The 60,948-nt window shown below is 54.0% G+C and overlaps 11 protein-coding genes and 6 gene segments (V, D, J or C); 2 read left to right on the plus strand and 15 right to left on the minus strand.

The window, feature by feature from the left end:
• The window catches only part of LOC128819663 (translation initiation factor IF-2-like), a 1,367-nt gene extending 263 nt beyond the window's left edge, over positions 1–1,104 (minus strand). Inside the window, exons 1-2 of the mRNA XM_053999900.1 lie at positions 973–1,104; positions 1–477 (exon numbers count right to left, since the gene is read on the minus strand). The exon at positions 1–477 is cut by the window's left edge and continues 263 nt beyond it. Coding sequence (XP_053855875.1) covers positions 1–477; positions 973–1,024 — 529 coding nt within the window. The 5' untranslated portion in view covers positions 1,025–1,104. The remainder of the gene's footprint in view (positions 478–972) is intronic.
• A 2,240-nt stretch (positions 1,105–3,344) lies between these two features.
• On the minus strand, positions 3,345–4,872 carry LOC128819572 (alanine and proline-rich secreted protein Apa-like). Its single transcript, XM_053999834.1, is given in 3 exon segments — positions 3,345–3,941; positions 3,943–4,235; positions 4,734–4,872. Coding segments are annotated over 3 exon segments (654 nt in total). The 5' UTR covers positions 4,786–4,872; the 3' UTR covers positions 3,345–3,632.
• A 627-nt stretch (positions 4,873–5,499) lies between these two features.
• Positions 5,500–6,935, minus strand: LOC128819587 (T cell receptor alpha variable 1-2-like). The segment is given in 2 exon segments: positions 5,500–5,905; positions 6,766–6,935. Coding segments are annotated over 2 exon segments (432 nt in total).
• A 1,235-nt stretch (positions 6,936–8,170) lies between these two features.
• Positions 8,171–9,531, minus strand: LOC128819664 (uncharacterized). Its single transcript, XM_053999901.1, has 3 exons — positions 9,400–9,531; positions 8,351–8,931; positions 8,171–8,182 (listed from the first exon to the last, which is right to left on the minus strand). Exons 1-3 carry the CDS (start codon positions 9,449–9,451, stop codon positions 8,171–8,173), a joined length of 645 nt encoding a protein of 214 aa, XP_053855876.1. The 5' UTR covers positions 9,452–9,531.
• A 9,026-nt stretch (positions 9,532–18,557) lies between these two features.
• On the minus strand, positions 18,558–19,870 carry LOC128819665 (uncharacterized). Its single transcript, XM_053999902.1, has 3 exons — positions 19,819–19,870; positions 18,738–19,318; positions 18,558–18,569 (listed from the first exon to the last, which is right to left on the minus strand). Exons 1-3 carry the CDS (start codon positions 19,868–19,870, stop codon positions 18,558–18,560), a joined length of 645 nt encoding a protein of 214 aa, XP_053855877.1.
• Positions 19,871–20,564: 694 nt separating this feature from the next.
• Positions 20,565–22,008, minus strand: LOC128819586 (T cell receptor alpha variable 1-2-like). The segment is given in 2 exon segments: positions 20,565–20,982; positions 21,839–22,008. Coding segments are annotated over 2 exon segments (432 nt in total).
• A 1,111-nt stretch (positions 22,009–23,119) lies between these two features.
• Positions 23,120–24,470, minus strand: LOC128819666 (uncharacterized). Its single transcript, XM_053999904.1, has 3 exons — positions 24,419–24,470; positions 23,421–24,001; positions 23,120–23,155 (listed from the first exon to the last, which is right to left on the minus strand). The coding sequence occupies exons 1-3, from the start codon at positions 24,468–24,470 to the stop codon at positions 23,120–23,122; spliced, it is 669 nt and encodes a 222-aa protein (XP_053855879.1).
• A 1,902-nt stretch (positions 24,471–26,372) lies between these two features.
• On the minus strand, positions 26,373–27,307 carry LOC128819667 (T cell receptor alpha variable 26-2-like). The segment is given in 2 exon segments: positions 26,373–26,755; positions 27,256–27,307. Coding segments are annotated over 2 exon segments (435 nt in total).
• A 1,117-nt stretch (positions 27,308–28,424) lies between these two features.
• On the plus strand, positions 28,425–28,727 carry LOC128819668 (feather beta keratin-like). The gene has a single exon (XM_053999905.1). It carries the CDS (start codon positions 28,425–28,427, stop codon positions 28,725–28,727), a length of 303 nt encoding a protein of 100 aa, XP_053855880.1.
• A 164-nt stretch (positions 28,728–28,891) lies between these two features.
• On the minus strand, positions 28,892–31,046 carry LOC128819570 (uncharacterized). The gene is made up of 2 exons (XM_053999830.1): positions 30,998–31,046; positions 28,892–30,529 (listed from the first exon to the last, which is right to left on the minus strand). Exons 1-2 carry the CDS (start codon positions 31,044–31,046, stop codon positions 29,910–29,912), a joined length of 669 nt encoding a protein of 222 aa, XP_053855805.1. The 3' UTR covers positions 28,892–29,909.
• Positions 31,047–31,081: 35 nt separating this feature from the next.
• Positions 31,082–41,456, minus strand: LOC128819669 (putative uncharacterized protein MGC34800). The gene is given in 4 exon segments (XM_053999906.1): positions 31,082–31,240; positions 40,281–40,610; positions 40,612–40,904; positions 41,405–41,456. Coding segments are annotated over 4 exon segments (834 nt in total).
• Positions 41,457–42,192: 736 nt separating this feature from the next.
• Positions 42,193–44,929, minus strand: LOC128819589 (T cell receptor alpha variable 1-2-like). The segment is given in 2 exon segments: positions 42,193–42,575; positions 44,846–44,929. Coding segments are annotated over 2 exon segments (432 nt in total).
• A 3,012-nt stretch (positions 44,930–47,941) lies between these two features.
• LOC128819670 (T cell receptor alpha variable 1-2-like) lies at positions 47,942–49,931 on the minus strand. The segment is given in 3 exon segments: positions 47,942–48,055; positions 48,710–49,026; positions 49,883–49,931. Coding segments are annotated over 3 exon segments (480 nt in total).
• Positions 49,932–51,260: 1,329 nt separating this feature from the next.
• On the minus strand, positions 51,261–52,586 carry LOC128819671 (translation initiation factor IF-2-like). Its single transcript, XM_053999907.1, has 3 exons — positions 52,465–52,586; positions 51,424–52,047; positions 51,261–51,298 (listed from the first exon to the last, which is right to left on the minus strand). Exons 1-3 carry the CDS (start codon positions 52,514–52,516, stop codon positions 51,261–51,263), a joined length of 714 nt encoding a protein of 237 aa, XP_053855882.1. The 5' UTR covers positions 52,517–52,586.
• Positions 52,587–54,319: 1,733 nt separating this feature from the next.
• Positions 54,320–55,353, minus strand: LOC128819592 (T cell receptor alpha variable 26-2-like). The segment is given in 2 exon segments: positions 54,320–54,801; positions 55,302–55,353. Coding segments are annotated over 2 exon segments (435 nt in total).
• A 1,112-nt stretch (positions 55,354–56,465) lies between these two features.
• On the plus strand, positions 56,466–56,768 carry LOC128819672 (feather beta keratin-like). Its single transcript, XM_053999908.1, has one exon. The coding sequence runs from the start codon at positions 56,466–56,468 to the stop codon at positions 56,766–56,768; it is 303 nt and encodes a 100-aa protein (XP_053855883.1).
• A 339-nt stretch (positions 56,769–57,107) lies between these two features.
• Positions 57,108–59,916, minus strand: LOC128819569 (basic proline-rich protein-like). The gene is given in 3 exon segments (XM_053999828.1): positions 57,108–59,084; positions 59,086–59,378; positions 59,865–59,916. Coding segments are annotated over 3 exon segments (654 nt in total). The 3' UTR covers positions 57,108–58,775.
• Positions 59,917–60,948: the final 1,032 nt, after the last annotated feature.

Consider the following 60,948-nt stretch of genomic DNA (forward strand, 5'->3'; position numbering starts at 1 on the left):
TTGTGAGGCGTGTGCGGGGCCGTGCGGGGCTGTGCGGGGTCGGTGCGTGCGGGCTCGGGGCAGAGGAAGGAGCTGCGGGGCAAAGCGGGGCCCGGCGGGCCGAGCGGCAGCGCCCCCTGCTGGCCCCGGCCGGCCCCGCCCGCGGCGGTTCGTGCCCGGCCGCAGCCCCGGCTCCTCTGCCCGTGGCCCCCAGCGCGCAGTAATACACGGCCGCGTCCCCGCGCCGGGGCCGCCCGAGCCACAGCGCACTCGAACGCCGGTCTGCCGACACCCGCAGCTGGCCCGCAATGGCCGGCACATCCTTGGAGCTTCTAGCAGTGAGGGCGAGGAATTCGGGTGCTCGGCCCGGCAGATGACGGTACCACTGGATCCAATCGTTGGTCTGGATTTTGGGATGTGAGCAGCTGATGTTGATGCCGATGTCCTCAGTGGTCTCTAGGAGTGGCTCCTGCTGTACCTGGGCTCTGCCTGAAGGCACTGCCGGGGAAAGAATGTGGTGAAACTTCAAATTCTACTTTACCACACTGCACACATCAAATCCCGCAGAAATAGTCAGGAACGTACAGAGATGATCAGAAAAACAGTACCGAGGGGATATCACGATAGGCAAGAATGGAAGTGTCCATTATTGCTTTGTGGAGAGATGAATCAGTGAATGCCAGTAAGAACGGTGCAGTCACTAGGGAACGGGTGGATGTGGGAGAAAGCACTAAAAGAAAAGAAGAAAAATTAGAAGGGCTAAGGACTGACTTTAATAAAGAAGGAGAGGAATGGAATGCTTGTGCAGGGTTGGACATTGAATAAAATCAGGACAGTTCTGAGGGACGACGGGATGGAGAAAAGGGAGGGATGAACGGGAGAACAGCTCTCCGGAAGAGGTCTGTGAAAAAGCCAGACAGGACGGCAGCCTGCGAGGACCTGCGGGATCACCCCATCCCCAGACCGTGGCCCCCCTTCGGCACCCCCGCGCACCGAGCAGCAGCACGGCCAGCGCCGCCAGCCCCGCGCCCCGACACCGCCGCATGCCGCCGCTCCGCCGGCCGAGCCTCGCTGTGCCCCTCAGCCCCGGCTCTGCTGCGCCCGTGCCGCCTCCTCTGCAACGCCGCCAGCTCCGCCCCGGGCCACAGCCCTGCGCCGGCGCTGCTCGGGCTCTCGCCGACTCCTGGCCGGGAACGGAGGGGAGGCGAGCGCGCTGGGAGTGGGGCGGCGCTCGGGTCTCTGCACGTCCGAAGCAGCGGGGTCGGAAGAGGGGATCAGTGAATCAGGCTGGTATCTTGGAGCTGAGGATTGACAGGCCCTGGGTTTCCTTCGCTCCCATCATCTGTTCACTCACATCTCCCCTTTGCTGTCATGTTGGGCACTCCCGAATTGTCCTTCAAGGCACTGGAAAGAAATCCACTCACATGGATACAGGAGCTGGGCATAAAGCCTCAGCCTTTCTCCATGTCCACGAAACCAACCTCATGCAGCATAGGGGAGAGCAGCTGTGCCCTGGCCTGGAGAGACCTGTCCGTGTGTCCGTGTATCCATGTGCCTGTGTGCCTGCATGTGTCTGAGCACTCCCAGGGCTGAGGCACTCCCAACATCTCAAACAGAATTAAGCTAAAAATCGAAACTTGGGTGAACCCATCCTTGTTGGGGCTGGCAACTGGCAGTAGCAGAACGTGATTGTTTAGAGCAGCTGGAAAAGGAGGGCTCAGGAAGCAGGGACTCCATTTCAATGCCTCTTCCCTGGACAAATCTCCTGCACGCTGCTACATCATTGCTCATCTGTACCCGGGATCCTTCTGAGTCTGTTAACCCGGTGAGTCTGAAGTCCCTTCTCTTTCTCTTACCAAATGATCCATTAGACAAATATCTCAGCAGAGGTTGTTTTCTTCTGTGCTCAGTCCACTCTCATGGCAAAGATATTTGGGGGACATTGTGTAATTGAGAAAAGCTGAAAGGTGGCTGCAGGGGCTCTTCCTTGAGAAATTAGGAGAGAGACTCCCTGGGCCAGGCTGCTATTTGCAGGACAAAGAAAAAAGCTCCTTGCCAAGGCTCCAGCTCCCAACTCAGGAGTGGCCTTGGTTGCTCCTTTTCACCCTTGTGATCTGTTTCTTGTCTGCTCCCTCTCCCAGGTGCACTTTTGACTTTGAGACATGTCCTGCTACACCCTGTGCTGGCCATGCCGGACCTGCCAGCCCCACCCCGCTGGCCAAGAGCTGCCATGAGCCCTGTGTCAGGCAGTGCCAGGACTCCACCGTCGTCATTGAGCCCTCCCCTGTGGTGGTGACCCTGCCTGGCCCCATCCTCAGCTCCTTCCCACAGAACACCGTGGTGGGATCCTCCACCTCAGCTGCTGTTGGCAGCATCCTCAGCTGTGACCGAGTGCCCATCAGCTCTGGGGGCTGTGACCCCTCTGGCATTTCCAGGTGCTACAATGGCAGAAGGTCCCTCCCCTGAAGAAGATGCTGGGAAAGCCCCGTGGTGACGGCTCAGGTTACTCAGAACATGGTGCTGGGCCAAGGATGGACATTTCTGAGTGTTGGTATCAGGAGAGCTGGAAGGCTTTGCCTTCCCCTTTTCTTTGTTTGCTTTGTCTCCCCTTGGCAGAAAGGTGTCACCAAGTGCAGCCTGGTGGGGACCATCAGTGTGGTCTCCCTGTCTGGGGCAGGTAGACAGGCAGCGTGTGGGAACCTCTCCACTGCCAAGGAGGACGGACTGTCAGATGGGCCCGGGCTGGCAGCACTGCTGTTGTGCACTTGCAGTCAGTTTCTCTCTGTCTTTGTGACTCATTAAATCTCTCTGCTGCATTCAGGCCTGGTCTCTCTGCAATCATTCCCCCCCTGCAGATGCTCTCCAAGCAGTCGAAGTAAAAGGGAGCCTACCAAGGGTGGGGCCCCAGAAGACCTGCTGTTTACAACCAGAGGAGTGCTGGTGGGATATGTGGTGGCTGGAGGCTGTTTTGGGCACAGCAACTATGAAATGTTAAGGTTTTCAATAGGATTTAAAGGAAGGGAAATCAACAAAACCTGTACTGTGGACCTCCAGAGGGTGGACTGTGGCTTGTTCAGGATACTGATTTGGAATGTCCCTTGTGAAGCAGCCCCTTAAAAGAAAGGGGCCCTGCAAGACTGGATATACTTAATGAAAGCAATCTTGAATGCACAGGAGCAGCCTGGCCCTACGTGCCAAAAGATGAGGAGGTGGAGGAGAAGACCTGCCTGGTTGAGAAGGGAGCATTCCCAAGAACTCAGGGAATAAAAAGAATGTGTCTCACTATTGGAAAAAGGGCAGGCAGCTCAGGAAGAGTTGAAGGATGTCATTAGGTCATGCAGAAAGAAAAGTAGAGAGGACAAAGCTCAGTTCGAACTTGATTTGGCCAATTCTGTAAGGGGTAATAAAGAGTGTTTTTACAAATACATAAACGAGGACCGAGGACAATCACCGTTCTTCACTGGACACCTATTCAGCTAAGAGGAGGGAACGGCTGAGGTGCTTAACACCTTCTTTGCCTCAGTCTTCAGGAGTGGGATTGATGATCATCAGGACAACTGGGCTCCTGATCTAGGAGACAGGGAAGGTAAGCAGCACGGAACTCCTGTTATCCAGACGGAAGAACTTAAAGATTTACTAAGCGACGTAGATGCTCACAAGCCTTTGGGATTGGATGGGATTCGTGCTAGGGAGATCAGGCAGCTGGGGCCCATTAAACCAGTGCTGAGAAGAGGGGCTGAGGGAGGCCGGAGACTGCAAGCTGGTCGGTGACTCGGTGCCGGTGCTGGTGTCAGTGCAGGTGTCGGTGGCGGTGCCGGTGCCGGTGGCGGCAGCGCCCCGGGATCCCGGGCCGAGCGGGGCGAGGCGGCCCCGGCGGGCGGAGCGGCAGCGCCCCCTGCTGGCCCCGGCCGGCCCCGCCCGCGGCGGTTCGTGCCCGGCCGCAGCCCCGGCTCCTCTGCCCGTGGCCCCCAGCGCGCAGTAATACACGGCCGCGTCCCCGCGCCGGGGCCGCCCGAGCCACAGCGCGCTCCAGCGCCGGTCTGCCGACACCCGCAGCTGGCCCGCAATGGCCGGCACATCCTTGGAGCCTCTAGCAGTGAGGGCGAGGAATTCGAGAGCTCGGCTCGGCAGCTGCCGGTACCACTGGATCAAATCGTAGCTCTGGATTTTGGGATGTGAGCAGGTGATATTGATGCCGATGCCCTCGGGGGTCTCCAGGAGTGGCTCCTGCTGTACCTGGGCTCTGCCTGAAGGCACTGCCGGGGAAAGAAAGTGGTGAAACTTCAAATTCTACATTACCCCACTGCACCGATCAAATCCCGCAGAAACAGTTAGTAACGTTCAGAGATGATCAGAAAAACTGTACCGAGGGGATATCACGATAAGCAAGAATGGAAGTATCCATTATTGCTTTGTGGAGAGATGAATCGGTGCATGCCGGTAAGAGCGGTGCAGTCACTAGAGAATGGGAGGATGTGGGAGAGAGCACTAAAAGAAAAGAAGAAAAATGAGAAGGGCTAAGAACTGACATTATAATTAATAAAGAAGGAGAGTTATGGAATGCTTGTGCGGGTTGGACATTGAATAAAATCAGGATAGTTCTGAGGGACTACGGGATGGAGAAGAGGGAAGGATGAACGGGAGAACAACTCTCCGGAAGAGGTCTGTGAAAAAGCCAGACAGGACGGCAGCCTGCGAGGACCTGCGGGATCACCCCATCCCATACCGCCAGCCCCTTCGGCACCCCCACGCACCGAGCAGCAGCACGGCCAGCGCCGCCAGCCCCGCGCCCCGACACCGCCGCATGCCGCCGCTCCGCCGGCCGAGCCTCGCTGTGCCCCTCAGCCCCGGCTCTGCTGCGCCCGTGCCGCCTCCTCTGCAACGCCGCCAGCTCCGCCCCGGCCGCCCTCAGCCCCCGCCTCTCTCGGCACCAGCACAATCAGCGACACAAGGACCTTGGGCACGGCCAGGCACAAGAGACAGCTGTGTCCCATCGCACACAGCAGCGACACCGCTTGGGAAGCAGATCCAGCCCGCACCCACCTGCAGCGGGCAGCTGCCGGCCCCACTCGGCTGCACTCAGGCTGTTTGTGAGCCTGGGAAGCTGCTGCTCTCTGCTGTTCAGGGCCAGAGCGGTGCTCGCTGTCCCTGGCAGAGGCAGCAAATTCCCTCCCGCTGAGGGACACACACGGACAGAGCCAGGGCCCTGCTCAGCACGGTGGAGCCATAGACAAATCCGTGCTTCCCGTGGCTCCATGCAAACGGGGCTGCTCCAAGAGCACACAAGGCAGGAACACACAACCAGCCCTGGCCTCTGCTGAGGACATGTGGGGCCAAAAGCAGCAGGGCTGGAGTGTGGCAGGACAAGGTCCCAGGCAAGCACAGGGGGTATTTTTCTTTTCTCAGACACTGCACAATGCAGAAATGAGTCAAAGTATTCTGAAACACTTCTCCAAGGGAAATGCTCAAATGAACGCAGTCCAAAACCATCCGAGCAGTGTACACACATGTGGATGGAACTTCAGGTGAGCATCAGGGTGAGATCAGGGTCCATTCCCCAAGCTCAGCCTTGCCCTGACACATCCCCTCCCTGCCCTGGCTTGTTGCACAGCCGAGGAAGCTCCCTGCAGCAGGGTGTCTTGCAGAGCACAGAGGTACAAGGCACTGTCAGAGAGCTCCACTTCCTCCAGCTGCAGGACACTGTATTTGCCCGTGGTGTTCAGGTGCGTGCTGATACGGCCGCTGTGCCTGGGGCCACTCCCTGTTTGATAGGAGACCAGCTGTGGGGCTTGGCCTCTCTGCAGCTGGTAGCAGAGCAATCCCCTGAAAATACTGCTCTGGTATTTGCAGGTGGTGTGGAAGGGCTGTCCCTGCTTCACAGTGACTGCTCCATCTTCCTGGGTGACCGTGTCCTGCCCCGTGGCACCTGGAAGAACGTCAATTTCAGCACTTCCCCGGGGAATTACTATGGAAAGCTAAATGATGTGGATACAAAACCCTGGTGGAGAAAGCTCCCTGCCTTGTAGCCGAGTTCGAAAAGATTCTGGGCAGGAGTTCAGAGCTCTTTGCTCTGCATCACCCAAAGGAGAGCTGGGCTGTGTCTCTGCTATTATTCATCCTGCACAGAGGGGCCGGGAACAACCTGGCATGCCTGAACTTTGCGAGCTGGAAACAGCTCCCCTCCAGCTGCCTGAGGCACCCACCGAGGTACAGCAGAAAGGTTCATCCTGCTTCCCCATCCCTGTCAACTCTGAAGGCTCCTCGGTCCCTGAGTACACACAACGCTTGGGAGTGGAACGAGGGAGCCCTGGTTGTGCTGACAGCCCAGAGAACACTGGAAGCAGTGGCAGAGCTGGGTCAGCCTGGAAGCAGAAGGAGACACCCTGATAATGTCAGTGACCTGAGAACTTTGAGATACCTGTGGCAGGTTTAACGGGATCCTGGAATGTACATTTCAATGGGAAGAATGTGGGACTGTAGAGAAGCTGAGATCTCCTGAGGTGCCAGCACTTGGATCAGAAGAGAGAGGCAGATGCAGATGCATTGATGGCGAGAGAAAAGACAGAGAAGGGGTTGGAGGTTTCTCTTCCTTCCCTTTTCCTTTACAAACCGAAGAGCTTCTTGAGCAAATACTTAGAAAACCACAAAGAGGAACGGATTTTTCTCATCCATTTCCATCTATTCCCTGGTATTTCCCTATAAGGTCTTGATTAGCGTGTTGAGGGTTTCCTGTGGGAAGAGAGAAGAAGAAGAAGAGGAGAGCCTTGGAGAAAAGGCAGGACTTACCCAGGAGCTGGGCCAGGAAGACGGTGAGGATGAGATATGCGAGGTGCATGCCGAGAGCAAGCTGCGTGTTTGCTGAGTGCGGAAGAGTCCGAAAGCCACGTGGCAGCCCCGAGAGAACAGAGCTGCCGGGAGCGACTCTCGGCGGGAGCAAAGGAAGCAGCGGCGGGAGCAGGCAGAGCAATGAGCTGTCCTTGCAGTGCCTGAGATGCTCCTTGTGCGTTTCTTGCTCCTCCAGCAGCAGCCCCCGAGGCTCCCTCAGCCACTGGCCCTGTGAGCATTCCGTGCCTCTGGGGCCTCGCTCATGGCAAGGGGCTGTTCCCGCTCAGCTCGCAGTGGAGTCCTCACCTCCGCAGCTGCAATGGCCAGCTCTGCTGCACAGCCAGGCCTGGCCACTTGGGAGCTCGGGGGCTTTTTCCCCACTGAGGTTTCTCACATTCCCGAGGTGTCCTCAGCTCTGTCAGGGCACTGCTAATCCCCAAATCCTGACGACTTTTGGACATCTCCGTGGCTGGAGACTGCACAGATTCACAAGCATTCCCTGGTTTGTGCTCCCTAATCCCATAAGACCTCCTCAAACCTCCTTTATCCTCCTGTTCCTCTTGTCCCTTCTTGCCACTGGCAAGGCTCAGCCTGAGCCACTTCACAGCAGTTTCCTAATGGCCCATCAATTAGAAGCTGGAGAGCTCTGAGCTCCCTCCTTCTCTCCTTTATCACCTACTGCCAGATGGGTGTCATTGTGTGCTTTGTCCTCACTTTCCCTGTTCCTTGTTCTTCCCTTGGAAAGGAAAACGGACGTGATGTGAGCCTTAGAGAACCAGACACTCTCACCTTTCCCATGCCCCCTGACTGTGGCCTCTGCTGAACGTAGTCAGCCCAAGGAGCTCCTCTAGATGCTGAAAGACTCCTGTCCCCAAAGGAAATGGGGTGTCTCGAACAAGTGTCTGGAGAGAAACCTCATGTGGAGCTGAGTCTTTCAAGTGTCTCCCTCTTAACACTTGCAGCATTGCTAGATCCTGGCATTTGTACTTCTGGATGCTTGACAGGTTCCTAACGTGAAGGGAATGGACCAATTAGTTTAAGGGGGTGGGGGGTGCAAACGAGCACTTCGATGATTTGAAATGCTCCTCTACTCCCACCGATTTATTGTTTTCCTTCCCGGATGTTCTACTGTTTCAGGAAGGTGCTGAATGCTCATCCATGAGTGCTTGGGGAAAAGTGAGGATGGGAATGAAACCTGTAGAGAAGTGAATTCCAGGCTCAGGTGGGATTGAAAGCACACCTGATTTACACATGCAGGTGAGATTGCTGCTTCTTATCCACCTGGCAGTATGGAACAGAGACATTTCTGCAGCGACAGAGATGGAGATTCCTTTGTCACCTCAGAAAGGCTCACTGCAAACACCGATCACATCATGACCTGGTGAGATGACAGCAGTCCATGACCCAGCTCCTGTGTGCCTCTCAGTGCTGCTGCTTGGTCAGTTCCTAGCCCAGGTGAGCTGGAGCAGCTCCAGGAGCATGTCTTTGCTTTGCAAAGCAGGCTGAGAGCAGCAGCAGGCGTGGCCGGAGGGCAAGAGGCGCTGGCAGAGGCGCAGGCGGCAGCAGTTTGGTGTGAGGCGGCGGCGGGCTCGGGAGCGAGGGGAGGCCGGGCTGTGTGTGGCGAGTGTGCGAGCGCAGGCTGCAGGCGGGTTGTGAGGCGTGTGCGGGGCCGTGCGGGGCTGTGCGGGGTCGGTGCGTGCGGGCTCGGGGCAGAGGAAGGAGCTGCGGGGCAAAGCGGGGCCCGGCGGGCCGAGCGGCAGCGCCCCCTGCTGGCCCCGGCCGGCCCCGCCCGCGGCGGTTCGTGCCCGGCCGCAGCCCCGGCTCCTCTGCCCGTGGCCCCCAGCGCGCAGTAATACACGGCCGCGTCCCCGCGCCGGGGCCGCCCGAGCCACAGCGCGCTCCAGCGCCGGTCTGCCGACACCCGCAGCTGGCCCGCAATGGTCGGCAGCTTTGTGGATTCTTTGTGAGTGCTCACGAGGAGTTCGGGGCCTTTGCCCGGCAGCTGACGGTACCAGTAGATTGTTTCGCTGGTCTGGATTTTGGGATGTGAGCAGGTGATGTTGATGCCAGTGCCCTCGATGGTCTCCAGTGACACCTCCTGCTCTACCTGGGCTCTGGCCACAGCCACTGCCACCGAGAAAAGAACAATCATTTTCCATCAGCAGCAATTGCCGTGCACGCGAAGAGGCGTGAGGGCAGAAGAGGACAGAGCACCGGTAGCTGGGATCTGTTCTGAGAATAAAGCATGGAGAGACTATTTCTCCGAGCGTGATTACTTGAACATAAGAATGTGGGATATTTTGGAGAAGAGTCAGACTGCAGAAGGGGAGACTGGAATGAGGAAAAGAGACTGGCTGAAATGAATGGATGGGTAGTGGATTGAATGCTTCCATGAATAACTAAAGAAATGCAGTAGTTGAGCAGGCAAGCTGGGAGAGAACGGATAAATTGAGGAGAGGAGGGTTGAGGGCAGTGGGTGAAAAGGAAGCGCAGAGCAGCAGGAGTGCCAGAGACAAATCGCGATCCCAATGCTTATCCCAGGCAGACCCAGCCCCAGCTCCTGCCTCGGCCACCTCCACCGCCACCCCCGCGCACCGAGCAGCAGCACGGGCAGCGCCGCCAGCCCCGCGCCCCGACACCGCCGCATGCCGCCGCTCCGCCGGCCGAGCCTCGCTGTGCCCCTCAGCCCCGGCTCTGCTGCGCCCGTGCCGCCTCCTCTGCAACGCCGCCAGCTCCGCCCCGGGCCACAGCCCTGCGCCGGCGCTGCTCGGGCTCTCGCCGACTCCTGGCCGGGAACGGAGGGGAGGCGAGCGCGCTGGGAGTGGGGCGGCGCTCGGGTCTCTGCACGTCCGAAGCAGCGGAGTCAGGGTGGGGGTCAGTGGATCGGGCTGGTATCATGGAGCTGAGGATTGACAGGCCCTGGGTTTCCTTCGCTCCCATCATCTGTTCACTCACATCTCCCCTTTGCTGTCCTGTTGGGCACTCCCGAATTGTCCTTCAAGGCACTGGAAAGTAATCCACTCACATGGATACAGGAGCTGGGCATAAAGCCTCAGCCCTTCCCCGTGTCCATGAAACCAAACTGATGCATCACAGGGAAGAGCAGCTATGCCCTGGATAGGAGAGACCTGTCCGTGTGTCCCTGTATCCATGTATCTGTGTGTCCGTATGTCTGTATGTGTCTGAGCACTCCAAGCCTTGCTGAGGCACTCCCAACATTTCAAACAGAATTAAGTTAAAAATCGAAACTTGGGTGAACCCATCCTTGTTGGGGCTGGCAACTGGCAGTAGCAGAACGTGATTGTTTAGAGCAGCTGGAAAAGGAGGGCTCAGGAAGCAGGGACTCCATTTCAATGCCTCTTCCCTGGACAAATCTCCTGCACGCTGCTACATCATTGCTCAGCTGCACCCAGGAAGCTTCTGAGACTGTAAACCAGGTGAGTCTGAAGCCCCATCCCTTTCTCTTGCTCTTACAAAATGATCCAGTAGACAAATATCTCAGCGGAGGTTGTTTTCTTCTGTGCTCAGTCCACTCTCATGGCAAAGATATTTGGGGGACTTTGTGTAATTGAGAAAAGCTGAAAGGTGGCTGCAGGGGCTCTTCCTTGAGAAATTAGGATAGAGACTCCCTGGGCCAGGCTGCTATTTGCAGGACAAAGAAGAAAGCTCCTTGCCAAGGCTCCAGGTCCCAACTCAGGAGTGGCCTTGGTTGCTCCCATTCACCCTTGTGATCTGTTTCTTGTCTGCTCCCTCTCCCAGGTGCACTTTTGACTTTGAGACATGTCCTGCTACAGCCTGTGCTGGCCATGCCGGCCCTGTGGCCCCACCCCGCTGGCCAACAGCTGCCATGAGCCCTGTGTCAGGCAGTGCCAGGACTCCACCGTCGTCATTGAGCCCTCCCCTGTGGTGGTGACCCTGCCTGGCCCCATCCTCAGCTCCTTCCCACAGAACACCGTGGTGGGATCCTCCACCTCAGCTGCTGTTGGCAGCATCCTCAGCTGTGATCGAGTGCCCATCAGCTCTGTGGGCTGTGACCCCTATGGCATTTCCAGGTGCTACAATGTGTAAGAGCCCGTCTGAAGCCCCTTGTTCTCCATTCTGCCTTCCGATTGCCACAAGAAAGAATCCCTTCCCCCACTGCAGTTCCGGCTTAGAACAGGACACAGCACAGCTGGAACCACTGAACCGTCATGCTGGCTGTTCCGAACAAGGCCTGGTAAGAACTTGGCAAGGAGTTGGCAAGGACTTGGCAAAGACCTGACATGGACCCAGCACGGGACAGCCTGATGTGCGGCCTGATCTCCGTTCTTAAGCCGAATGAACTTTTGGGGGTGACTCCCGTGGTCCTTCATTGAAGACCCTTCATCTGCCTCGTTACCACTGTGACAAAGAAAGAATGAGAACCCTCCTCCCAAGGACTGAGACTGAGACCCCTACTATAGGGAGGAGGGGAAATTGGTGGTCTGACCACTAGTGACATGACCTGTTTCCCTTCAGTAATTTCAATGGACTTATTCTTCATTGTATTCGTCTTGCTTTGGTGGTTTCTGTGGACTCACCTGTTCCCTCGTGGCGATTACAGTGGACTTTCATTGTTACACTTGTTCCCCCCTCTTTCCTCTCTGGACTATAACTGGAGCCCCGAGTCGACCAGAACTTCGAAGACTCCCCCGACACGACAGACGGATCCCCATCGTCCGGAGCACTGAGGATCTCGCCTGTGTTGGTAGCTATTCCCATAGCCCTCTTCTCTCTCTCTCTCTCTATCTTTTTATCTCCTTTCTTATCCCCACTATCGCGTTTACTGTTTTGGCCCCTAATAAAGGTGCATTTGTTCTGATTAACTGACAGTCCCTTGTTGTTTGCCTTTTTTGCACTTTTGGGATCGGTGAAAAGAACCATCACGACACCCCGCAAGAAACGGATCGTGACATTAAAATTGGCGTCACGGACAGGATTTCTGTCTAGACAGAAGGGTTGCAGCTGAAAAGGCTCCCACACTGTCTTTGGAATTTCACAAAGGATCCCCTAGTGCAAAAGGCGGGACACTGTTGTTTTGTTGTTGTTGTGTGTATCTGGTCTGGGAAGGAAGGGACAACTTGAAGCAACTAAGCAGAGCCTCCCAGGCAGATGATTGTCCTTTCACCCAGCCAGGGAAGCGAAGGGTGACACAGCGAGGGCTGTGTAGTTTTGTGGAACTTAAGTTTGTAGCTCCCTGTCGTGGTTTTGGTCCCTTCACAAAATGAGTGACAATCTTAGCGCTGAAATTAAAGCTGAATTTTATGCACTACTAGCCAAACACAATGCCAAACCTTCTACGGAAGGAGAAAAATGGGCACAGAGTAATTGGTTTAACTTAGAAAATGTTATTGATAGAGTGTGTTCATTACAACATGAAACAAAATTCAAACTGGGCAAAAATAAAATTATCTTATGCTCAGTTTTGGGAGCTTGTCTTATGGCAGCTATAGAAAATGGCTTCGAGCGAAGAAGTGAGGAACATGCTATAATAGACTCCCTTCAAAATCTAGTTGAAATTTTGCAAAAACAGTTCTATGAAGCAAAAAATGTGATCTATGCATTGCGAGCTGCCTTAACAGAGGAACATGTTAACAAATCACATCATGCTGATTCCTCTACAGAGCCTGAGGAGAAGGAAACTCCTCACATTAAACAAATCTATCCTCATCAAGAACTTGAAGCAGCAAGTAATTGTGGGGAACATTGCTACCATCACTTGAGACCCTTGATTAAAACTATCTCAGTGTATAGCTATCTCAGTGATGATGATCTCGAACTTCACATCACAACCAAACGCATACCATCACAAGTAAACACTGCCACCGAGCTAGCTAAGCTTAAAAGGGAATATGGACACCCTCCACATGAATCAGAAACAGAATATGTTTTCCGGGTGTCCCTCACTGGTGGTGATCAAATTCAATTAACTGAACAGGAAGCCAGTGGGTATTGGGGACATGGTGTCTTCTTAACAACAGGAGATAAACGTGACACATGGTCCCTGACACAGCGTGCAGCTTTTTGGGCCGGGGGAACAAGCCCCTTGGAAAGGGGAGATCCCATAGCTAGAATTAGTACCCCCGATCAACTCTTGGAAAATGTGCACAAAGCTGCTTGCCTGCAAATGACTCACAAAAAGAAATGAATTCCTGGCTTTGAATCCCTGATGCAATTACCTGTGAAGCCCGAAATAATGACCCCTTTAATTTGTGGGCTTCCAGAATCACTCAAACCTACAGCAATTCTCCTTCCAAAAACGATAGCAGCTGTATCTCCTGTAGAAAGACCAGACAGATTTCCTAGTAACCGGAACGACCCATTTGTTCCCCTTTATGGCTTGTTGAGGAAAGGGGTGAAATGGGATTGGAGTCTTTCTCAGGAGTCAGCATTGCAATTGCTGATTTTTGAAGCAACAGCTCATCAAGCACTGGGCCCTATCCATCCTACAGATCCTTTCCAGGTGGAATGGGGATTTGCCTCCTCAGGGCTGTCAGTACACATATGGCAGCGGGGTCCTGAGGCTCCGACAAGACCTGTTGGTTTTTATTCCCGTGGTTCCAAAGATGCTGAGAAAAGATACACTACCTGGGAAAAAGGATTGTTTATGGTTATCTTGGCTTTCCTAGAAGTAGAAAAAATTGCACAAAAACAACCAATTGTATTGAGAGGCCCCTTCAAGGTTATTAAGACAGTCACTAGTGGGACTCCCCCTCCTGACGGGGTGGCCCAGAGGGCCTTAGTGAGAAAGTGGTATGCTCAGGTAACTTCTTCTCAATGACAGAAGGACCTGTAAAAACTTTAGCAATCCAAGAAACAGACAGCTTGGACAAACCTGCCTCTGTAATCAAAGTAACCCCTCCTTTCTGCCCCGAACAATCAGCAAACTCTTGGTTTACTGATGCTTCTGCTAAAGGGAAAGGAAAAGTATGGAAATATAGGGCAGAAGCCCTCCACTTTTCCTCTGGTGAGCAAATGATTACAGAGGGAGAAGGTAGTGTACACGTTGGGGAGCTGGTAGCTGTCTGGAGTGTTTTTCAACGAGAAGCACAGAATTCCTCTTTGGTCTGCATCTACACTGACTCCTGTGCTCTCTACCAAATGATCCTAATAATCCAGCTCATGACCCTGGCCAACCTGTTCTGGTGGACCTCTCTTACTATAGGACTAGTAGCACTTGTGCTAAAACCCCCTCTGAAGAAATATGCACGGGAAGCCTCTGGTGCTCTAGGGAAAGAGCATTGGACAAGTACATGCTGGATAATTCCATCATTCTAACCTTTCTTCCTCTTGGTGACAGAATTCTGTTGTGTTTACTTTTTCAGAAGAACTCCAAGGGACATGAAGACCACCTAATCCATGATAAACTGGTAATACTTTTCTGCATCCTACCACAACCCCATGGCCAGAAACCAGCTGAGTGACCGTGGTCTGAAATAATTGTGGTAGCATGCAGAAAAAGTGAAAGGATCTCTTGAAGCACAAAAAGGTTTGTACGCACCCAAGCATACAGGATTGTTGGCACAATTTTACACTAACACAGACTGCAGAAGTGGTTTGCTTATGGGAAAAAACACCGAAGGGCTTTCTTTTAAGTTTATAATAAATGCTGTAGCCCAATCTACTACAGGTTATACCACCACCACTACCACCACTCGAGCCCAACCACCAGTTATGCTTACCCTGAAAATTTTTGAAGTTGGACCATATGTAATCAGGAAAACTGGCCAACAACAGATATTATTTAATCCGGCATGGTCTCTTAAACAAGTCAAATTACTGATGCAAAACAATGTCTCAGAAATACAACCAGCTTGTTCACCCTTTTTGCAAACCTCTTTGCAGGGTTGGACAACCTGGCTGCAACAGTGGAACCCTCCTAAAAAACTGGCTGCCAAGAGACATAACTGGTGTTGTGGGAACAGGATTGGGAATCCTAAATAGTATTGATTCAGAAGTATTAATGTATAAATTGGCTTCCACGACTAAAGATTTAACCAAAATACAACAACCACTGCAATCGTCCTTATCGGCCTTGGGAACACATCAGTGGTTGCTATCAAACATTCTAGCAAATTGGGAAAAGATAAATGTGAATGATAGCAAATTGATAATTGATGCACTTAATGCCACACAAAGCAATGTTTCCTTAGCTCTTAGCTGTATCCAGGCTCAATGATGGATGCAGTCAGTTGCTGCCTCAATTATAAGAGAAGGTGAAGAAGGCACTTTTCCTACTGAAATGAGGAAAATAGTCTGGGACAGTGCCACTGACTTTGAAAGAGATTTCCAATCCTGGTGGAATTTAGTGAATTTTACCTATGACCCTAACACAAACACAGCCACAGCATTTGTGTTGACCATAAGTAATGCCTCAGTGCATTTGATATTCCCTATCATCGCACTAGGATTAAATCATGATGGAGCCACTTTCTATCCTTCTGAACATAGAGAATGGGCCCGTCAAATTGATGACAAATGGCAAACTGTCAATTTAGAGTCCTGTACCATTTGAGAACAACTAGGGTTTATCTGTGAAGGTAATGCAATTGTAGCTCAAGATATTTGTCTGGAGACAGAACAAAATATCTGTCATTTTGATATTCATCCTAACGAGACTTCTGAAACAGTCCTTGTATATACAGGCAATGGGTGTGCCTGCTTCAGAACCGCTTGTGATACTGTGTTTATACAAAGTACAGTAGTAGCTACTAAAAATCATTCAAATTTTTGTGCTTGTAACTTTACTAAAATTGCAGGATGCGATTTTTCTTTTGTAGCTCCAGTTACTTCACATGAACTTTTAGAATCCAATCTTACCATGATTCACAAGCTACTGCCTACTCCCATTGGGATGAACCTTACTCTGGTAAAGCAATTATTACTTCATCAAGATCTAATAGAGATCCTAGGAAAAATCAAGGAGAATGACAGAAAACTCTGGTAACTGTTCATCATAATGTGCAAGAAATACATCGTGTTGTAGAAAGGGTGAAAAGTGATGCTGAGCACAGGGGGTGGGATACCCTTTTCGGGTGGTCGCCTACCGCCACTGGTGTCCTGAACAAATTGTGTCATCCCACTGTTGTTCTTTGGATTTTAGTTATGATTGGTTTTGTTTTATCAGTAATCTTGCTCATTGTGAATTGGAAAATGATGAAACTACTAACAAAATTGACATCTATAATTAATGCACACCACTTGGCCGACATTCTTTACACGATAGATGTTCCCAGGACTGTAGACACAAGGAGATTATAAGGTTAGAAGATATGTTTTACATAATTTTCTCTTATGATTTGTTGTAATCACTGTTTTAATTGTTTTTTGTTTATTGATTATAAAATTGTACTCAGTAATATTGATTATACTAGGTTTATTACTTTATTGTTTAATATTGATTATACTGGTTTATTATTTGATCAATCTATTGTTCAATTGATGAATATTGATTATTATCTGAACAATTTATTGTTTAACTATTATTGATTTAATTAATACTAATTGTATTTTGCTTATTGTTTAATTACAATTTGTTTACTAATATGTTGTGATTGTTTTAGTTTTCCTGTTTATTCTTTCTTTCCATTTTCCTCTTCTCTTTTCCCTGGGACGTGCTGCCAAAATTTGACGAATCCTGAAGACTCCACAACAACACCATGGAATCCTGCTGATGAAGATTTTTCGAGGGCAATCGTCAGTCACGGGGTGGTGTAAGAGCCCGTCTGAAGCCCCTCATTTTCCATTCTGCCTTCCGATTGCCACAAGAAAGAATCCCTTCCTCCACTGCAGTTCCGGCTAAGAACAGGACACAGCACAGGTGGAACCACTGAACCGTCATGCTGGCTGTTCCCAACAAGGCCTGGTAAGAACTTGGCAAGGAGTTGGCAAGGACTTGGCAAAGACCTGACATGGAGCCAGCACGGGACAGCCTGATGCGCGGCCTGCTTCTAATCTCCGTTCTTAAGCCCAATGAACTTTTGGGGTGACTCCCGTGGTCCTTCGTTGAAGACCCCTCATCTGCCTCGTTACCACTGTGACAAAGAAAGAATGAGAACCCTCCTCCCAAGGACTGAGACTGAGACCCCTACTATAGGGAGGAGGGGAAATTGGTGGTCTGACCACTAGTGACATGACCTGTTTCCCTTCAGTAATTTCAATGGACTTATTCTTCATTGTATTCGTCTTGCTTTGGTGGTTTCTGTGGACTCACCTGTTCCCTCGTGGCGATTACAGTGGACTTTCATTGTTACACTTGTTCCCCCCTCTTTCCTCTGTGGACTATAACTGAAGCCCCGAGTCGACCAGAACTTCGAAGACTCCCCCGACACGACAGACGGATCCCCATCGTCCGCAGCACTGAGGATCTCGCCTGTGTTGGCAGCTATTCCCATAGCCCTCTTCTCTCTCTCTCTCTCTCTCTATCCTTTTATCTCCTTTCTTATCCCCACTATCGCATTTAGTGTTTTGGCCCCTAATAAAGGTGCATTTGTTGTGATTAACTGATAGTCCCTTGTTGTTTGCCTTTTTTGCACTTTTGGGATCGGTGAAAAGAACCATCACGACACCCCGCAAGAAGCGGATTGTGACACTCAGCCATTGGCCCTGTGAGCATTCCGTGCCTCTGGGGCCTCGCTCATGGCAAGGGGCTGTTCCCGCTCAGCTCGCAGTGGAGTCCTCACCTCCGCAGCTGCAATGGCCAGCACTGCTGCACAGCCAGGCCAGGCCACTTGGGAGCTCGGGGGCTTCTTCCACACTGAGGTTTCTCACCTTCCCGAGGTGTCCTCAGCTCTGTCAGGGCACTGCTAATCCCCAAATCCTGACGACTTTTGGACATCTCCGAGGCTGGAGACTGCACAGATTCACAAGCATTCCCTGGTTTGTGCTCCCTAATCCCATAAGACCTCCTCAAACCTCCTTTATCCTCCTGTTCCTCTTGTCCCTTCTTGCCACTGGCAACGCTCAGCCTGAACCACTTCACAGCAGTTTCCTAATGGCCCATCAATTAGAAGCTGGAGAGCTCTGAGCTCCCTCCTTCTCTCCTTTATCACCTACTGCCAGATGGGTGTCATTGTGTGCTTTGTCCTCACTTTCCCTGTTCCTTGTTCTTCCCTTGGAAAGGAAAATGGACGTGATGTGAGCCTTAGAGAACCAGACACTCTCACCTTTCCCATGCCCTGACTGAGGCCTCTGCTGAACGTGGTCAACCCAAGGAGCTCCTCTAGATGCTGAAAGGCTCCTGTCCCCAAAGGAAATGGGGTCTCTCGAACATGAGGAGAGAAACCTCATGTGGAGCTGAGTCTTTCAAGTGTCTCCCTCTAACACTTGCAGCATTGCTAGATCCTGGCATTTGTACTTCTGGATGCTTGACAGGTTCCTAACGTGAAGGGAATGGACCAATTAGTTTAAGGGGGTGGGGGGTGCAAACGAGCACTTCGATGATTTGAAATGCTCCTCTACTCCTACCGATTTATTGTTTTCCTTCCCGGATGTTCTACTGTTTCAGGAAGGTGCTGAATGCTCATCCATGAGTGTTTGGGGAAGAGTGAGGATGGGAATGAAACCTGTAGAGAAGTGAATTCCAGGCTCAGGTGGGATTGAAAGCACACCTGATTTACACATGCAGGTGAGATTGCTGCTTCTTATCCACCTGGCAGTATGGAACAGAGACATTTCTGCAGCGACAGAGATGGAGATTCCTTTGTCACCTCAGAAAGGCTCACTGCAAACACCGATCACGTCATGACCTGGTGAGATGACAGCACTGCATGACTCAGCTCCTGTGTGCCTCTCAGTGCTGCTGCTTGGTCAGTTCCTAGCCCAGGTGAGCTGGAGCAGCTCCAGGAGCATGTCTTTGCTTTGCAAAGCAGGCTGAGAGCAGCAGCAGGCGTGGCCGGAGGGCGAGAGGCGCTGGCAGAGGCGCAGGCGACAGCAGTTTGGTGTGAGGCGGCGGCGGGCTCGGGAGCGAGGGGAGGCCGGGCTGTGTGTGGCGAGTGTGCGAGCGCAGGCTGCAGGCGGGTTGTGAGGCGTGTGCGGGGCCGTGCGGGGCTGTGCGGGGTCGGTGCGTGCGGGCTCGGGGCAGAGGAAGGAGCTGCGGGGCAAAGCGGGGCCCGGCGGGCCGAGCGGCAGCGCCCCCTGCTGGCCCCGGCCGGCCCCGCCCGCGGCGGTTCGTGCCCGGCCGCAGCCCCGGCTCCTCTGCCCGTGGCCCCCAGCGCGCAGTAATACACGGCCGCGTCCCCGCGCCGGGGCCGCCCGAGCCACAGCGCGCTCCAGCGCCGGTCTGCCGACACCCGCAGCTGGCCCGCAATGGCCGGCACATCCTTGGAGCCTCTAGCAGTGAGGGCGAGGAATTCGAGTGCTCGGCTCGGCAGCTGACGGTACCACTTTATCAAATCGTAGCTCTGGATTTTGGGATGTGAGCAGGTGATATTGATGCCGATGCCCTCGGGGGTCTCCAGGAGTGGCTTCTGCTGTACCTGGGCTCTGCCTGAAGACACTGCCGGGGAAAGAAAAAGGTGAAACTTCAAATTCTACATTACCACACTGCACAGATCAAATCCCGCAGAAACAGTTAGTAACGTTCAGAGATGATCAGAAAAATAGTACCGAGGGGATATCACGATAAGCAAGAATGGAAGTGTCCATTATTGCTTTATGGAGAGATGAATCGGTGAATGCCAGTAAGAACGGTGCAGTCACTAGAGAATGGGAGGATGTGGGAGAGAGCACTAAAAGAAAAGAAAAAAAATGGGAAGGGCTAAGAACTGACATTATAAATAATAAAGAAGGAGAGTTATGGAATGCTTGTGCGGGTTGGACATTGAATAAAATCAGGACAGTTCTGAGGGACTACGGGATGGAGAAAAGGGAAGGATGAACGGGAGAACAGCTCTCGGGAAGAGGTCTATGAAGAAGCCAGACAGGACGGCAGCCTGCGAGGACCTGCGGGATCACCCCATCCCCAGACCGCGGCCCCCCTTCGGCACCGCCACGCACCGAGCAGCAGCACGGCCAGCGCCGCCAGCCCCGCGCCCCGACAGCGCCGCATGCCGCCGCTCCGCCGGCCGAGCCTCGCTGTGCCCCTCAGCCCCGGCTCTGCTGCGCCCGTGCCGCCTCCTCTGCAACGCCGCCAGCTCCGCCCCGGCCGCCCTCAGCCCCCGCCTCTCTCGGCACCAGCACAATCAGCGACACAAGGACCTTGGGCACGGCCAGGCACAAGAGACAGCTGTGTCCCATCGCACACAGCAGCGACACCGCTTGGGAAGCAGATCCAGCCCGCACCCACCTGCAGCGGGCAGCTGCCGGCCCCACTCGGCTGCACTCAGGCTGTTTGTGAGCCTGGGAAGCTGCTGCTCTCTGCTGTTCAGGGCCAGAGCAGTGCTCGCTGTCCCTGGCAGAGGCAGCAAATTCCCTCCCGCTGAGGGACACACACGGACAGAGCCAGGGCCCTGCTCAGCACGGTGGAGCCATAGACAAATCCGTGCTTCCCGTGGCTCCATGCAAACGGGGCTGCTCCAAGAGCACACAAGGCAGGAACACACAACCAGCCCTGGCCTCTGCTGAGGACATGTGGGGCCAAAAGTCTGGAGTGTGGCAGGACAAGGTCCCAGGCAAGCACAGGGGGTATTTTTCTTTTCTCAGACACTGCACAATGCAGAAATGAGTCAAAGTATTCTGAGACACTTCCCCAAGGGAAATGCTAAAATGAATGTGCCCAAAACCATCAGAGCAGTGTACACACATGTGGATGGAACTTCAGGTGAGCATCAGGGTGAGATCAGGGTCCCTTCCCCAAGCTCAGCCTTGCCCTGACACATCCCCTCCCTGCCCTGGCTTGTTGCACAGCCGAGGAAGCTCCCTGCAGCAGGGTGTCTTGCAGAGCACAGAGGTACAAGGCACTGTCAGAGAGCTCCACTTCCTCCAGCTGCAGGACACTGTATTTGCCCGTGGTGTTCAGGTGCGTGCTGATACGGCCGCTGTGCCTGGGGCCACTCCCTGTTTGATAGGAGACCAGCTGTGGGGCTTGGCCTCTCTGCAGCTGGTAGCAGAGCAATCCCCTGAAAATACTGCTCTGGTATTTGCAGGTGGTGTGGAAGGGCTGTCCCTGCTTCACAGTGACTGCTCCATCTTCCTGGGTGACCGTGTCCTGCCCCGTGGCACCTGGAAGAACGTCAATTTCAGCACTTCCCCGGGGAATTACTATGGAAAGCTAAATGATGTGGATACAAAACCCTGGTGGAGAAAGCTCCCTGCCTTGTAGCCGAGTTCGAAAAGATTCTGGGCAGGAGTTCAGAGCTCTTTGCTCTGCATCACCCAAAGGAGAGCTGGGCTGTGTCTCTGCTATTATTCATCCTGCACAGAGGGGCCGGGAACAACCTGGCATGCCTGAACTTTGCGAGTTGGAAACAGCTCCCCTCCAGCTGCCTGAGGCACCCACCGAGGTACAGCAGAAAGGTTCATCCTGCTTCCCCATCCCTGTCACCTCTAAAGGCTCCTTGATCCCTGAGTACACACAACGCTGCGAGTGGAACGAGGGAGCCCTGGTTGTGCTGACAGCCCAGAGAACACTGGAAGCAGTGGCAGAGCTGGGTCAGCCTGGAAGCAGAAGGAGACACCCTGATAATGTCAGTGACCTGAGAACTTTGAGATACCTGTGGCAGGTTTAACGGGATCCTGGAATGTACATTTCAATGGGAAGAATGTGGGACTGTAGAGAAGCTGAGATCTCCCGAGGTGCCAGCACTTGGATCAGAAGAGAGAGGCAGATGCAGATGCATTGATGGCGAGAGAAAAGACAGAGAAGAAGACTGAGGTTTCTCTTCCTTCCCTTTTCCTTTACAAACCGAAAAGCTTCTTGAGCAAATACTTAGAAAACCACAAAGAAGAACGGATTTTTCTCAGCCATTTCCATCTATTCCCTGGTATTTCCCTATAAGGTCTTGCTTAGCGTGTTGAGGGTTTCCTGTGGGAAGAGAGAAGAAGAAGAGGAGAGCCTTGGGGAAAAGGCAGGACTTACCCAGGAGCTGGGCCAGGAAGACGGTGAGGATGAGATATGCGAGGTGCATGCCGAGAGCAAGCTGCGTGTTTGCTGAGTGCGGAAGAGTCCGAAAGCCACGTGGCAGCCCCGAGAGAACAGAGCTGCCGGGAGCGACTCTCGGCGGGAGCAAAGGAAGCAGCGGCGGGAGCAGGCAGAGCAATGAGCTGTCCTTGCAGTGCCTGAGATGCTCCTTGTGCGTTTCTCACTCCTCCAGCAGCAGCCCCCGAGGCTCCCTCAGCCACTGGCCCTGTGAGCATTCCGTGCCTCTGGGGCCTCGCTCATGGCAAGGGGCTGTTCCCGCTCAGCTCGCAGTGGAGTCCTCACCTCCGCAGCTGCAATGGCCAGCTCTGCTGCACAGCCAGGCCAGGCCACTTGGGAGCTCGGGGGCTTCTTCCCCACTGAGGTTTCTCACCTTCCTGAGGTGTCCTCCGCTCTGTCAGGGCACTGCTAATCCCCAAATCCTGACGATTTTTAGACATTTCCGAGGCTGGAGACTGCTCAGATTCACAAGCATTCCCAGGTTTGTGTTCCCTGATCCCATAAGACCTCCTCAAACCTACTTTATCCTCCCGTTCCTCTTGTCCCTTCTTGCCACTGGCAAGGCTCAGCCTGAGCCACTTCACAGCAGTTTCCTAATGGCCCATCAATTAGAAGCTGGAGAGCTCTGAGCTCCCTCCTTCTCTCCTTTATCACCTACTGCCAGATGGGTGTCATTGTGTGCTTTGTCCTCACTTTCCCTGTTCCTTGTTCTTCCCTTGGAAAGGAAAATGGACGTGATGTGAGCCTTAGAGAACCAGACACTCTCACCTTTCCCATGCCCTGACTGTGGCCTCTGCTGAACGTGGTCAGCCCAAGGAGCTCCTCTAGATGCTGAAAGGCTCCTGTCCCCAAAGGAAATGGGGTGTCTCGAACATGTGTCTGGAGAGAAACCTCATGTGGAGCTGAGTCTTTCAAGTGTCTCCCTCTAACACTTGCAGCATTGCTAGATCCTGGCATTTGTACTTCTGGATGCTTGACAGGTTCCTAACGTGAAGGGAATGGACCAATTAGTTTAAGGGGGTGGGGGGTGCAAACGAGCACTTCGATGATTTGAAATGCTCCTCTACTCCTACCGATTTATTGTTTTCCTTCCCGGATGTTCTACTGTTTCAGGAAGGTGCTGAATGCTCATCCATGAGTGTTTGGGGAAGAGTGAGGATGGGAATGAAACCTGTAGAGAAGTGAATGCCAGGCTCAGGTGGGATTGAAAGCACACCTGATTTACACATCCAGGTGAGATTGCTGCTTCTTATCCACCTGGCAGTATGGAACAGAGACATTTCTGCAGCGACAGAGATGGAGATTCCTTTGTCACCTCAGAAAGGCTCACTGCAAACACCGATCACGTCATGACCTGGTGAGGTGACAGCACTCCATGACCCAGCTCCTGTGTGCCTCTCAGTGCTGCTGCTTGGTCAGTTCCTAGCCCAGGTGAGCTGGAGCAGCTCCAGGAGCATGTCTTTGCTTTGCAAAGCAGGCTGAGAGCAGCAGCAGGCGTGGCCGGAGGGCGAGAGGCGCTGGCAGAGGCGCAGGCGGCAGCAGTTTGGTGTGAGGCTGCGGCGGGCTCGGGAGCGAGGGGAGGCCGGGCTGTGTGTGGCGAGTGTGCGAGCGCAGGCTGCAGGCGGGTTGTGAGGCGTGTGCGGGGCCGTGCGGGGCTGTGCGGGGTCGGTGCGTGCGGGCTCGGGGCAGAGGAAGGAGCTGCGGGGCAAAGCGGGGCCCGGCGGGCCGAGCGGCAGCGCCCCCTGCTGGCCCCGGCCGGCCCCGCCCGCGGCGGTTCGTGCCCGGCCGCAGCCCCGGCTCCTCTGCCCGTGGCCCCCAGCGCGCAGTAATACACGGCCGCGTCCCCGCGCCGGGGCCGCCCGAGCCACAGCGCGCTCCAGCGCCGGTCTGCCGACACCCGCAGCTGGCCCGAACTGTCCGGCAGCTCTTTGGAGTCTTTCATAGTGAGTGCGAGGAGTTCAGGTCCTTGGCCAGGGAGTAGACGATACCACTGGATCCAGTCGCTGGCCTGGATTTTTGGATGTGAGCAGGTGATGTTGATGCCGATGCACTCGGTGGTCTCCAGTGACGCCTCCTGCTCTACCTGGGCTCTGGCCACAGCCCCTGTCACGGGGAAAAGAAGAATCAGTTTTCTTTTACAGAAAATGCCACGCAGGGGGAGATGGGAGAGGGCGACGGATCAGAGCAAACTGGGATATGTTCTGGTAATAATGTATGAAGAGCTAATTTCACTGAGGGTGTTTGTCTGAGGACAAGAATCTATGACGGGTGTTTTGAGGAAAAATCAGAACGAAATTACAAAAATACGCCAGCTGGGAGGGAGAGAGGGATACAGACATGAAGTAAAAAAGGCAAACTGGGAAGCAATAAATTCACGGAGGGAAGAAAGTATGACGGCAAAGGAGGGAACAGAGGGTAAATAAGAACCGAAAAGGAGCAGGAGGATAAGAGATGAATCTTGGGCTAGGCGGTCTCACGTAGCCCCCGACCCAGACGCCCCCGGCCGCCAACGCAACGCACCGAGCAGCACCGCGGCCAGCGCCGCCAGCCCCGCGCCCCGACAGCGCCGCATGCCGCCGCTCCGCCGGCCGAGCCTCGCTGTGCCCCTCAGCCCCGGCTCTGCTGCGCCCGTGCCGCCTCCTCTGCAACGCTGCCAGCTCCGCCCCGGGGCACAGCCCTGCGCCGGCGCTGCTCGGGCTCTCGCCGACTCCTGGCCGGGAACGGAGGGGAGGCGAGCGCGCTGGGAGTGGGGCGGCGCTCGGGTCTCTGCACGTCCGAAGCAGCGGAGTCGGGGGGGGCGGTCAGTGGATCGGGCTGGTATCATGGAGCTGAGGATTGACAGGCCCTGGGTTTCCTTCGCTCCCATCATCTATTCACTCACATCTCCCCTTTGCTGTCCTGTTGGGCACTCCCGAATTGTCCTTCAGGGCACTGGAAAGAAATCCACTCACATGGATACAGGAGCTGGGCATAAAGCTTCAGACCTTCCCCGTGTCCATGAAACCAAACTGATGCAGCATAGGGAAGAGCAGCTATGCCCTGGCCTGGAGAGACCTGTCAGTGTGTCTGTGTGTCTGTTTGTCTGTGTTTCGTACAGCTGGAAAAGGAGGGCACAGAAAGCAGGATGTGCATTTCAGGGCCTCTTCCCTGGACAAGTCTCCTGCACGCTGCTACATCGTTGTTCATCTGCACCCGGGGCTCCTTGTGACGCCGGGAAAACGCTGCTCTGTGATGCTCAGGGCAGAGCAGTGCAGAGCGTCTCCAGTGCGATCAACGCATTTCACTTGTCGAGTAACACAGCAGGACACACTCACACATACACACACACACTCACACACACTCACACACACACTCCCACACACAGAGGTTCCTGCACATCGGGGTGCATTCATGCACGAATCTGTGCTCCCTCATGGATTCCTGGGGACCCTGCCTGAACACAAGTGCACACAAACCAGGAACACAGGCAAGGACACAATGAGCCGTGGACGCTGCTGAGGAAACCAGGGATAACTGCAGCAGGGCGGGAGCCATGTGGGGAAGGACAAGGAGTCAGGCAAGCCCATGACACAGTTCGTGTACTGACAGGCTGAACAGAGGGTAAGATGTCCAGCGAGGCACGAATACTTTCCCGAAGGCAGTTTTAACAGGGCAGGGTGGGAACCAGCAGCCCAATGCTGACACACGGGAAGGCAAAAACCGGTGACCATCAGGGTGAGCTGAGGAGGGAAGAAGGGAGGGTGTATATGTAAGTGTGTGGGCACAGATCCGTGTTGGGGTGTGCTTTATGTGTGCACATCTCTGGATGGCAATGTTCACATAGATGTGAGTGCAAAGACTCAGCTGCAGGAGCAGGAAAAGGAGGGAATGTGTGTGTTTGCACATCTGTGGGGACATGTCAGAAGGAGAAGTGTCTGTGCCTGTGTCTCCTTTGGAAATGTGTGTGCACACAGCTCTTCATACACACAGAGCTATGAGTTACTCTTTGGGTCTGTGCAAGCTCCAGAATGTGTTTGTGCTATCGTGAACTCGTGGATGTGCAATAGGAGTTCTTTAATTATTTCTTCTACTCCGGGAACTGCTTTATTCCCAGAAAGGCCTCAGGGAGGCACAGGGATGTGATGGAACTGAGGAGAAGCGACAGCAGTTAAAGTGAGGGAAAATAGGCGCTGAGTGTGTCAGCCTTTTCCCTGTCATTTGTCAGCAGGTCCCCTTCCTCACCGAGCAAGGAGCCAACATGTCCTGAGGCTTTCTTTGGCTGCCAATAGACTTAGGAATACCATCCCGGATTGCCTTGATCGCTGCTGAAATGTTCCCCTCCAGCAGAATTGTTTTGTGCGCGTTGCAGGGCAGCATCCCTGTGTTCGGAGGGGTTTCTCGCAGGAGGCCAGGCCGTGTGCTGGGCCCGTGCTGGCTCCCGGCCGGGGTCCCGCGGGTGCCACGCGGGGCTCGGTCCCTGTCCCGCCGAGCGGCGTCAGCCGGGAGCGGAGCGGCCCCTGCTGGCCCCGGCCGGCCCCGCCCGCGGCGGTTCGTGCCCGGCCGCAGCCCCGGCTCCTCTGCCCGTGGCTCTCAGCGCGCAGTAATACACGGCCGCGTCCCCGCGCCGGGGCCGCCCGAGCCACAGCGCACTCGAACGCCCGTCCTCCGACACCGACAGCTCTCCTGCAACAGCCGCCACCTCCTTGGAGCCTCTAATAGCGAAGGAGAGGAATTCGGGTGCTTGGCCCGGGAGATGACGGTAGAAATGGATGTAATCGCCGCTCACTTTTTTGGGATGTGAGCAGCTGATGTTGATGCCGGTGCCCTCGGTGGTCTCCAGGAGTGGCTCCTGCTGTACCTGGGCTCTGCCTGAAGCCACTGCCGGGAACAGAAAAAGGACAAGACTGAAATCCTGCATTGCCCTGCTTCACAGAACAAAGCCTGCAGAAACAGTCAGGAACGTAGAGAGATGAATAGAAATACAGCACCGAGGGGATATCACGATAAGCAGGAATGGAAGTGTCCATGAATGGTTTGTGGAAAAATGAATGCATGAGTGACAGGAAGAAGGGTGCAGGAGCTGGAATGCGGGAGGATGTGGGAGAGAGCAGAAAAAGAAAAGAAGAAAAATTAGAAGGGCTAAGGACTGACTTTGTAAGTAATAAAGAAGGAGAGGAATGGAATGCTTGAGCAGGGTTGAATAAAGAAAAGAATCAGGAGATTTCTGAGAGACTATGGGATGGAGAATAGGGAGGGATGAACGGGAGAACAGCTCTCGGGCAGACGTCTGCGAAGAAGCCAGGCAGGACAGCAGCCTTCGAAAACGTGCGGGATCAGGCCAGTCTAAGACCCGGCCCGCCTTCGGCACCCCCGCGCACCGAGCAGCAGCACGGGCAGCGCCGCCAGCCCCGCGCCCCGACACCGCCGCATGCCGCCGCTCCGCCGGCCGAGCCTCGCTGTGCCCCTCAGCCCCGGCTCTGCTGCGCCCGTGCCACCTCCTCTGCAACGCCGCCAGCTCCGCCCCGGGGCACAGCCCTGCGCCGGCGCTGCTCGGGCTCTCGCCGACTCCTGGCCGGGAACGGAGGGGAGGCGAGCGCGCTGGGAGTGGGGCGGCGCTCGGGTCTCTCCGCGTCGGAAGCAGCGGGGTCGGATGAGGGGATCAGTGAATCAGGCTGGTATAATGGAGCTGAGGATTGACAGGCCCTGGGTTTCCTTCGCTCCCATCATCTGTTCACTCACATCTCCCCTTTGCTGTCATGTTGGGCACTCCCGAATTGTCCTTCAAGGCACTGGAAAGAAATCCACTCACATGGATACAGGAGCTGTGCATAAAACCTCAGCCTTTCTCCATGTCCACGAAACCAACCTCATGCAGCATAGGGGAGAGCAGCTGTGCCCTGGCCTGGAGAGACCTGTCTGTTTGTCCGTGTGTCCATGTGCCTGTGTGCCTGCTTGTGTCTGAGCACTCCCAGGGCTGAGGCACTCTCAACATCTCAAACAGAATTAAGCTAAAAATTGAAACTTGGGTCAACCCATCCTTGTTGGGGCTGGCAACTGGCAGTAGCAGAACGTGATTGTTTAGAGCAGCTGGAAAAGGAGGGCTCAGGAAGCAGGGACTCCATTTCAATGCCTCTTCCCTGGACAAATCTCTTGCACACTGCTACATCATTGCTCATCTGTACCCGGGATCCTTCTGAGACTGTTAACCCGGTGAGTCTGAAGTCCCTTCTCTTTCTCTTACAAAATGATCCAGTAGACAAATATCTCAGCGGAGGTTGTTTTCTTCTGTGCTCAGTCCACTCTCATGGCAAAGATATTTGGGGGACATTGTGTAATTGAGAAAAGCTGAAAGGTGGCTGCAGGGGCTCTTCCTTGAGAAATTAGGAGAGAGACTCCCTGGGCCAGGCTGCTATTTGCAGGACAAAGAAAAAAGCTCCTTGCCAAGGCTCCAGCTCCCAACTCATGAGTGGCCTTGGTTGCTCCTTTTCACCCTTGTGATCTGTTTCTTGTCTGCTCCCTCTCCCAGGTGCACTTTTGACTTTGAGACATGTCCTGCTACACCCTGTGCTGGCCATGCCGGCCCTGTGGCCCCACCCCGCTGGCCAAGAGCTGCCATGAGCCCTGTGTCAGGCAGTGCCAGGACTCCACCGTCGTCATTGAGCCCTCCCCTGTGGTGGTGACCCTGCCCGGCCCCATCCTCAGCTCCTTCCCACAGAACACCGTGGTGGGATCCTCCACCTCAGCTGCTGTTGGCAGCATCCTCAGCTGTGACCGAGTGCCCATCAGCTCTGGGGGCTGTGACCCCTCTGGCATTTCCAGGTGCTACAATGGCAGAAGGTCCCTCCCCTGAAGAAGATGCTGGGAAAGCCCCGTGGTGAGGGCTCAGGTTTTACTCAGAACATGGTGCTGGGCCAAGGATGGACATTTTTCAATGTTGGTCCCAGGAGAGCTGGAAGGCTTTGCCTTCCCCTTTTCTTTGTTTCCTTTGTCTCCCCTTGGCAGTAGGGTGTCACCAAGTGCAGCCTGGTGGGGACCATCAGTGTGGTCTCCCTGTCTGGGGCAGGTAGACAGGCAGCGTGTGGGAACCTCTCCACTGCCAAGGAGGACGGACTCTCAGATGGGCCCGGGCTGGCAGCAGTGCTGTTGTGCACTTGCAGGCAGTTTCTCTCTGTCTTTGTGACTCATTAAATCTCTCTGCTGCATTCAGGCCTGGTCTCTCTGCAATCATTCCCCCCCTGCAGATGCTCTCCAAGCAATCGAAGTAAAAGGGAGCTTATCAAGGGTGGGGCCCCAGAAGACCTGCTGTTTACAACCAGAGGAGTGCGGGTGGGAGATGTGGTGGCTGGAGGCTGTTTTGGGCACAGCAACTATGAAATGTTACGGTTTTCAATAGGATTTAAAGGAAGGGAAATCAACAAAACCTCTACCGTGGACTTCCAGAGGGTGGACTGTGGCTTGTTCAGGAAACTGATTTGGAATGTCCCTTGGGAAGCAGCCCCTTAAAAGAAAGGGGCCCTGCAAGACTGGATATACTTAATGAAAGCAATCTTGAATGCACAGGAGCAGCCTGGCCCTACGTGCCAAAAGATGAGGACGTGGAGGGGAAGACCTGCCTGGTTGAGAAGGGAGCATTCCCAGGAACTCAGGGAATAAAAAGAAGGTGTCTCACTATTGGAAAAAGGGCAGGCAGCTCAGGAAGAGTTGAAGGATGTCATTAGGTCATGCAGAAAGAAAAGTAGAGAGGACAAAGCTCAGTTCGAACTTGCTCTGGCCAATTCTGTAAGGGGTAATAAAGAGTGTTTTTACAAATACATAAACGAGGACCGAGGACAATCACCATTCTTCACTGGACACCGTGGGGAATATATTCACCTAAGAGGAGGGAACGGCTGAGGTGCTTAACACCTTCTTTGCCTCAGTCTTCAGGAGTGGGATTGATGATCATCAGGACAACTGGTCTCCTGATCTAGGAGACAGGGAAGGTAAGCAGCACGGAACTCCTGTTATCCAGACGGAAGAACTTAAAGATTTACTAAGCGACGTAGATGCTCACAAGCCTTTGGGATTGGATGGGATTCCTGCTAGGGAGATCAGGCAGCTGGGGCTCATGAAACCAGTGCTGAGAAGAGGGGCTGAGGGAGGCCGGTGACTCCAAGCTGGTCGGTGACTCGGTGCCGGTGCTGGTGTCAGTGCAGGTGTCGGTGGCGGTGCCGGTGCCGGTGGCGGCAGCGCCCCGGGATCCCGGGCCGAGCGGGGCGAGGCGGCCCCGGCGGGCGGAGCGGCAGCGCCCCCTGCTGGCCCCGGCCGGCCCCGCCCGCGGCGGTTCGTGCCCGGCCGCAGCCCCGGCTCCTCTGCCCGTGGCCCCCAGCGCGCAGTAATACACGGCCGCGTCCCCGCGCCGGGGCCGCCCGAGCCACAGCGCGCTCCAGCGCCGGTCTGCCGACACCCGCAGCTGGCCCGCAATGGCCGGCACATCCTTGGAGTCTTTGTGAGTGCTCACGAGGAGTTCGGGGCCTTTGCCCGGCAGCTGACGATACCAGTAGATTGTTTCGCTGGTCTGGATTTTGGGATGTGAGCAGGTGATGTTGATGCCAGTGCCCTCGATGGTCTCCAGTGACACCTCCTGCTCTACCTGGGCTCTGGCCACAGCCACTGCCACCGAGAAAAGAACAATCATTTTCCATCAGCAGCAATTGCCGTGCACGCGAAGAGGCGTGAGGGCAGAAGAGGACAGAGCACAGGTAGCTGGGATCTGTTCTGAGAATAAAGCATGGAGAGACTATTTCTCCGAGCGTGATTACTTGAACATAAGAATGTGGGATATTTTGGAGAAGAGTCAGACTGCAGAAGGGGAGACTGGAATGAGGAAAAGAGACTGGCTGAAATGAATGGATGGGTAGATGATTGTATGATTCCATGAATAACTAAAGAAATGCAGTAGTAGAGCAGGCAAGCTGGGAGAGAACGGATAAATTGAGGAGAGGAGTGTTGAGGGCAGTGGGTGAAAAGGAAGTGCAGAGCAGCAGGAGTGCCAGAGACAAATCGCGATCCCAATGCTTATCCCAGGCAGACCCAGCCCCAGCTCCTGCCTCGGCCACCTCCACCGCCACCCCCGCGCACCGAGCAGCAGCACGGCCAGCGCCGCCAGCCCCCCCCGACAGCGCCGCATGCCGCCGCTCCGCCGGCCGAGCCTCGCTGTGCCCCTCAGCCCCGGCTCTGCTGCGCCCGTGCCGCCTCCTCTGCAACGCCGCCAGCTCTGCCCCGGGGCACAGCCCTGCGCCGGCGCTGCTCGGGCTCTCGCCGACTCCTGGCCGGGAACGGAGGGGAGGCGAGCGCGCTGGGAGTGGGGCGGCGCTCGGGTCTCTGCACAACGGAAGCGGCGGGGTCGGAAGAGGGGATCAGTGAATCAGGCTGGTATCATGGAGCTGAGGATTGACAGGCCCTGGGTTTCCTTCGCTCCCATTATCTGTTCACTCACATCTCCCCTTTGCTGTCCTGTTGGGCACTCCCGAATTGTCCTTCAGGGCACTGGAAAGAAATCCACTCACATGGATACAGGAGCTGGGCATAAAACCTCAGCCTTTCTCCGTGTCCACGAAACCAAACTGATGCAGCACAGGGAAGAGCAGCTATGCCCTGGATAGGAGAGACCTGTCAGTGTGTCCGTGTGTCTGTATGTGTCTGAGCACTCCAAGCCTTGCTGAGGCACTCCCAACATTTCAAACAGAATTAAGCTAAAAATCGAAACTTGGGTGAACCCATCCTTGTTGGGGCTGGCAACTGGCAGTAGCAGAACGTGATTGTTTAGAGCAGCTGGAAAAGGAGGGCTCAGGAAGCAGGGACTCCATTTCAATGCCTCTTCCCTGGACAAATCTCCTGCACGCTGCTACATCATTGCTACCTGCACCCGGGATCCTTCTGAGACTGTAAACCAGGTGAGTCTGAAGTCCCTTCTCTTTCTCTTTCTCTTACAAAATGATCCAGTAGACAAATATCTCAATGGAGGTTGTTTTCTTCTGTGCTCAGTCCACTCTCATGGCAAAGATATTTGGGGGACATTGTGTAATTGAGAAAAGCTGAAAGGTGGCTGCAGGGGCTCTTCCTCGAGAAATTAGGAGAGAGACTCCCTGGGCCAGGCTGCTATTTGCAGGACAAAGAAGAAAGCTCCTTGCCAAGGCTCCAGCTCCCAACTCAGGAGTGGCCTTGGTTGCTCCCATTCACCCTTGTGCTCTGTTTCTTGTCTGCTCCCTCTCCCAGGTGCACTTTTGACTTTGAGACATGTCCTGCTACACCCTGTGCTGGCCATGCCGGCCCTGTGGCCCCACCCCGCTGGCCAACAGTTGCCATGAGCCCTGTGTCAGGCAGTGCCAGGACTCCACCGTCGTCATTGAGCCCTCCCCTGTGGTGGTGACCCTGCCTGGCCCCATCCTCAGCTCCTTCCCACAGAACACCGTGGTGGGATCCTCCACCTCAGCTGCTGTTGGCAGCATCCTCAGCTGTGATCGAGTGCCCATCAGCTCTGTGGGCTGTGACCCCTATGGCATTTCCAGGTGCTACAATGTGTAAGAGCCCGTCTGAAGCCCCTTGTTCTCCATTCTGCCTTCCGATTGCCACAAGAAAGAATCCCTTCTCCCACTGCAGTTCCGGCTTAGAACAGGACACAGCACAGGTCGAACCACTGAACCGTCATGCTGGCTGTTCCCAACAAGGCCTGGTAAGAACTTGGCAAGGAGTTGGCAAGGACTTGGCAAAGACCTGACATGGACCCAGCACGGGACAGCCTGATGTGCGGCCTGCTTCTCTTCTAATCTCCGTTCTTAAGCCGAATGAACTTTTGGGGGTGACTCCCGTGGTCCTTCATTGAAGACCCCTCATCTGCCTCGTTACCACTGTGACAAACAAAGAATGAGAACCCTCCTCCCAAGGACTGAGACTGAGACCCCTACTATAGGGAGGAGGGGAAATTGTTGGTCTGACCACTAATGACATGACCTGTTTCCCTTCAGTAATTTCAATGGACTTATTCTTCATTGTATTCGTCTTGCTTTGGTGGTTTCTGTGGACTCACCTGTTCCCTCGTGGCGATTACAGTGGACTTTCATTGTTACACTTGTTCCCCCCTCTTTCCTCTGTGGACTATAACTGGACCCCCGAGTCGACCAGAACTTCGAAGACTCCCCCGACACGACAGATGGATCCCCATCGTCCGGAGCACTGAGGATCTCGCCTGTGTTGGTAGCTATTCCCATATCCCTCTTCTCTCTCTCTCTCTCTCTCTATCCTTTTATCTCCTTTCTTATCCCCACTATCGCGTTTACTGTTTTGGCCCCTAATAAAGGTGCATTTGTTCTGATTAACTGACAGTCCCTTGTTGTTTGTGTTTTTTGCACTTTTGGGATCGGTGAAAAGAACCATCACGACACCCCGCAAGAAACGGATCGTGACATTAAAATTGGCGTCACGGACAGGATTTCTGTCTAGACAGAAGGGTTGCAGCTGAAAAGGCTCCCACACTGTCTTTGGAATTTCACAAAGGATCCCCTAGTGCAAAAGGCGGGACACTGTTGTTTTGTTGTTGTTGTGTGTATCTGGTCTGGGAAGGAAGGGACAACTTGAAGCAACTAAGCAGAGCCTCCCAGGCAGATTATTGTCCTTTCACCCAGCCAGGGAAGCGAAGGGTGACACAGCGAGGGCTGTGTAGTTTTGTGGAACTTAAGTTTGTAGCTCCCTGTCGTGGTTTTGGTCCCTTCACAAAATGAGTGACAATCTTAGCGCTGAAATTAAAGCTGAATTTTATGCACTACTAGCCAAACACAATGCCAAACCTTCTACGGAAGGAGAAAAATGGGCACAGAGTAATTGGTTTAACTTAGAAAATGTTATTGATAGAGTGTGTTCATTACAACATGAAACAAAATTCAAACTGGGCAAAAATAAAATTATCTTATGCTCAGTTTTGGGAGCTTGTCTTATGGCAGCTATAGAAAATGGCTTCGAGCGAAGAAGTGAGGAACATGCTATAATAGACTCCCTTCAAAATCTAGTTGAAATTTTGCAAAAACAGTTCTATGAAGCAAAAAATGTGATCTATGCATTGCGAGCTGCCTTAACAGAGGAACATGTTAACAAATCACATCATGCTGATTCCTCTACAGAGCCTGAGGAGAAGGAAACTCCTCACATTAAACAAATCTATCCTCATCAAGAACTTGAAGCAGCAAGTAATTGTGGGGAACATTGCTACCATCACTTGAGACCCTTGATTAAAACTATCTCAGTGTATAGCTATCTCAGTGATGATGATCTCGAACTTCACATCACAACCAAACACATACCAGCACAAGTAAACACTGCCACCGAGCTAGCTAAGCTTAAAAGGGAATATGGACACCCTCCACATGAATCAGAAACAGAATATGTTTTCCGGGTGTCCCTCACTGGTGGTGATCAAATTCAATTAACTGAACAGGAAGCCAGTGGGTACTGGGGACATGGTGTCTTCTTAACAACAGGAGAGAAACGTGACACATGGTCCCTGACACAGCGTGCAGCTTTTTGGGCCGGGGGAACAAGCCCCTTTGAAAGGGGAGATCCCATAGCTATAATTAGTACCCCCGATCAACTCTTGGAAAATGTGCACAAAGCTGCTTGCCTGCAAATGACTCACAAAAAGAAATGAATTCCTGGCTTTGAATCCCTGATGCAATTACCTTGAAGCCCGAAATAATGACCCCTTTAATTTGTGGGCTTCCAGAATCACTCAAACCTACAGCAATTCTCCTTCCAAAAACGATAGCAGCTGTATCTCCTGTATAAAGACCAGATAGATTTCCTAGTAACCAGAACGACCCATTTGTTCCCCTTTATGACTTGTTGAGGAAAGGGGTGAAATGGGATTGGAGTCTCACAGGAGTCAGCATTGCAATTGCTGATTTTTGAAGCAACAGCTCATCAAGCACTGGGCCCTATCCATCCTACAGATCCTTTCCAGGTGGAATGGGGATTTGCCTCCTCAGGGCTGTCAGTACACATATGGCAGCGGGGTCCTGAGGGTCCGACAAGACCTGTTGGTTTTTATTCCTGTGGTTTCAAAGATGCTGAGAAAAGATACACTACCTGGAAAAAAGGATTGTTTATGGTTATCTTAGCTTTCATAGAAGTAGAAAAAATAGCACAAAAACAACCAATTGTATTGAGAGGCCCCTTCAAGGTTATTAAGACAGTCACTAGTGGGACTCCCCCTCCTGACGGGGTGGCCCAGAGGGCCTCAGTGAGAAAGTGGTATGCTCAGGTAACTTCTTCTCAATGACAGAAGGACCTGTAAAAACTTTAGCAATCCAAGAAACAGACAGCTTGGACAAACCTGCCTCTGTAATCAAAGTAACCCCTCCTTTCTGCCCCGAACAATCAGCAAACTCTTGGTTTACTGATGCTTCTGCTAAAGGGAAAGGAAAAGTATGGAAATATAGGGCAGAAGCCCTCCACTTTTCCTCTGGTGAGCAAATGATTACAGAGGGAGAAGGTAGTGTACACGTTGGGGAGCTGATAGCTGTCTGGAGTGTTTTTCAACGAGAAGCACAGAATTCCTCTTTGGTCTGCATCTACACTGACTCCTATGCTCTGTACCAAATGATCCTAATAATCCAGCTCATGACCCTGGCCAACCTGTTCTGGTGGACCTCTCTTACTATAGGACTAGTAACACTTGTGCTAAAACCCCCTCTGAAGAAATATGCACGGGAAGCCTCTGGTGCTCTAGGGAAAGAGCATTGGACAAGTACATGCTGGATAATTCCATCATTCTAACCTTTCTTCCTCTTGGTGACAGAATTCTGTTGTGTTTACTTTTTCAGAAGAACTCCAAGGGACATGAAGACCACCTAATCCATGATAAACTGGTAATACTTTTCTGCATCCTACCACAACCCCATGGCCAGAAACCAGCTGAGTGACCGTGGTCTGAAATAATTGTGGTAGCATGCAGAAAAAGTGAAAGGATCTCTTGAAGCACAAAAAGGTTTGTACGCACCCAAGCATACAGGATTGTTGGCACAATTTTACACTAACACAGACTGCAGAAGTGGTTTGCTTATGGGAAAAAACACCGAAGGGCTTTCTTTTAAGTTTATAATAAATGCTGTAGCCCAATCTACTACAGTTTATACCACCACCACTACCACCACTCGAGCCCAACCACCAGTTATGCTTACCCTGAAAATTTTTGAAGTTGGACCATATGTAATCAGGAAAACTAGCCAACAACAGATATTATTTAATCCGGCATGGTCTCTTAAACAAGTCAAATTCCTGATGCAAAACAATGTCTCAGAAATACAACCAGCTTGTTCACCCTTTTTGCAAACCTCTTTTCAGGGTTGGACAACCTGGCTGCAACAGTGGAACCCTCCTAAAAACCGGGTGCCAAGAGACATAACTGGTGTTGTGGGAACAGGATTGGGAATCCTAAATAGTACTGATTCAGAAGTATGAATGAATAAATTGGCTTCCACGACTAAAGATTTAACCAAAATACAACAACCACTGCAATCGTCCTTATCGGCCTTGGGAACACATCAGTGGTTGCTATCAAACATTCTACCAAATTGGGAAAAGATAAATGTAAATAATAGCAAATTGATAATTGATGCACTTAATGCCACACAAAGCAATGTTTCCTTAGCTCTTAGCTGCATCCAGGCTCAATTATGGATGCAGTCAGTTGCTGCCTCAATTATAAGAGAAGGTGAAGAAGGCACTTTTCCTACTGAAATGAGGAAAATAGTCTGGGACAGTGCCACTGACTTTGAAAGAGATTTCCAATCCTGGTGGAATTTAGTGAATTTTACCTATGATCCTAACACAAACACAGCCACAGCATTTGTGTTGACCATAAGAAATGCCTCAGTGCATTTGATATTCCCTATCATCGCATTAGGATTAAATCATGATGGACCCACTTTCTATCCTTCTGAACATAGAGAATGGGCCCGTCAAATTGATGACAAATGGCACACTGTCAATTTAGAGTCCTGTACCATTTGAGAACAACTAGGGTTTATCTGTGAAGGTAATGCAATTGTAGCTCAAGATATTTGTCTGGACACAGAACAAAATAGCTGTCATTTTGATATTCATCCTAACGAGACTTCTGAAACAGTCCTTGTATCTACAGGCAATGGGTGTGCCTGCTTCAGAACCGCTTGTGATACTGTGTTTATACAAAGTACAGTAGTAGCTACTAAAAATCATTCAAATTTTTGTGCTTGTAACTTTACTAAAATTGCAGGATGCGATTTTTCTTTTGTAGCTCCAGTTACTTCACATGAACTTTTAGAATCCAATCTTACCATGATTCACAAGCTACTGCCTACTCCCATTGGGATGAACCTTACTCTGGTAAAGCAATTATTACTTCATCAAGATCTAATAGAGATCCTAGGAAAAATCAAGGAGAATGGACAGAAAACTCTGGTAACTGTTCATCATGATGTGCAAGAAATACATCGTGTTGTAGAAAGGGTGAAAAGTGATGCCGAGCACAGGTGGTGGGATACCCTTTTCGGGTGGTCGCTTACCGCCACCGGTGTCCTGAACAAATTGTGTCATCCCATTGTTGTTCTTTTGATTTTAGTTATGATTGGTTTTGTTTTATCAGTAATCTTGCTCATTGTGAATTGGAGAATGATGAAACGACTAACAAAATTGACATCTATAATTAATGCACACCACTTGGCCGACATTCTTTACACTACAGATGTTCCCAGGACTGTAGACACAAGGAGATTATAAGGTTAGAAGATATGTTTTACATAATTTTCTCTTATGATTTGTTGTAATCACTGTTTTAATTATTTTTTGTTTATTGATTATAAAATTGTACTCAGTAATATTGATTATACTAGGTTTATTACTTTATTGTTTAATATTGATTATACTGGTTTATTATTTGATCAATCTATTGTTCAATTGATTCATATTGATTATTATCTGAACAATTTATTGTTTAACTATTATTGATTTAATTAATACTAATTGTATTTTGCTTATTGTTTAATTACAATTTGTTTACTAATATGTTGTGATTGTTTTAGTTTTCCTGTTTATTCTTTCTTTCCATTTTCCTCTTGTTTTTTCCCTGGGACGTGCTGCCAAAATTTGACGAATCCTGAAGACTCCACAACGACCAATGGAATCCTGCTGATGAAGATTTTTCGAGGGCAATCGTCAGTCACGGGGTGGTGTAAGAGCCCGTCTGAAGCCCCTTGTTCTCCATTCTGCCTTCTGATTGCCACAAGAAAGAATCCCTTCCCCCACTGCAGTTCCGGCTTAGAACAGGACACAGCACAGGTGGAACCACTGAACCGTCATGCTGGCTGTTCCGAACAAGGCCTGGTAAGAACTTGGCAAGGAGTTGGCAAGGACTTGGCAAAGACCTGACATGGAGCCAGCACGGGACAGCCTGATGCGCGGCCTGCTTCTCTTCTAATCTCCGTTGTTAAGCCGAATGAACTTTTGGGGGTGACTCCCGTGGTCATTCGTTGAAGACCCCTCATCTGCCTCGTTACCACTGTGACAAAGAAAGAATGAGAACCCTCCTCCCAAGGACTGAGACTGAGACCCCTGCTATAGGGAGGAGGGGAAATTGGTGGTCTGACCACTAGTGACATGACCTGTTTCGCTTCAGTAATTTCAATGGACTTATTCTTCATTGTATTCGTCTTGCTTTGGTGGTTTCTGTGGACTCACCTGTTCCCTCGTGGCGATTACAGTGGACTTTCATTGTTACACTTGTTCCCCCCTCTTTCCTCTGTGGACTATAACTGGAGCCCCGAGTCTACCAGAACTTCGAAGACTCCCCCGACACGACAGACGGATCCCCATCGTCCGCAGCACTGAGGATCTCGCCTGTGTTGGTAGCTATTCCCATACCCCTCTTCTCTCTCTCTCTCTCTCTATCTTTTTATCTCCTTTCTTATCCCCACTATCGCATTTAGTGTTTTGGCCCCTAATAAAGGTGCATTTGTTGTGATTAACTGATAGTCCCTTGTTGTTTGCCTTTGTTGCACTTTTGGGATCGGTGAAAAGAACCATCACGACACCCCGCAATAAGCGGATTGTGACACTCAGCCATTGGCCCTGTGAGCATTCCGTGCCTCTGGGGCCTCGCTCATGGCAAGGGGCTGTTCCCGCTCAGCTCGCAGTGGAGTCCTCACCTCCGCAGCTGCAATGGCCAGCACTGCTGCACAGCCAGGCCTGGCCACTTGGGAGCTCGGGGGCTTCTTCCCCACTGAGGTTTCTCACCTTCCCGAGGTGTCCTCAGCTCTGTCAGGGCACTGCTAATCCCCAAATCCTGACGACTTTTGGACATCTCCGAGGCTGGAGACTACACAGAATCACAAGCATTCCCTGGTTTGTGCTCCCTAATCCCATAAGACCTCCTCAAAACTCCTTTATCCTCCTGTTCCTCTTGTCCCTTCTTGCCACTGGCAAGGCTCAGCCTGAGCCACTTCACAGCAGTTTCCTAATGGCCCATCAATTAGAAGCTGGAGAGCTCTGAGCTCCCTCCTTCTCTCCTTTATCACCTACTGCCAGATGGGTGTCATTGTGTGCTTTGTCCTCACTTTCCCTGTTCCTTGTTCTTCCCTTGGAAAGGAAAATGGACGTGATGTGAGCCTTAGAGAACCAGACACTCTCACCTTTCCCATGCCCTGACTGAGGCCTCTCATGAACGTGGTCAACCCAAGGAGCTCCTCTAGATGCTGAAAGGCTCCTGTCCCCAAAGGAAATGGGGTCTCTCGAACATGAGGAGAGAAACCTCATGTGGAGCTGAGTCTTTCAAGTGTCTCCCTCTAACACTTGCAGCATTGCTAGATCCTGGCATTTGTACTTCTGGATGCTTGACAGGTTCCTAACGTGAAGGGAATGGACCAATTAGTTTAAGGGGGTGGGGGGTGCAAGCGAGCACTTCGATGATTTGAAATGCTCCTCTACTCCTACCGATTTATTGTTTTCCTTCCCGGATGTTCTACTGTTTCAGGAAGGTGCTGAATGCTCATCCATGAGTGTTTGGGGAAAAGTGAGGATGGGAATGAAACCTGTAGAGAAGTGAATTCCAGGCTCAGGTGGGATTGAAAGCACACCTGATTTACACATGCAGGTGAGAATGCTGCTTCTTATCCTCCTGGCAGTATGGAACAGAGACATTTCTGCAGCGACAGAGATGGAGATTCCTTTGTCACCTCAGAAAGGCTCACTGCAAACACCGATCACGTCATGACCTGGTGAGATGACAGCAGTCCATGACCCAGCTCCTGTGTGCCTCTCAGTGCTGCTGCTTGGTCAGTTCCTAGCCCAGGTGAGCTGGAGCAGCTCCAGGAGCATGTCTTTGCTTTGCAAAGCAGGCTGAGAGCAGCAGCAGGCGTGGCCGGAGGGCGAGAGGCGCTGGCAGAGGCGCAGGCGGCAGCAGTTTGGTGTGAGGCGGCGGCGGGCTCGGGAGCGAGGGGAGGCCGGGCTGTGTGTGGCGAGTGTGCGAGCGCAGGCTGCAGGCGGGTTGTGAGGCGTGTGCGGGGCCGTGCGGGGCTGTGCGGGGTCGGTGCGTGCGGGCTCGGGGCAGAGGAAGGAGCTGCGGGGCAAAGCGGGGCCCGGCGGGCCGAGCGGCAGCGCCCCCTGCTGGCCCCGGCCGGCCCCGCCCGCGGCGGTTCGTGCCCGGCCGCAGCCCCGGCTCCTCTGCCCGTGGCCCCCAGCGCGCAGTAATACACGGCCGCGTCCCCGCGCCGGGGCCGCCCGAGCCACAGCGCGCTCCAGCGCCGGTCTGCCGACACCCGCAGCTGGCCCGCAATGGCCGGCACATCCTTGGAGCCTCTAGCAGCGGGGGCGAGGAATTCGGGTGCTCGGCCCGGGAGCTGACGGTAGAAATGGATGTAATCGCCGCTCTCTTTTTTGGGATGTGAGCAGCTGATTTTGATGCCGGAGCCCTCGGTGGTCTCCAGCAGTGGCTCCTGCTGTACCTGGGCTCTGCCTGAAGCCACTGCCGGGAACAGAAAAGGGACAAGACTGAAATCCTGCATTGCCCTGCTTCACAGAACAAAGCCCGCAGAAACAGTCAGGAACGTAGAGAGATGAATAGAAATACAGCACCGAGGGGATATCACGATAAGCAGGAATGGAAGTGTCCATGAATGGTTTGTGGAAAAATGAATGCATGAGTGACAGCAAGAAGGGTGCAGGAGCTGGAGTGCGGGAGGATGTGGGAGACAGCAGAAAAAGAAAAGAAGAAAAGTTAGAAGGGCTAAGGACTGACTTTGTAAGTAATAAAGAAGGAGAGGAATGGAATGCTTGAGCAGGGTTGGATAAAGAAAAGAATCAGGAGATTTCTGAGAGACTATGGGATGGAGAATAGGGAGGGATGAACGGGAGAAGAGCTCTCGGGCAGACGTCTGCGAAGAAGCCAGGCAGGACAGCAGCCTTCGAAAACGTGCGGGATCAGGCCAGTCTAAGACCCGGCCCCCCTTCGGCACCCCCACGCACCGAGCAGCAGCACGGGCAGCGCCGCCAGCCCCGCGCCCCGACAGCGCCGCATGCCGCCGCTCCGCCGGCCGAGCCTCGCTGTGCCCCTCAGCCCCGGCTCTGCTGCGCCCGTGCCGCCTCCTCTGCAACGCCGCCAGCTCCGCCCCGGCCGCCCTCAGCCCCCGCCTCTCTCGGCACCAGCACAATCAGCGACACAAGGACCTTGGGCACGGCCAGGCACAAGAGACAGCTGTGTCCCATCGCACACAGCAGCGACACCGCTTGGGAAGCAGATCCAGCCCGCACCCACCTGCAGCGGGCAGCTGCCGGCCCCACTCGGCTGCACTCAGGCTGTTTGTGAGCCTGGGAAGCTGCTGCTCTCTGCTGTTCAGGGCCAGAGCAGTGCTCGCTGTCCCTGGCAGAGGCAGCAAATTCCCTCCCGCTGAGGGACACACACGGACAGAGCCAGGGCCCTGCTCAGCACGGTGGAGCCATAGACAAATCCGTGCTTCCCGTGGCTCCATGCAAACGGGGCTGCTCCAAGAGCACACAGGACAGGAACACACAACCAGCCCTGGCCTCTGCTGAGGACATGTGGGGCCAAAAGCAGCAGGGCTGGAGTGTGGCAGGACAAGGTCCCAGGCAAGCACAGCGGGTATTTTTCTTTTCTCAGACACTGCACAATGCAGAAATGAGTCAAAATAGTCCAAAATAGTTTGTCAAGGAAACAGGAAGAATGAATGGGGTCAAAACCATCAGACTAGTGTACACACATGTGGATGGAACTTCAGGTGAGCATCAGAATGAGATCAGGGTCCCTTCCCCAAGCTCAGCCTTGCCCTGACACATCCCCTCCCTGCCCTGGCTTGTTGCACAGCCGAGGAAGCTCCCTGCAGCAGGGTGTCTTGCAGAGCACAGAGGTACAAGGCACTGTCAGAGAGCTCCACTTCCTCCAGCTGCAGGACACTGTATTTGCCCGTGGTGTTCAGGTGCGTGCTGATACGGCCGCTGTGCCTGGGGCCACTCCCTGCTTGATAGGAGACCAGCTGTGGGGCTTGGCCTTTCCGCAGCTGGTACCAGAGCAAGGCAGTAAAATATTTGGTCTGGTATTTGCAGGTGGTGTGGAAGGACTGTCCCTGCTTCACCGTGACTCGTCCATCTTCCTGGGTGACCGTGTCCTGCCCCGTGGCGCCTGGAAGAGAGGCAGTGTCAGCAGCTCCACAGGCAAGGACTACACGCAGGCAAAACAGAATGGTGCAAAACCCTGGTGGAGAAATCTCTCTGCCCTGCAGTGCAGGCTTCAGGTGTGCAGATGGACAGGTGAGAGTGAATGAGGGCAGGATTTCAGAGCTCTCAGCACAGCAGGACCCTGACAAGACATGGGCTGTTCCCCTGCTCCTACTTCTGCTGCTCAGAAGACATGGGAACAGCCTACATTTTGTGTGCTCAAGCAGGCTGAGGAACCCCTCGAGATACAGCAAAAGGATTCATCCTTCTTCCCCATACCTTTCACCAATCCCTGTCACCTCTGAGGGTTCATCAATCCCTGAGTACACACAATGGTGATCTTGGAAAGAGGGAGCCCTGGTTGTGCTGGCAGCCCAGAGAACTCTGGAAGCCGTGGCAGAGCTAGGTCAGCCTGGAAGCAGAATGGGAAGCCCTATTAATAAAATGAAATTAAAAAGCAGAGAGGTGCCTGGGTCAGGTTTGACAGGACCTGGGAATTTACATTAAAATAGGAAGATTGTGGGATTGCAGAGACAGCTGAGATCTCCTGAGTTGACAGCAAAGGGATCAGAGGAGAGAGCTGCACAGGGAGATGGACTGAATGTGAGAGAAAAGACAGAGAGGGGGTCTAAAATTTCTCTCTTCCCTTTTTCCTTTACAAATGAAAGAACTACTTCAGCAAGCACTTGCAAAACCACAAAGAGGAGCAGATTTTTCTCAGGCTTTCCCCTCTAACCACTGATATTTCCCCGCAAGGACCTGATAAGGCTTGTCATGGTTGGACACTGGCGCAATGCCAGTATCCCCATGAAAATGCACCTTTTCTAAATAAATGCTGTGAGATGTTATCAGGAACAGAGCAGAGCAGGCCCAAGCTTAATAACAAAGGAAAAAAAACTTTATTAAACTACTACTAATACAGAAAACACATAAACTAAATCCAGGATGAAGACCTTTTAAACCACCCCTCCTCCTCCTAATTCCAAAAACACCCAGCCATGAAACATCACCCGGGATTCTTGATCAAATCACCACCCTTCAGGTAATCTATACTCAAACTATCAAGGGAGAGAGAAGTCTCTCTTGTACCACAGACCCCCAGGAAACACAGCTGCCCCCCTGTGTTTCCCTGTCACACATGGCAACCGCCCGGAAAAAATCTGCCAGTGTGACACTCTCTATTCCATGTTACAGTGCTCTCACCACCGTGTATGGACAGACTGCTCATAGGGCTCCTTTAAGGATGCTTTGCCACGGACCCAAAGATATAACAGTTCAGTTTCTCATCCTGGGACTACAGTCCCCCCCATTTTCCCCTGGGGCCGAGGGGTCTAAAAACAGGACTCATCTTCTTCCCGAAGACAGAGGGTATCACCATTCCCTCTTCAGCTTTCTTCGTTTCTCGCCATTCTTGTGCTGCTCGAAGCTGAAACAGGTCTCCTTGAGTCACCACTGCATCCCCCTAAAATGCAGTCTCTATTGCAGGAGAGTTTAGTTCAGTCCATGGCTAACAAGAAAAGTCCAGCCAAAGCTACTTCATCATCTCTTCCCACCTAAATATTTCTTCTTCTAACATCTCAGTTCCCGGACTATCTCTCTTCCACTACAAATCAAGGAGGGGTAATACTTTTAAAAAGCCCTCATTTCCTGGAAAGGGTTAAAAGTTCAGACTCCCTGGACGGCTGATATCTCAGTCCAGTGTTCTACTTCCCACGCTGGGCATTCCCCCCCCTTCTCCTTCTCCTCTGCCGGCAGATTTCCAGGTGCCGCCAGGCTCTCTGTCTCTTTCCCTCTTGGTGGGGGGGGCAAAGGCATCTCCGCTTCTCTCCACCCTTCCGTCCACAGGAGCTGGCTCAGTTCCAGACCCTCAGCCCCCCTCGGCCTACCTGGACAAGGCCGCGTGGCTTCCCCTCCCCCACCCAGCCTAAGGCTGGGCAGGGGGAGAGCCTGCACTCTCTGAGGACCGGAACCCAAAGAGACAGTTCCCCTGGGAGTTCTTGCTTTTAACCCCCTGTGTTCTCAGAGGCGTGTCCATACTTTCAGTAGTCACTCCAGGTGCCAATATCCAAACCTGACCACTGATTGGTTTGACCCAACTTCCTGGAAAAAATTCACTTCCATGTCAAACCACAACAGGCTATTGAGGATTTCCTGGGGGTAAGAAGAAGAAGAAAAAGAAGAAGAAGAAGAAAAAGAAGAAGAAGAAGGGTGCCTTGGAGAAAAGGCAGGACTTACCCAGGAGCTGGGCCAGGAAGACGGTGAGGATGAGATATGCGAGGTGCATGCCGAGAGCAAGCTGCGTGTTTGCTGAGTGCGGAAGAGTCCGAAAGCCACGTGGCAGCCCCGAGAGAACAGAGCTGCCGAGAGCGACTCTCGGCGGGAGCAAAGGAAGCAGCGGCGGGAGCAGGCAGAGCAACGAGCTGTCCTTGCAGTGCCTGAGATGCTCCTTGTGCGTTTCTCGCTCCTCCAGCAGCAGCCCCCGAGGCTCCCTCAGCCATTGGCCCTGTGAGCATTCCGTGCCTCTGGGGCCTCGCTCATGGCAAGGGGCTGTTCCCGCTCAGCTCGCAGTGGAGTCCTCACCTCCGCAGCTGCAATGGCCAGCTCTGCTGCACAGCCAGGCCTGGCCACTTGGGAGCTCGGGGGCTTCTTCCCCACTGAGGTTTCTCACCTTCCCGAGGTGTCCTCAGGTATCTGCGGTCATTACTATTTCCCCTGGGAACAGGAGACTTCTCTGCCTCTGTCACTTCTCCCCAGCCCTTCTTCACGTGCCTGGGATGAACGCCTCTCTCCCAGGTCTCTCACTCCCACCCCCTTTTCCCAGTCAACCCCAGAGTGATCCCATACTGGTCATTTTGGTTTTATCTTTAATTGGGATTTTCACAAAAAAAAACTTTCTGGAATGCTGTGAGCCATGTTGCAGGTAATTATAATGGTTGTAACAGGAACATTCTCATGCAAGTGTTGCACTTCCCCATGGATTTGAAGGAGGTTGTTAGGGAAGTGTTGGTTCCTGTCGTTGTCACCATTTTCAAGGTAAAAGCTTTTCATTCTATGGGCTCCTTTGTTGGTTGTGCCTTCTTAGGCTTCAGAGCAGAGAAAAGATGGTCAGACATGTACAGGGAGATGAGGATTCTTCCCAGCATTTGTGCTGAAAAGAGAAACCTGCAGCCATCCTTGCTGATCCCAGAGACACATCACTGTCAGTCTCTCCTTTCCTGAGGATTCCATGTCCTCTCTCATCATCTGTTTACCCTTTGTCACTGACAAAGCTCAGTCTGCGCCAATTGACAGCCACAGCCGCTGTTCCCTAATGGCCCATCAATTAGAGGCTGGAGAGCTCCGATCTTCCTCCTCCGTCCCTGAACACCTTCTGCCACATAGGTGTGCTTTGTTCATCACTTTCTCCATTCCCTTTTCTTCCCTGTGGAAAGGAAAATGGACGTGATGTGAGCCTTAGAGAACCAGACACTCTCACCTTTCCCATGCCCCCCTGACTGTGGCCTCGGCTGAACTTGCTCAGCCCAAGGATTTCCTGAAGATGCTGAAAGGCTCCTGTCCCCAAAGGAAATGGGGTCTCTCGAACAAGTGTCTGGAGAGAAACCTCATGTGGAGCTGAGTCTTTCAAGTGTCTCCCTCTAACACTTGCAGCATTGCTAGATCCGGGCATTTGTTTTTCTGGATAGTTGAGCTGTCACCAACGTAAAGGGAAAGGGACCAATCATATTCAGGGGAAAAGTGAGTGTGAGAGAGCCCTCAGTTCATTGAAAATACTCGTCTACTCCAACCGATGTATTATTTTCCCTAAAGGATGTTCTACTGTTTCAGGAAGGTGCTGAATGCACATCCATGAGTGTTTGGGGAAAAGTGAGGATGAGAACCAAAACTAGAGAAGTGAATTCCAGGCTCAGGTGGGATTGAAAGCACACCCGATTTGCACATCCAGGTGAGATTGCTGTTTCTTATTCACCTGGCAGTATGGAACAGAGACATTTCTGCAGCGACAGAGATGGAGATTCCTTTGTCACCTCAGAAAGCCTCACTGCAAACGCCTCTCATGCCATGACCTACTGAGGTGACAGCACTCCATGAATTAGCCCCTGTGCGCCTGTGGGTGCAGCTGCTTGCTCAGTTCCCAGGCCAGGTGCTCTCCAGGAGCATGTCTTTGCTTTGCAAAGCAGGCTGAGAGCAGCAGTAAGCGTGGCCGGAGGGCGAGAGGCGCTGGCAGAGGCGCAGGCGGCAGCAGTTTGGTGTGAGGCGGCGGCGGGCTCGGGAGCGAGGGGAGGCCGGGCTGTGTGTGGCGAGTGTGCGAGCGCAGGCTGCAGGCGGGTTGTGAGGCGTGTGCGGGGCCGTGCGGGGCTGTGCGGGGTCGGTGCGTGCGGGCTCGGGGCAGAGGAAGGAGCTGCGGGGCAAAGCGGGGCCCGGCGGGCCGAGCGGCAGCGCCCCCTGCTGGCCCCGGCCGGCCCCGCCCGCGGCGGTTCGTGCCCGGCCGCAGCCCCGGCTCCTCTGCCCGTGGCCCCCAGCGCGCAGTAATACACGGCCGCGTCCCCGCGCCGGGGCCGCCCGAGCCACAGCGCACTCGAACGCCGATCTGCCGACACCGACAGACTCCCCTCTGGCTCCATTACGGGTTTTGTGCCTCGGATAGCTGTTGCTACCAGCTGGGGTGCTTGGTCTGGGAATTGACGATACCAGTGGGTAGCGTCGGCAGCAATTTTGGGGTGCTGACAAGTGATGTTCAGGCCGGTGCCCTCGATGGTCTCTGCCCACGGCCTCTGCTGCACTTGGTCTGTGTCCGCAGCCGCTCCTGGGAAAGAAGGAAGAAATAACAAACATCGTCAAAACCGTGTGATTCTGAGGGTTCTTTGCCAGACGGAGTCAGGAACACTAGCCACAAGGTAGACGCAGACTAGAAGGGAATGTGAGGAATTCGAAATTCAAGCATGCAGAGAATAGGCAGAAGTCAGGTCCATACATACACGGATGGATGGAGAAGTGAAGAGCAGAATGTTGTATTCAGGGCAGATATAAATGCTGAATGTATAGAGCAAGATACAGGTGTATGGAAAAGCAGGCATATATGCAAGCAGGCTTAACCAACAAAAATTATGAAGACTTGCAGGGATAAGAGATGGCAGAGAGGCGGGAAGAGAAGGAGTTGGGGAGGAGAGGGAAAAATCCGTGCCATTCTCCCTGGGGAATACTCCAACCCGTTCGCCGGCCCGCTTGGTGTCAAACCCCGCTCACCGAGCAGCAGCACGGCCAGCGCCGCCAGCCCCGCGCCCCGACACCGCCGCATGCCGCCGCTCCGCCGGCCGAGCCTCGCTGTGCCCCTCAGCCCCGGCTCTGCTGCGCCCGTGCCGCCTCCTCTGCAACGCCGCCAGCTCCGCCCCGGCCGCCCTCAGCCCCCGCCTCTCTCGGCACCAGCACAATCAGCGACACAAGGACCTTGGGCACGGCCAGGCACAAGAGACAGCTGTGTCCCATCGCACACAGCAGCGACACCGCTTGGGAAGCAGATCCAGCCCGCACCCACCTGCAGCGGGCAGCTGCCGGCCCCACTCGGCTGCACTCAGGCTGTTTGTGAGCCTGGGAAGCTGCTGCTCTCTGCTGTTCAGGGCCAGAGCAGTGCTCGCTGTCCCTGGCAGAGGCAGCAAATTCCCTCCCGCTGAGGGACACACACGGACAGAGCCAGGGCCCTGCTCAGCACGGTGGAGCCATAGACAAATCCGTGCTTCCCGTGGCTCCATGCAAACGGGGCTGCTCCAAGAGCACACAAGGCAGGAACACACAACCAGCCCTGGCCTCTGCTGAGGACATGTGGGGCCAAAAGCAGCAGGGCTGGAGTGTGGCAGGACAAGGTCCCAGGCAAGCACAGGGGGTATTTTTCTTTTCTCAGACACTGCACAATGCAGAAATGAGTCAAAGTATTCTGAGACACTTCTCCAAGGGAAATGCTCAAATGAACGCAGTCCAAAACCATCAGAGCAGTGTACACACATGGGGATGGAACTTCAGGTGAGCATCAGGGTGAGATCAGGGTCCCTTCCCCAAGCTCAGCCTTGCCCTGACACATCTCCTCCCTGCCCTGGCTTGTTGCACAGCCGAGGAAGCTCCCTGCAGCAGGGTGTCTTGCAGAGCACAGAGGTACAAGGCACTGTCAGAGAGCTCCACTTCCTCCAGCTGCAGGACACTGTATTTGCCCGTGGTGTTCAGGTGCGTGCTGATACGGCCGCTGTGCCTGGGGCCACTCCCTGCTTGATAGGAGACCAGCTGTGGGGCTTGGCCTTTCCGCAGCTGGTACCAGAGTAAGCCATTAAAATTACTGCTCTGGTATTTGCAGGTGGTGTGGAAGGGCTGTCCCTGCTTCACAGTGACTGCTCCATCTTCCTGGGTGACCGTGTCCTGCCCCGTGGTGCCTGGAAGAAAGTGATGGTGAGCAGCTCCACAGGCAAGGACTATGGTAAGCAAATCGAAGTGCATGGAAAACCTTTGTGAAGAAAGCTCCCTGCCTTGTAGCCGAATTGAGAGATTTTGGGCATGAATTTAGAGGTGTTTGCTCTGCATCACCCAAATGAGAGCTGGGCTGTGGCTGTGCTCCTCTCCTACTTCTGAGAAGACCCATGAAGAGCCCATAATGCCAGAGCTTTGTGTGCTGGAAACAGCTCCCCTCCAGCTGCCTTAGGCGCCCACCGAGGTACAGCAGAAAGGTTCATCCTGCTTCCCCATCCCTGTCACCTCTGAAGGCTCCTCGATCCCTGAGTACACACAACGCTGCGAGTGGAAAGAGGGAGCCCTGGATGTGCTGACAGCCCAGAGAACACTGGAAGCAGTGGCAGAGCTGGGTCAGCCTGGAAGCAAAAGGAGACACCCTGATAATGTCAGTGACCTGAGAACTTTGAGATAGCCGTGGCAGGTTTAACGGGATCCTGGAATGTACATTTCAATGGGAAGAATGTGGGACTGTAGAGAAGCTGAGATCTCCTGAGGTGCCAGCACTTGGATCAGAAGAGAGAGGCAGATGCAGATGCATTGATGGCGAGAGAAAAGACAGAGAAGGGGTTGGAGGTTTCTCTTCCTTCCCTTTTCCTTTACAAACCGAAAAGCTTCTTGAGCAAATACTTAGAAAACCACAAAGAGGAACGGATTTTTCTCATCCATTTCCATCTATTCCCTGGTATTTCCCTATAAGGTCTTGCTTAGCGTGTTGAGGGTTTCCTGTGGGAAGAGAGAAGAAGAAGAAGAGGAGAGCCTTGGAGAAAAGGCAGGACTTACCCAGGAGCTGGGCCAGGAAGACGGTGAGGATGAGATATGCGAGGTGCATGCCGAGAGCAAGCTGCGTGTTTGCTGAGTGCGGGAGAGTCCGAAAGCCACGTGGCAGCCCCGAGAGAACAGAGCTGCCGGGAGCGACTCTCGGCGGGAGCAAAGGAAGCAGCGGCGGGAGCAGGCAGAGCAATGAGCTGTCCTTGCAGTGCCTGAGATGCTCCTTGTGCGTTTCTCGCTCCTCCAGCAGCACCTCCCGAGGCTCCCTCAGCCATTGGCCCTGTGAGCATTCCGTGCCTCTGGGGCCTCGCTCATGGCAAGGGGCTGTTCCCGCTCAGCTCGCAGTGGAGTCCTCACCTCCGCAGCTGCAATGGCCAGCTCTGCTGCACAGCCAGGCCTGGCCACTTGGGAGCTCGGGGGCTTCTTCCACACTGAGGTTTCTCACATTCCCGAGGTGTCCTCAGCTCTGTCAGGGCACTGCTAATCCCCAAATCGTGACGACTTTTGGACATCTCCGAGGCTGGAGACTGCACAGATTCACAAGCATTCCCTGGTTTGTGCTCCCTAATCCCATAAGACCTCCTCATACCTCCTTTATCCTCCTGTTCCTCTTGTCCCTTCTTGCCACTGGCAAGGCTCAGCCTGAGCCACTTCACAGCAGTTTCCTAATGGCCCATCAATTAGAAGCTGGAGAGCTCTGAGCTCCCTCCTTCTCTCCTTTATCACCTACTGCCAGATGGGTGTCATTGTGTGCTTTGTCCTCACTTTCCCTGTTCCTTGTTCTTCCCTTGGAAAGGAAAATGGACGTGATGTGAGCCTTAGAGAACCAGACACTCTCACCTTTCCCATGCCCCCTGACTGTGGCCTCTGCTGAACGTGGTCAGCGCAAGGAGCTCCTGAAGATGCTGAAAGACTCCTGTCCCCAAAGGAAATGGGGTGTCTCGAAGAAGTGTCTGGAGAGAAACCTCATGTGGAGCTCAGTCTTTCAAGTGTCTCCCTCTAACACTTGCAGCATTGCTAGATCCTGGCATTTGTACTTCTGGATGCTTGACAGGTTCCTAACGTGAAGGGAATGGACCAATTAGTTTAAGGGGGTGGGGGGTGCAAACGAGCACTTCGATGATTTGAAATGCTCCTCTACTCCTACGGATTTATTGTTTTCCTTCCCGGATGTTCTACTGTTTCAGGAAGGTGCTGAATGCTCATCCATGAGTGTTTGGGGAAGAGTGAGGATGGGAATGAAACCTGTAGAGAAGTGAATTCCAGGCTCAGGTGGGATTGAAAGCACACCTGATTTACACATGCAGGTGAGAATGCTGCTTCTTATCCACCTGGCAGTATGGAACAGAGACATTTCTGCAGCGACAGAGATGGAGATTCCTTTGTCACCTCAGAAAGGCTCACTGCAAACACCGATCACGTCATGACCTGGTGAGATGACAGCAGTCCATGACCCAGCTCCTGTGTGCCTCTCAGTGCTGCTGCTTGGTCAGTTCCTAGCCCAGGTGAGCTGGAGCAGCTCCAGGAGCATGTCTTTGCTTTGCAAAGCAGGCTGAGAGCAGCAGCAGGCGTGGCCGGAGGGCGAGAGGCGCTGGCAGAGGCGCAGGCGGCAGCAGTTTGGTGTGAGGCGGCGGCGGGCTCGGGAGCGAGGGGAGGCCGGGCTGTGTGTGGCGAGTGTGCGAGCGCAGGCTGCAGGCGGGTTGTGAGGCGTGTGCGGGGCCGTGCGGGGCTGTGCGGGGTCGGTGCGTGCGGGCTCGGGGCAGAGGAAGGAGCTGCGGGGCAAAGCGGGGCCCGGCGGGCCGAGCGGCAGCGCCCCCTGCTGGCCCCGGCCGGCCCCGCCCGCGGCGGTTCGTGCCCGGCCGCAGCCCCGGCTCCTCTGCCCGTGGCCCCCAGCGCGCAGTAATACACGGCCGCGTCCCCGCGCCGGGGCCGCCCGAGCCACAGCGCGCTCCAGCGCCGGTCTGCCGACACCCGCAGCTGGCCCGAACTGTCCGGCAGCTCTTTGGACTCTTTCATAGTGAGTGCGAGGAGTTCAGGTCCTTGGCCAGGGAGTAGACGATACCACTGGATCCAGTCGCTGGCCTGGATTTTTGGATGTGAGCAGGTGATGTTGATGCCGATGCACTCGGTGGTCTCCAGTGACGCCTCCGGCTGTACCTGGGCTCTGGCCACAGCCCCTGTCACGGGGAAAAGAAGAATCAGTTTTCTTTTACAGAAAATGCCACGCAGGGGGAGATGGGAGAGGGCGACGGATCAGAGCAAACTGGGATATGTTCTGGTAATAATGTATGAAGAGCTAATTTCACTGAGAGTGTTTGTCTGAGGACAAGAATCTATGACGGATGTTTTGAGGAAAAATCAGAACGAAATTACAAAAATACGCCAGCTGGGAGGGAGAGAGGGATACAGACATGAAGTAAAAAAGGCAAACTGGGAAGCAATAAATTCACGGAGGGAAGAAACTATGACGGCAAAGGAGGGAACAGAGGGTAAATAAGAACCGAAAAGGAGCAGGAGGATAAGAGATGAATCTTGGGCTAGGCGGTCTCACGTAGCCCCCGACCCAGACGCCCCCGGCCGCCAACGCAACGCACCGAGCAGCACCGCGGCCAGCGCCGCCAGCCCCGCGCCCCGACACCGCCGCATGCCGCCGCTCCGCCGGCCGAGCCTCGCTGTGCCCCTCAGCCCCGGCTCTGCTGCGCCCGTGCCGCCTCCTCTGCAACGCCGCCAGCTCTGCCCCGGGGCACAGCCCTGCGCCGGCGCTGCTCGGGCTCTCGCCGACTCCTGGCCGGGAACGGAGGGGAGGCGAGCGCGCTGGGAGTGGGGCGGCGCTCGGGTCTCTGCACGTCCGAAGCAGCGGAGTCGGGGGGGGCGGTCAGTGGATCGGGCTGGTATCATGGAACTGAGGATTGACAGGCCCTGGGTTTCCTTCGCTCCCATCATCTGTTCACTCACATCTCCCCTTTGCTGTCCTGTTGGGCACTCCCGAATTGTCCTTCAAGGCACTGGAAAGAAATCCACTCACATGGATACAGGAGCTGGGCATAAAGCTTCAGCCCTTCCCCGTGTCCATGAAACCAAACTGATGCAGCACAGGGAAGAGCAGCTATGCCCTGGATAGGAGAGACCTGTCAGTGTGTCTGTGTGTCTGTTTGTCTGTGTTTCGAACAGCTGGAAAAGGAGGGCACAAAAAGCAGGATGTGCATTTCAGGGCCTCTTCCCTGGACAAGTCTCCTGCACGCTGCTACATCGTTGTTCATCTGCACCCGGGCTCCTTGTGACGCCGGGAAAACGCTGCTCTGTGATGCTCAGGGCAGAGCAGTGCAGAGCCTCTCCTGTGCGATCAACGCATTTCACTTGTCGAGTAACACAGCAGGACACACTCACACATACACACACACACTCACACACACTCACACACACACTCCCACACACAGAGGTTCCTGCACATCGGGGTGCATTCATGCACGAATCTGTGCTCCCTCATGGATTCCTGGGGACCCTGCCTGAACACAAGTGCACACAAACCAGGAACACAGGCAAGGACACAATGAGCCGTGGACGCTGCTGAGGAAACCAGGGAACAACTGCAGCAGGGCGGGAGCCCTGTGGGGAAGGACAAGGAGTCAGGCAAGCCCATGACACAGTTCGTGTACTGACAGGCTGAACAGAGGGTAAGATGTCCAGCGAGGCACGAATACTTTCCCGAAGGCAGTTTTAACAGGGCAGGGTGGGAACCAGCAGCCCAATGCTGACACACGGGAAGGCAAAAACCGGTGACCATCAGGGTGAGCTGAGGAGGGAAGAAGGGAGGGTGTATATGTAAGTGTGTGGGCACAGATCCCTGTTGGGGTGTGCTTTATGTGTGCACATCTCTGGATGGCAATGTTCACATAGATGTGAGTGCAAAGACTCAGCTGCAGGAGCAGGAGAAGGAGGGAATGTGTGTGTTTGCACATCTGTGGGGACATGTCAGAAGGAGAAGTGTCTGTGCCTGTGTCTCCTTTGGAAATGTGTGTGCACACAGCTCTTCATACACACAGAGCTATGAGTTATTCTTTGGGTCTGTGCAAGCTCCAGAATGTGTTTGTGCTATCGTGAACTCGTGGATGTGCAATAGGAGTTCTTTAATTATTTCTTCTACTCCGGGAACTGCTTTATTCCCAGAAAGGCCTCAGGGAGGCACAGGGATGTGATGGAACTGAGGAGAAGCGACAGCAGTTAAAGTGAGGGAAAATAGGCGCTGGGTGTGTCAGCCTTTTCCCTGTCATTTGTCAGCAGGTCCCCTTCCTCATCGAGCAAGGAGCCAACATGTCCTGAGGCTTTCTTTGGCTGCCAATAGACTTAGGAATACCATCCCGGATTGCCTTGATCGCTGCTGAAATGTTCCCCTCCAGCAGAATTGTTTTGTGCGCGTTGCAGGGCAGCATCCCTGTGCTCGGAGGGGTTTCTCGCAGGAGGCCAGGCCGTGTGCTGGGCCCGTGCTGGCTCCCGGCCGGGGTCCCGCGGGTGCCACGCGGGGCTCGGTCCCTGTCCCGCCGAGCGGCGTCAGCCGGGAGCGGAGCGGCCCCTGCTGGCCCCGGCCGGCCCCGCCCGCGGCGGTTCGTGCCCGGCCGCAGCCCCGGCTCCTCTGCCCGTGGCCCCCAGCGCGCAGTAATACACGGCCGCGTCCCCGCGCCGGGGCCGCCCGAGCCACAGCGCACTCGAACGCCCGTCCTCCGACACCGACAGCTCTCCTGCAACAGCCGCCACCTCCTTGGAGCCTCTAATAGCGAGGCCGAGGAATTCGGGTGCTCGGCCCGGGAGCTGACGGTAGAAATGGATGTAATCGCCGCTCTCTTTTTTGGGATGTGAGCAGCTGATGTTGATGCCGGTGCCCTCGGTGGTCTCCAGCAGCGGCTCCTGCTGTACCTGGGCTCTGCCTGAAGCCACTGCCGGGAACAGAAAAAGGACAAGTCTGAAATCCTGCATTGCCCTACTTCATTGAACAAAGCCCGCAGAAACAGTCAGGAACGTAGAGAGATGAATAGAAATACAGCAGCGAGGGGATATCACGATAAGCAGGAATGGAAGTGTCCATGAATGGTTTGTGGAGAAATGAATGCATGAGTGACAGGAAGAAGGGTGCAGGGGCTGGAGTGCGGGAGGATGTGGGAGACAGCAGAAAAAGAAGAGAAGAAAAATTAAAAGGGCTAAGGACTGACTTTGTAAGTAATAAAGAAGGAGAGGAATGGAATGCTTGAGCAGGGTTGAATAAAGAAAAGAATCAGGAGATTTCTGAGAGACTATGGGATGGAGCATAGGGAGGGATGAACGGGAGAACAGCTCTCGGGCAGAGGTCTGCGAAGAAGCCAAGCAGGACAGCAGCCTTGGAAAACGTGCGGGATCAGGCCAGTCTAAGACCCGGCCCCTCTTCGGCACCCCCGCGCACCGAGCAGCAGCACGGGCAGCGCCGCCAGCCCCGCGCCCCGACACCGCCGCATGCCGCCGCTCCGCCGGCCGAGCCTCGCTGTGCCCCTCAGCCCCGGCTCTGCTGCGCCCGTGCCGCCTCCTCTGCAACGCTGCCAGCTCCGCCCCGGGCCACAGCCCTGCGCCGGCGCTGCTCGGGCTCTCGCCGACTCCTGGCCGGGAACGGAGGGGAGGCGAGCGCGCTGGGAGTGGGGCGGCGCTCGGGTCTCTGCACGTCCGAAGCAGCGGAGTCAGGGTGGGGGTCAGTGGATCGGGCTGGTATCATGGAGCTGAGGATTGACAGGCCCTGGGTTTCCTTCGCTCCCATCATCTGTTCACTCACATCTCCCCTTTGCTGTCCTGTTGGGCACTCCCGAATTGTCCTTCAGGGCACTGGAAAGAAATCCACTCACATGGATACAGGAGCTGGGCATAAAGCTTCAGCCCTTCCCCGTGTCCACGAAACCAAACTGATGCAGCACAGGGAAGAGCAGCTATGCCCTGGATAGGAGAGACTTGTCCATGTATCCATCTGTCTGTGTGTCCGTATGTCTGTATGTGTCTGAGCACTCCAAGCCTTGCTGAGGCACTCCCAACATTTCAAACAGAATTAAGCTAAAAATTGAAACTTGGGTGAACCCATCCTTGTTGGGGCTGGCAACTGGCAGTAGCAGAACGTGATTGTTTAGAGCAGCTGGAAAAGGAGGGCTCAGGAAGCAGGGACTCCATTTCAATGCCTCTTCCCTGGACAAATCTCCTGCACGCTGCTACATCATTGCTACCTGCACCCGGGATCCTTCTGAGTTTGGAAACCAGGTGAATCTCAAGTCCTTTCTCTTTCTCTTACAAAATGATCCAGTAGACAAATATCTCAGCGGAGGTTGTTTTCTTCTGTGCTCAGTCCACTCTCATGGCAAAGATATTTGGGGGACATTGTGTAATTGAGAAAAGCTGAAATGTGGCTGCTCTTCCTTGAGAAATTAGGAGAGAGACTCCCTGGGCTAGGCTGCTATTTGCAGGACAAAGAAAAAAGCTCCTTGCCAAGGCTCCAGCTCCCAACTCAGGAGTGGCCTTGGTTGCTCCCATTCACCCTTGTGCTCTGTTTCTTGTCTGCTCCCTCTCCCAGGTGCACTTTTGACTTTGAGACATGTCCTGCTACACCCTGTGCTGGCCATGCCGGCCCTGTGGCCCCACCCCGCTGGCCAAGAGCTGCCATGAGCCCTGTGTCAGGCAGTGCCAGGACTCCATCGTCGTCATTGAGCCCTCCCCTGTGGTGGTGACCCTGCCTGGCCCCATCCTCAGCTCCTTCCCACAGAACACCGTGGTGGGATCCTCCACCTCAGCTGCTGTTGGCAGCATCCTCAGCTGTGATCGAGTGCCCATCAGCTCCGGGGGCTTTGACCCCTCTGGCATTTCCAGGTGCTACAATGGCAGAAGGTCCCTCCCCTGAAGAAGTTGTTGGGAAAGCCCCGTGGTGACGGCTCAGGTTTTAATCAGAACATGGTGCTGGGCCAAGGATGGACATTTTTCAGTGTTGGTCCCAGGAGAGCTGAAAGGCTTTGCCTTCCCCTTTTCTTTGTTTGCTTTGTCTCCCCTTGGCAGTAAGGTGTCACCAAGTGCAGCCTGGTGGGGACCGTCAGTGTGGTCTCCCTGTCTGGGGCAGGTAGACAGGCAGCGTGTGGGAACCTCTTGTCACAATTTACTTGTTGTGGGGTGTCATGATGATTCTTTTCACCAATCCCAAAAGTGCAAAAAGGCAAACAGCATGGGACTGTCAGTTAATCCCAACAAATCCTTTATTAGGGGCCAAAACAGAAAATGCGATAGTGGGGGAAGAGAAAGGAAATAAAAGGATAGAGAGAGAGAGAGCAGGGGGATTGGAATAGCTACCAACACAGGCGAGATCCTCAGTGGTCTGGAAGATGAGGATCCGTCTGTCGTGTCGGGGGAGTCTTCGAAGTTCTGGTCAACTCAGGTGTCCAGTTATAGTCCACAGAGGGAAAAGGGGGGAACATGCAGGACAATGAGAGTCTATTGTGATTGCTGCGGGGGAACAGGTGAGTCCACTGAAAGCACCAAGGCAGGACGAACACAATGAAGAATAAGTCCATTGGAATCACTGAAGAAGAACAGGTCATGTCATTAGTGGCTTCCCCACTCCCTGTGGTAGGGGTCTCAGTCTCAGTCCTTAGGAGGAGGGTTTTCGATCTCCGTCCGTCAGTCACAGTGGTAACGAGGCAGATGAGGGGTCTTCAGTGAGAGACCACTAGAGTCACCCCAAAAGTTCATTCAGCTTAAAAGGTGGAGAGTGGGTGAATATGCAATAGGCCGTTCCTTGCTGGCTCCATGCCAGGTCCTTGCCAACTCCTTGCCAAGGCCTAGTTCAGAACAGCTAACCTAAGGTACAGCAGTTGCACCTGCACTGCTGCTCCCTCCAAGCCGGAACTGTAGTGGGGGGAAGGGGTTTCTCCTCGTGGCAATCAGTAGGCAAATGTGGGGGCTTCAGACAGCCTCTTACACCTCTCCACTGCCAAGGAGGACGGACGGTCAGATGGGCCCGGGCTGGCAGCAGTGCTGTTGTGCACTTGCAGTCAGTTTCTCTCTGTCTTTGTGACTCATTAAATCTCTCTGCTGCATTCAGGCCTGGTCTCTCTGCAATCATTCCCCCCCTGCAGATGCTCTCCAAGCTGTCGAAGTAAAAGGGAGCCTACCAAGGGTGGGGCCCCAGAAGACCTGCTGTTTACAACCAGAGGAGTGCTGGTGGGAGATGTGGTGGCTGGGGCCATTTTGGGCACAGCAACTATGAAATGTTACGGTTTTCAATAGTATTTAGAGGAAGGGAAATCAACAAAACCTGTACTGTGGACTTTGGCCTGTTCAGGAAACTGATTTGGACCGTCCCTTGGGAAGCAGCCCCTTAAAAGAAAGGGGCTCCGGAAGACTGGATATACTTAATGAAAGCAATCTTGAATGCACAGGAGCAGCCTGGCCCTACGTGCCAAAAGATGAGGAGGTGGAGGAGAAGACCTGCCTGGTTGAGAAGGGAGCATTCCCAGGAACTCAGGGAATAAAAAGAGGGTGTCTCAATATCGGAAAAAGGGCAGGCAGCTCAGGAAGAGTTGGAGGATGTCATTAGGTCATGCAGAAAGAAAAGTAGAGAGGACCAAGCTCAGTTCGAACTTGATCTGGCCAATTCTGTAAGGGGTAATAAAGAGTGTTTTTACAAATACATTAACGAGGACCGAGGACAATCACCGTTCTTCACTGGACACCTTTTCACCTAAGAGGAGGGTACGGCTGAGGTGCTTAACACCTTCTTTGCCTCAGTCTTCAGGAGTGGGATTGATGATCATCAGGACAACTGGGCTCCTGATCTAGGAGACAGGGAAGGTAAGCAGCACGGAACTCCTGTTATCCAGACGGAGGAACTTAAAGATTTGCTAAGGGATGTAGATGCTCACAAGTCTTTGGGATTGGATGGGATTCGTGCTAGGGAGATCAGGCAGCTGGGGCTCATGAAACCAGTGCTGAGAAGAGGGGCTGAGGGAGGTCGGTGACTCCAAGCTGGTCGGTGACTCGGTGCCGGTGCTGGTGTCAGTGCAGGTGTCGGTGGCGGTGCCGGTGCCGGTGGCGGCAGCGCCCCGGGATCCCGGGCCGAGCGGGGCGAGGCGGCCCCGGCGGGCGGAGCGGCAGCGCCCCCTGCTGGCCCCGGCCGGCCCCGCCCGCGGCGGTTCGTGCCCGGCCGCAGCCCCGGCTCCTCTGCCCGTGGCCCCCAGCGCGCAGTAATACACGGCCGCGTCCCCGCGCCGGGGCCGACCGAGCCACAGCGCACTCGAACGCCGGTCTGCCGACACCGACAGGCGCCCTTCAGGGGCTCGCACCTCCTTGGGTGCTTTAGCAGTGACCGCCACGAGTTCAGGCCTTTGGCCTGGCAGCTGACGGTAGAAGTGGATGAAATCGCCTGTCCGGATATTGGGGTGTGAGCACTTGATGGTGATGCTGCTGCCCTCGACAATCTCCAGGAATGGCTCTTGCTGTATCTGGGCTCTGACCGCAGCCACTGCCAGGGAGAGAAAAGGAAGAAAAATCAACTCCTACTTTCTACCCAGCTCTGCCAGACAATCCTCAGAGCAAAGCCCGCAGAACCAGTCAGGAACACAGAGAGATGAGGAGGAAAACACTTCCCAGAGGATATCAAGGTATGCAGTAATGGAAGTGTCCAGGAATCTTCTGTGAAGTAATGAATGCGTGAATCATAGAACGATTAGGAGAGTCACTGGAGAACGGGAGGATGTGAGAGAAAGCACAAAAAGTCAAGAAGAAAAGTAACAAGGCCTAAGGACTGACTTCATGAGTTATAAAGAAGGAATGCTTGTACAGGTTTTAGCATAGAATACAGGTTTAGGATGGAGAAGAGGCAAAGATGAACGGGAGAACAACTCTGGGGAAGTGGTCTGTGAAAAAGCCAGATAGGACGGCAGCCTGCGAGGACCTGCGGGATCACCCCATCCCCAGACCGCGGCCCACCTTCGGCACCGCCACGCACCGAGCAGCAGCACGGCCAGCGCCGCCAGCCCCGCGCCCCGACAGCGCCGCATGCCGCCGCTCCGCCGGCCGAGCCTCGCTGCGCCCCTCAGCCCCGGCTCTGCTGCGCCCGTGCCGCCTCCTCTGCAACGCCGCCAGCTCCGCCCCGGCCGCCCTCAGCCCCCGCCTCTCTCGGCACCAGCACAATCAGCGACACAAGGACCTTGGGCACGGCCAGGCACAAGAGACAGCTGTGTCCCATCGCACACAGCAGCGACACCGCTTGGGAAGCAGATCCAGCCCGCACCCACCTGCAGCGGGCAGCTGCCGGCCCCACTCGGCTGCACTCAGGCTGTTTGTGAGCCTGGGAAGCTGCTGCTCTCTGCTGTTCAGGGCCAGAGCAGTGCTCGCTGTCCCTGGCAGAGGCAGCAAATTCCCTCCCGCTGAGGGACACACACGGACAGAGCCAGGGCCCTGCTCAGCACGGTGGAGCCATAGACAAATCCGTGCTTCCCGTGGCTCCATGCAAACGGGGCTGCTCCAAGAGCACACAAGGCAGGAACACACAACCAGCCCTGGCCTCTGCTGGGGACATGTGGGGCCAGAAGCAGCAGGGCTGGAGTGTGGCAGGACAAGGTCCCAGGCAAGCACAGCGGGTATTTTTCTTTTCTCAGACACTGCACAATGTAGAAATGAGTCAAAGTATTCTGAGACACTTCCCCAAGGGAAATGCTAAAATGAATGTGCCCAAAACCATCAGAGCAGTGTACACACATGGGGATGAAACTTCAGGTGAGCATCAGGGTGAGATCAGGGTCCCTTCCCCAAGCTCAGCCTTGCCCTGACACATCCCCTCCCTGCCCTGGCTTGTTGCACAGCCGAGGAAGCTCCCTGCAGCAGGGTGTCTTGCAGAGCACAGAGGTACAAGGCACTGTCAGAGAGCTCCACTTCCTCCAGCTGCAGGACACTGTATTTGCCCGTGGTGTTCAGGTGCGTGCTGATACGGCCGCTGTGCCTGGGGCCACTCCCTGCTTGATAGGAGACCAGCTGTGGGGCTTGGCCTTTCCGCAGCTGGTACCAGAGCAAGGCAGTAAAATATTTGGTCT

This window comes from Vidua macroura, chromosome 27 (assembly GCF_024509145.1).
Source record: "Vidua macroura isolate BioBank_ID:100142 chromosome 27, ASM2450914v1, whole genome shotgun sequence".
Lineage (NCBI taxonomy): Eukaryota > Metazoa > Chordata > Aves > Passeriformes > Viduidae > Vidua > Vidua macroura.

Coding starts and splice junctions, on each gene's coding strand:
- LOC128819664 (XM_053999901.1), bottom strand. CDS start 9,451: ATGCGGCGGTGTCGGGGCGCGGGGCTGGCGGCGCTGCCCGTGCTGCTG. Junction 8,932..9,399: donor GCTGCCCGTGCTGCTGCTCG/GTGCGCGGGGGT, acceptor TCTCGGTGGCAG/TGGCTGTGGCCAGAGCCCAG.
- LOC128819665 (XM_053999902.1), bottom strand. CDS start 19,870: ATGCGGCGCTGTCGGGGCGCGGGGCTGGCGGCGCTGGCCGTGCTGCTG. Junction 19,319..19,818: donor GCTGGCCGTGCTGCTGCTCG/GTGCGTGGCGGT, acceptor TTTCCCCGGCAG/TGTCTTCAGGCAGAGCCCAG.
- LOC128819666 (XM_053999904.1), bottom strand. CDS start 24,470: ATGCGGCGCTGTCGGGGCGCGGGGCTGGCGGCGCTGGCCGCGGTGCTG. Junction 24,002..24,418: donor GCTGGCCGCGGTGCTGCTCG/GTGCGTTGCGTT, acceptor TCCCCGTGACAG/GGGCTGTGGCCAGAGCCCAG. Junction 23,156..23,420: donor CTGCTGCCGCCTGCGCCTCT/GCCAGCGCCTCT, acceptor CCATACTGCCAG/GTGGATAAGAAGCAGCAATC.
- LOC128819668 (XM_053999905.1), top strand. CDS start 28,425: ATGTCCTGCTACACCCTGTGCTGGCCATGCCGGCCCTGTGGCCCCACC.
- LOC128819570 (XM_053999830.1), bottom strand. CDS start 31,046: ATGCGGCGCTGTCGGGGGGGGCTGGCGGCGCTGGCCGTGCTGCTGCTC. Junction 30,530..30,997: donor GCTGGCCGTGCTGCTGCTCG/GTGCGCGGGGGT, acceptor TCTCGGTGGCAG/TGGCTGTGGCCAGAGCCCAG.
- LOC128819671 (XM_053999907.1), bottom strand. CDS start 52,516: ATGCGGCGGTGTCGGGGCGCGGGGCTGGCGGCGCTGGCCGCGGTGCTG. Junction 52,048..52,464: donor GCTGGCCGCGGTGCTGCTCG/GTGCGTTGCGTT, acceptor TCCCCGTGACAG/GGGCTGTGGCCAGAGCCCAG. Junction 51,299..51,423: donor CACGCCTGCTGCTGCTCTCA/GCCTGCTTTGCA, acceptor TCATCTCACCAG/GTCATGACGTGATCGGTGTT.
- LOC128819672 (XM_053999908.1), top strand. CDS start 56,466: ATGTCCTGCTACACCCTGTGCTGGCCATGCCGGCCCTGTGGCCCCACC.